Genomic DNA, 72,089 nt, shown 5'->3' on the forward strand with positions numbered 1-72,089 from the left:
GCCGGATGTGCGTCACTTTCAATTTGACCCCACCGACATCGCACCTGCGATGTCGTAGTGTGCAAAGCCCGCCTAAGGCACGGACTCACGGAATTTTAATATTATGGCTATCAGGTGCATATACATTTATGACACATAATGCCATAAAGCAGCATAGTTATAACATTAGAAAAAATGTTGTTTCCGTTATCGTGAACAAATAGATAACACGTTTTTACCTGTCTATAAAACTCAGTGTGTGAAGCCCCGCAGGTGTTGTGTCGGTGTCGGTGCGTTACCTTCAGGGACTCCACGTTGCTGGATCTCCGTCACTGGTAGGAAATCTTCTGTTTTGATCGTGACGCCACTCTCAGTATTGCGGTCAGTGGGGACCGCCACTGCAGGTTAGGGGACGCCTGGGGCTGATGGTGGGTGCAGTCGGATGTAGTAGCCTCCTGAGAGTGAGGCAAGCCCCAGGGCCCAGTGTAGGTTTGTAGTACCACAAGTCGCAGAATGACCACACAGGCAGAACTGTCTTTCAAGGGCTTTACTCACATTTGATGGCAGAGTGAGTAGCCCGGGCGTAGCTGAGATGAACCAGGTGGGAACCAGGTATCCTTCAGGCTGACTTTATGAGGGTGACTACTGACTCGCCTTCCTTAGCCCTTGGTGGTTTGGGGTGACCCCGACTTTTAGTCCCTATGGGGGTCACCCAGGGAAGATGCTGCAGCCTCTCTCTCCCCTTCGTTCGCCGTATGCTTGTTCCCCGGACCAGGCCACTCCAGCTGCTTGCCTCCTGTGACCTATGGGCCCTCACTGCGGTTACGTGGCTGCGGCTTTTGTGGTGTTGTGGTGTGGGCTTTGAGAGCCCCACACCGGCAGGTTTAGCAGAAGAAAGCTGGATCTATCTTCGCTTCGGGATCTGCCGCCCGGTTGGGCCTGGTGCTCTCTAGCAGTCTCCTTACTTCCCACTCCGTTGCACTCCCTAGCTGAAGCTGGCTTTCAGGTAGCACTCCTAGTTGACCGTTCTCTCCCGTCTGTAGCCACTGCGCGGACGCTGTCAGATTGCACAGCTCCAGGGATCTGCTCCTCACTTGAGCTCCCTGGACTCTACACTGAACTGGCTCACTGCTCCTCCTCTCCTGTTCTTGCCTACGCCACCTAGCAACCAGACTCTCCACCACACCCCTTGAGAGGAGATGGAGGCTCTACCCCCTCCACTATTCCAGTGAAGGTGAAGGCTTGCCCCCTCCTGGGATCCCCAGGGGTCCTCTCATGGGTACATGTGTGAGACCTGATCACTATGCGCCTGTGTTCCACACCCCGGTCAGCCTTCTGGATTACCTGTGTTGTACTGTCCCCAGCATGGGTGCAGTACTCAGTGGTGCCTGACCAGGTCAGGGGCGCCACATTCCCCCTTAGTTATCACCAGCACGTCCTCGGGCTGCAAGACAACATTTTAAAATGCATAAAACATTAAAACATGTAAAACATTTTTAAAACCACCAGGTATCAGACATCACCACCCTCCACCCACAAGTCCGTTAACCCACCCAAAACCCTCTCAGGAGGCAGGTCACCGGTCCTGTTGGTAACCAGGTCTGGGCCATCCACTTCCCCAGACCTTTCCTCCAATCTTCCTCTCCCGTTGGCCGCGACTTCAGCCACTTCTGGCAGGATGTAGAGGCGGCTTTCATGGGCTGGTGGTTTCAGGGTATACCTGGCCTGGTGGATCCGCGCCGTCAGCCTCTTCTGGCAGGATTCAGAGGCGGCCTCCACAGTTGGTGCTGACCAGGTACCCTCTTTGTGGTGGTGAGCCAAGGCCCCATAAACAGGCGTGCTCTCTGGTCGCAGGTGAGCCAAGGCCCTATATACGGACGGGCCCCTCCTGGTTGCAGACGAGCCAAGCCCCTAAACAGGCTGGCCCTGGTGGTGGTGCCACTGGTGTAACTATTTACACTGCGAGAGTTTGTGGCTATAGCAAGTTCATAGCCTTAAAGTTTATTTCTCACAATAGTTTTTGTGGGCACATGCTTAAACAATAACGTTGCAAACTTTTCAACTTGTCAAACTGGTCAAAACAGTAACTTCTCTTCTTACTTTACTCCTCGGTACCAGGGCTTTGGCCTATTGGGCTACGGCACCTGCTGTTTTCTTGCTCCTTGTCATCCTCTGAGGTAGTTTCATCTGTAGGCTCTTTGTCTTTTCTTTCTTGATCTTCATCTGTTTCCTTTTCTGCATCTGTTTCTGTATCTCTGTCTTTTCTTTCCTCCTTGGGACATGGTGCTACGTCTAAGGCATAGTAGCCCCTTTCTCCTTGATGCAAGGTGAACTGTACTACGTCTCCAATTTTCAAATTTCTGCCTGAATGTCCTCTGGGCAGGTGGGCTTGAACATCTCTCCGATTCACAAATATGCCCTCTTTTATTCCTCTTACTACAATAAAGCCGTATCCGCTTTTCAAATTGAAGTCCTCTACTACTCCTCTGTAAAGGGGTCCTCTGACCTGGACTCTAGACCTTCTCAGTAATCTTTTCTCCTGCAGGTCTCTGGCTGTGACCTCTCTCTGCTCTGGAGACTGTGGTGTTGGGGGATACTTTGCTCTGCTGCGCCGTGTCTTGCGGGCTGGGTTCATGCCTGCGGGCTCCCAGGTGAGGTCTTTGGGCTGATCTTCGTCTGCAGACGGTGTCAAATCCTCTTCATCCCAGCGGGAATAGGGCAACATCTCCGGTTCTGAGTATAGATCCACTGCTGGTGGCTCCGGAGTCAGCTCCTCAGCTTCCTGGCCTCCTCTCCCCCTTAGTTCTTCTTGGCACTCCTTTGGTGGCAGTGCTGGGGATGGGCTTTCTTCAGCTGGTCTGGGCGGTGGACTCTCTGGCGCGGCTGCAGGGGTTGCCTGAATCCTCTTGGGGGTGTGCGGAGGGAGCATGTACCGGTCCACCAACCATTGTGGAAACTTGGCCTCCATGTCAGCCTTCAGCCGCCAGTATTCGGGGTCCTCCCCCAGCGTGGGCTTTCCAGCAGGGACCTCTTTGGACTGGGGAGCGGTGTCTGCTCTGGCCTTGCAGGCCGGGGTAAATGATGAGGTAATCTCTTCTTGGCGGGCCGCGCCTGGCATGGCGGCGGCCTGGTCTTGGCGGGCCGCGCCCGGCATGGCGGCGGCCTGGTCTTGGCGGGCCGCGCCTGGCATGGCGGCGGCCTGGTCTTGGCGGGCCGCGCCCGGCATGGCGGCGGCCTGGTCTTGGCGGGCCGCGCCTGGCATGGCGGCGGCCTGGTCTTGGCGGGCCGCGCCCGGCATGGCGGCGGCCTGGTCTTGGCGGGCCGCGCCTGGCATGGCGGCGGCCTGGATCAGTGTCGCTGTTGCAGGGGGCTCTGTGCAGGCTGGGCTGGACGTCGCTGCAGCGATCGGAGCTTGGCGGGCCGCACCCGGCGGGGCTGCGGCCTGGTTCAGCATCTCACTTGCGGCGCGGACGAGCGTCGCTGCTGCGGTGGGGTCTTGGCGGACTGGGCTCAGCAGGGTGGCAGCCTGGGTCAGTGTCACACCTGCGGCACGGATCAGTATCGCAGTGGTAGTCGGACCTTTGCGGGCCAGGCGGGGCATGGCTGCGGCGGCCTGGATTTGGCGGGCCGCATCTAGCGTGGCTGCGGCCTGGTTCGGTGGCGCCGCGCCGGGCGCCTCTTCCGGGACCGCGGGCGTGGCAGCAGGGGTCGGGGCACTTGTGCTGGCCGGGGCGTCACTCGACTCACCCATCTGTGGCAGCATCGGGGTCTGCGTCGTCGCCGCTCGGTCTGACATGCGTCGCGCGGCTCCCTCCTCGTAGGTCCGCACCGCCGCAGCCATCTCCAGGAGCTCCGTGCGTTCTTCCCTAAGCTGTCGCACAATCCCGGCCTCCAGCCGGTCGCAGAAGATGGCAAGCTCCCGGCACCACCAGGCAGCAGAGCCTGGTTCTGGGTATCCGCGTCTGGACTCCATTTTCTCTAACAAGCTGCTGGCTTCTCTTCTGCTCCGCCGTCTCTGGACGCTTCCGCTTTCTTCATCAGCGAGGTCAGGACTCTGCAGAGGATCTCTGGGTAGCCACACCTCTTCGTGGGCGGTAACTTCTTCCAGCGCGGGCTGCTGTTGTTTTTTAGCGCGCTCTTCATGGTGGCAATATGGCGGCGCTTCCAATTTTTCAAGTGGACCGCCCAGGCACATGGTCACCTGTCTGAACAGGTCTAGTCCTTATCCTGTTCGTGACGCCAGATGTGAAGCCCCGCAGGTGTTGTGTCGGTGTCGGTGCGTTACCTTCAGGGACTCCACGTTGCTGGATCTCCGTCACTGGTAGGAAATCTTCTGTTTTGATCGTGACGCCACTCTCAGTATTGCGGTCAGTGGGGACCGCCACTGCAGGTTAGGGGACGCCTGGGGCTGATGGTGGGTGCAGTCGGATGTAGTAGCCTCCTGAGAGTGAGGCAAGCCCCAGGGCCCAGTGTAGGTTTGTAGTACCACAAGTCGCAGAATGACCACACAGGCAGAACTGTCTTTCAAGGGCTTTACTCACATTTGATGGCAGAGTGAGTAGCCCGGGCGTAGCTGAGATGAACCAGGTGGGAACCAGGTATCCTTCAGGCTGACTTTATGAGGGTGACTACTGACTCGCCTTCCTTAGCCCTTGGTGGTTTGGGGTGACCCCGACTTTTAGTCCCTATGGGGGTCACCCAGGGAAGATGCTGCAGCCTCTCTCTCCCCTTCGTTCGCCGTATGCTTGTTCCCCGGACCAGGCCACTCCAGCTGCTTGCCTCCTGTGACCTATGGGCCCTCACTGCGGTTACGTGGCTGCGGCTTTTGTGGTGTTGTGGTGTGGGCTTTGAGAGCCCCACACCGGCAGGTTTAGCAGAAGAAAGCTGGATCTATCTTCGCTTCGGGATCTGCCGCCCGGTTGGGCCTGGTGCTCTCTAGCAGTCTCCTTACTTCCCACTCCGTTGCACTCCCTAGCTGAAGCTGGCTTTCAGGTAGCACTCCTAGTTGACCGTTCTCCCCCGTCTGTAGCCACTGCGCGGACGCTGTCAGATTGCACAGCTCCAGGGATCTGCTCCTCACTTGAGCTCCCTGGACTCTACACTGAACTGGCTCACTGCTCCTCCTCTCCTGTTCTTGCCTACGCCACCTAGCAACCAGACTCTCCACCACACCCCTTGAGAGGAGATGGAGGCTCTACCCCCTCCACTATTCCAGTGAAGGTGAAGGCTTGCCCCCTCCTGGGATCCCCAGGGGTCCTCTCATGGGTACATGTGTGAGACCTGATCACTATGCGCCTGTGTTCCACACCCCGGTCAGCCTTCTGGATTACCTGTGTTGTACTGTCCCCAGCATGGGTGCAGTACTCAGTGGTGCCTGACCAGGTCAGGGGCGCCACATTTGCACTCAGCGTTTCGTCACGTATGGGCTGACTTTGTAATCGGGACATTCCTCACTTGCTTCCTCTATCAGAGGACGGTTAATAATAAATCTTCTAAACAATGCACGAAGGCTGCAAATGCAATAAGTCTGGACACACCTGAACCTGGTGAAAGTGTCAGCTGTTGGAGCTATGAGCTGGTGCAGACAAGTGACACAGCACAAGGCTTATACAGCCAGTCATTATCAGGATGCAGTAGACAGTGACTGGCAATGACGTACAAGCGAAAGGAAATTCTCATGAGCAATATCCTTTTCGTGCATTTATATGGTAGAAGTTGTGTACACTGACTTACCATTCTAGTTATTGCATGCCTTGTTATTGTAATCTTTTTTAATCACAGAATACCATGTCTGTGAGAATCAATTGGGGGGGGAATGCACCCCATTACATGTATATGGATACAGAGACTCTTCTATAAAGGATGCTGTGGTGCTATGCTCTTAAGGGTGCTTTACACGCTGCGACATCGTTAGCGATAGCTAGCGATGTCGTGCGTGATAGCACTCGCCCAGTCGCTGTTTCGTCATGGGGGTGATCGCTGCCGTAGAGAACAATATCGCTATGGCAGCGTCACACGCACATACCTGTTCAGCAACATCGCTGGAGACACCGAACAATCTCTCATTTAAGGGGGCGGTTCGTTCGGCGTCACTAAGCAGCCGCCCAATAGCAGAGGAGCCGCGTGCCGCCCACCTTCTTCCTTCCTCATTGCCGGTGGACGCAGGTAAGGAGATGTTCGTCATTCCTGCAGTGTCACACATAGCAATGTGTGATGCCACAGGAACGACGAACAACCAGCGGCATGCACCACCAACGATACTATGAAAAGGAGTGACGTGTCAACGATCAACGATTTTTGACGTTTTTCCGATCGTTGATCGTCGATCCTTTTTGGCACACACAACGATATCGCTAACGGCGCCAGATGTGCTTCACGAACACCGTGACCCCGACAATATATCGTTAGCAATATCGTTGTGTGAAAAGTACCCTTTAGAGTGTGGTTACAATGGCCATGGTGGGGGGCATTTCCTCCACCATTTTTGGGAATGTAGAAGACTGTTCAAGAACAGCTTTATTCGGTAATAGTGATGGGCAAACCCAGACTGTAAAAGTCCAGACACTCGCGGATTCAAATGTACCTGAGTGCCGGACCCAGAATTCTCAGGGCATTCTGGTATTGATCCATATCCGGCACTAGGGTAATACAAAAAAATAAAGGAAAAATAAACAAAATCATAATAAATCAAGCGGGTTGTACTTACTGAGTCCCCGGCGCCGCTGTACCTGATTCCGCAATTGCTTATTCACTTTCAGGGCCACTCATTACCTTCATTGTATATGCACTGATTTCCCCGCTCATCGGCCTCTGTGATTGGTTGCAGTCAGACGTGCCCCTACGCTGAGTGACAGTGTGTCTGACACTTCCAATCACAGACCCTGTCTGCGTGTCACTATTGTCCAGTAAAAATAAACTGTTGTAGGATTCTCCTGAAGTGATGGGCCAGGGGCGCCTCTGGCGGTGTAGTCGTGACCTCAGTGAATTCAAAGCACACCCCTGGCTCTATCACTCCTTCAATGTTGGGGACTGACTTGGTAGGACAATGTGTGTCAGTATCTTCGTCAAAAGGTGCACAAACAGTCCTCAGGCAGAAGTTGATGCCAATAAAAGATAACATTTATTTTGCACAGATACAATCCGGACAGCACGGCAATTCCTGTGGAGCTGGGGACAACCTGCCCAAACGCGCCCTCTAGTGGGGATATGCCCTGGGTACTCCGCTTCTCCGGGCTCCCACTCCTAGGTCAAGCACACACCGGACCCACACCAGCGGAATTAGACCTTGAGGTTGCGCACTCCTCCGTTACTCCGGCGTCCCCTGATGTTCCGCTCATACACACTGCCACCGATGGTCACACACTGCTGTCCCGGATCCGACTCCTTCCACACACACACAGCCCTTCCCTAGACATCCAGCCGACTCCTCCTTCCCCGGTGGCAACAGCCGTCCCACCCGGCCACTAGGGGGCGCCCTAACACAACATACAATAATAAAAATCAACATTTTTAATAATTACAATGCCGGGTAAACTATGCTGGTACTGGTAGGGGGTAGGCCCACCCACTACATGCCTCCCCTCTTAAAATCCGAGCCTCCCGGCAAGGCTCTGTTTAAAACATTAACTGTAAAAACATAAACATCATGGCGATAAACTCCAGTCCAGTCCATCACCTGCGGCCCGTCCACAAAAGAGACGCCAGTCCAGGGCGCGACAGCGCAGCAGCGCTCCCGGTCTCGTAGAAGGCGCCCGGAGGTTCAACAGCGCTCCCGGTCTTAGATGGCGCCCAGAGGCTCAGCAGCGCTCCCGGTCTTAGATGGCGCCCGGAGGCTCAGCAGCGCTCCCGGTCTTAGATGGCGCCCGGAGGCGCAACAGCGCTCCCGGTCTCTTGGTGATGCGCAGACGGCAAATAAAACTTTTTTAACTCTTTGGAACTTCAACTTCTGCCGGTCCAGGAACAACACCGGTCTTTAAGCAGGAACTCAGCAGAGGTCTATTCTGGAGGCCAGGACCGCTTCCACTCCTCCGCTTGTGCCTGTATGTAGGCTCCCAGAGATTGCCCCGGCTGGCGGCGTATCCTCCGGAAGGACACGGGGGCAAAGGGTGGCTCCGCTGACGCAGCCGCTTCAGCTTCTGGCGGGGGTGATGGCGTCGCTACCCGGGGTGGTGGTGGCGCGGGTTGCGGTACGTCCAGGACAATGACCGGCTTGTTGGTTACGCTCTGGTGCACCGCTACCACCGGGGGAACCTTCTCCGGGTCAGCGGTCGGGCCAGATGATGCTTCCGGGGCAGCGGACAAGGTGCTCCGGGAATGAGAGGGCGCGGGCGGGACCGGTCTTGAATGGCTCCGGCGCCGCTCCTGCTGCTCCTCCCACTCCAGCTCCTGCTGCCACTGGGCCGCTTCCCGGGCGGTCGGCATCCGGGAGACGCCAACGGCAAACAGGCCGCGACTTCCTGCGTCCGGCAAGAATTGGACTTTCTCGCCCGGCCAAAGCGTATGGAGTCGCTTGGGCAGCCCCTCCACATCCAGATGGACTCTATTATAGAAGTAGTCATCTCCGGTCTCTACTTCTCGGATGAACCCGTATCCCTCCTGCTGGTTAAACTTCACCACCACTCCGGTGGTGAACTGCAGGGCCAGCTCCTCGCCGCCGGGACCGGACAACATTTCCCGGACGACGGTTTCAGCCATCAGGCGTTCTCTGACAGGGTCGGGTACCGGGGATGGAGCTCTGGGGTGCTGCACAGGGGAAGGGACGATGACCGGATCCCACACAAAGCCCAGGTGATCTTCCTCCGGCCGCTCAGCTAGCTCCTCGGCCGGCACTCCATATGAGGCAGTTGGTGTGGCAGCGAGGGCGCTCGGCTGTGTGGTCTCCCAAGGGGGACGCGTGGCATACGTTGCCCGGACCTCTGTGATCGTGCCTCCGGTCTTTGCATCCCACGTGGTCTTCCATGACACCTTTTCGGGCCGCGTGGAACCTCCCGGTCCAATCGGCAGGTCCACAAGGGAGGCTTCACTTGCCGCCGCAAACTTAGGCCGCCCTCGGCCTAGACTGACCAGGGCCATGGTAGTAGCAAGCTCTTCCGGTTGTCCCGACATCTCCATATCTGTCTCTGTTGGCTGTAAGACCAATGGCGACGGTGTCAAAGTTGAGACTGAGGGAAGAGGAGGCGGGCCTTCGTTTCCCGCTCTTAAACAGAATCCTCCCCCAGCCTCATGCATCCTCTTGACTCCTCCGCGGCGGTACTTCTTTTTCTTCCGGACACCGCCCACTTCGTATCTTTTCTTCCATGCCCTGGAACTGGCGCCTCCCCTCTTTGGGCGGAGTACTCTGTACCTCTTCCTCGGTACCGGCCAGCCCCAGGCTCTTCTTTCGGCGCCAACTTTTCGCGCCTTTTCTTCCACTTCACAGATAACGGCCCTCTTGCCGCCATCTTGTACCCGGTCCAACGCTACGGGCACTGTGTTCTCTTCCCACCAGGGGACTGGAAATCTTCCCTCGTAGTCGGGATCCTGTGCCCCAGGCACGACCTGATCTCCAGCTTCTTGGGTCCTTGGCAGGGGACTCGAATCCTGCCAACTACGCCACATGAAGTGATGGGCCAGGGGCGCCTCTGGCGGTGTAGTCGTGACCTCAGTGAATTCAAAGCACACCCCTGGCTCTATCACTCCTTCAATGTTGGGGACTGACTTGGTGGGACAATGTGTGTCAGTATCTTCGTCAAAAGGTGCACAAACAGTCCTCAGGCAGAAGTTGATGCCAATAAAAGATAACATTTATTTTGCACAGATACAATCCGGACAGCACGGCAATTCCTGTGGAGCTGGGGACAACCTGCCCAAACGCGCCCTCTAGTGGGGATATGCCCTGGGTACTCCGCTTCTCCGGGCTCCCACTCCTAGGTCAAGCACACACCGGACCCACACCAGCGGAATTAGACCTTGAGGTTGCGTACTCCTCCGTTACTCCGGCGTCCCCTGATGTTCCGCTCATACACACTGCCACCGATGGTCACACACTGCTGTCCCGGATCCGACTCCTTCCACACACACACAGCCCTTCCCTAGGCATCCAGCCGACTCCTCCTTCCCCGGTGGCAACAGCCGTCCCACCCGGCCACTAGGGGGCGCCCTAACACAACATACAATAATAAAAATCAACATTTTTAATAATTACAATGTCGGGTAAACTATGCTGGTACTGGTAGGGGGTAGGCCCACCCACTACACTCCCATATTATGATACCCAGCCATGATAAAGCATACAGCTACAGGCTGCAGCCCCCAGCTGTGTGCTTATTTTAGCTATGTATCAAAATAAAAGCATGCGACTTTTTAAAAATTATTTAAATAAATAATTAGAAAAAAAACTGTGTGTAGCCCCCCCCCCAATTTTGATACCCAGCCATGATAAAACTCGATAGCTGAGGTTAGGAATTCTCAGGCTGGGGAGACCCATGGTTATGGGCCCCCCCAGCCTAAAAATAGCAGCCTGCAGCTGCTCAAGATTGCCGCATCCATTAGATGCGACAATCCCAGCACTTTACCCGACTCTTCCCGATTGCCCTGGTGTGGTGGCAATCAGGGTAATAAGGGGTTAATCGCAGCTTGCAGCTGCTACTAAGCCCTAGATTAGTAATGAGAGGCATGTATGAAAACCCCCATTACTAATCTGTAAGTGAAAATAAATAAACACAAACAACAAAAAAAATCCTTTATTTGAAAAAAAAAAAAAAAAGACAAAGCACCCTCTTTCACCACTTTATTAAGACCCAAAACACCCATGCAGGTCTGAAGTAATCCACACGAGGTTCCACAATGATTAGAACTTTACTACATTACTGTAGGCACAGCGCGCGTCATGGTACATGCCCACCTGCTTTGGACTTCAGGCAGAGACTGAGCAGAGATCAACAGGGATGTCACTCAAGTAAGTTGTGGTCACAGCTGGAGGTTCCCACAGTCCTCCACTTGTGACCACAGGTAACCTGACTTCAGGGTACTTTATTAAACTTAATCTAGAAAAAGTATACCGCCATCCTTTTACTCAATGATGTAACTTTAAGGAGCTCTGCCTTTTTTTCATTTTTTTTTATTAATAAATTATGGAATGCCGAAATAGATTGCCATATATTTTTGGACTCGTCTCCTGACTGATAAGTTTCACAAATGAGAGTCCTTTGCTGTTTTGTTAGCTGTTTATGGACCATGGCTTTTGTTGTAAAATGCAGCTAAAAAAATGTCAGGTAAATCCTTTCAGAACAGCTACATTTTGGGGTAATTAGAATCTCTATAAATGATGGCAGCTGTGTTCTGACTACAAAGTAACATGATTGTACATGTGATTGGCTTAACACAACCACATCCACAATAATAAGAGGGTGTTCAAACTTATGCAATCAGAGTATTTTATTTTTGTTATTTTTATTCTTCCCTCAAAATGATTTCAGATTATGTCTTAATGGATTTGTACAGATTACTGGTAACATGGTGGAAAAAGTTCTCAGATGATTCTTATTGGTATGATTTTTTTTACATGGCAAAAAAATAATGTATTTTTACAGGGAATTGTAAACTTTTTATATCTGCATTGTACATGCAGGATTTTATTGAGTAACTGTATTATCCCCAAAAAAGTTTTGCCTTTGGAGGAGAATATCCCAAAACATACGAAGTCTAACAGTCTTTTCTGCAATGAATGAGGAATAAATATGGAACCCTTGTTCAACTAATGTATTCAGGAGGAAGGTCTAAGCTGTTCAAAGACAAGCCCCAGGGTCTCAGGCTACTAAACCTTTCTGCACCATTAGACTACACTCTCACAGAGACATTCACACACAGAATTTGGCACATATTCCATGCTAAAATGAAAGGTGCCAGGTGAAAGTTGTTCACATTCTACTTCCTAGTTTAATAAATTGGAAATACATATTGCTGTTCATATGTTTCAATATGGGACATCTCATTTATTTAGGTAGTTTAACACTAGAAGTCCCAGAAATTTCAAGCTCCACTCTGAAGTCCCGAAAGAGGGTCAAATGACCCTTAGGGGTACTTTGCACGTTGCGACATCGCAGGTGCGATGTCGGTGGGGTCATGTCGAAAGTGATGCACTTCCATGCGTCGCTCCCGACATCGTAGTGTGTAAATCCTAGATGATACGATTAACGAGCGCAAAAGCGCCGTAATCGTATCATCGGTGCAGGGTCGGGGAAAACCATAATTAAGCTGCAGCGACGGTACAATGTTGTTCCTCGCTCCTGCAGCACACATCGCTGTGTGTGAAGCCGCAGGAGCGAGGAACATCACCTTACCTGCCTCCAACAGCTCACGCCGACTATGCGGAAGGAAGGAGGTGGGCGGGATGTTTACGTCCTGCTCAGCTCCACCCCTCCGCTTCTATTGGTCGCCTGCCATGTGACGTCGCTGTGACGCCGCACGACCCGCCTCTTAATAAGGAGGCGGATCGCCGGCCAGAGCGACGTCGCAGGGGAGGTGAGTGCGTGTGAAGCTGCCGTAGCAATAATATTCGCTACGGCAGCTTTCACTAGATATCACACCTGCGACGGGGGCGGGGACTATCGCTGCAGCGTCGGTAACATATTGTTACCGAAGTCGCAGCGTGCAAAGTACCCCTTAGTCCAAACTGAATAGAACTAACTAGAAACTAAATGGCTAAACTCAATGGAAAACAACAACCTCCTGTGGTGCGACAGTAATGGCCTTAATTACGGAACAAAAGACGGTGATTATAGAATATTAGCTAAAATCCTTCAGGTCATTCGACCTGTCTCTGGGTTCCAAAGGTAGAAATGTTAAATGACCCCTCTCTGCGACTTCTAGTGTTAAGCCCAGAAACTGGGTAAAGAAGAAATAAATGGCTTAGTCCTACAGTATATCACAAAAGTGAGTACACCCCTCACATTTTTGTAAACATTTGATAACTTTTCAGGGGACAACAATGAAGATATGACACTTTGATACAATGTAAAGTAGTCAGTGTACAGCTTGTGTAACAATGTAAATTTGGTGCCCTCTAAATAACTCATCACACAGCCATTAACGTCGAAACTGCTGTCAACAAAAGTGAGTACACCCCTATGTGAAAATGGCCACATTGTGCTCAAAATACCAATATTTTGTGTGGCCACCATTATTTTCAAGCACTGCCTTATTTTTCTTGGGCATAGAACTCAATAGAGCTTCACAAGAGCCACTGAAATCCTTTTCCACTCCATGTCAGCATTATGGAGCTGGTTGATGTTAGAAACCTTGCACTCCTCCACCTTCCATTTGAGGATGCCGCACAGATGCTTAATACTTTACCCTCAGTTTCTTTAGCAAGGCAACGGTCATATTTAGTTTTTTTTGGTTATTATATTGTTGGAATACTGCCCTGCGACCCAGTTTCTGAAGGGAGGGGATCAGGCTCTGCTTCAGTATGTCACAGTACATCTTAAGGGAAAGCTATTCCCCTTGCGGAGAATGACACATCAATCCAGCATGCCAGTGGTGAGGAGATTTTAAGCCATAATGCTCCTTTGGGAAATATGCAAATTGTCTCTTCAGGGAGGAAGGAGGCGAACTCTAGTGCCACCTATTGGAGGTAGCAATCCATAAATTCAAAAGTGACCCTTTAACAAGCCTTGTCATATGACTTAGGATTTATGCCAGATCAGAACCTCAGTTTGCAGACACGGTGTGTCGGGATGGTTGTCCCTTGTCAGTGCAAAGTATGAGATCTCATGTGGCTGTATGAGAGGCTAAGATGGGGTCTAAGGGGAAGGTAATCTTGCAGAGACTGATAACCAATCCAGCATGTAAGGAGACTTTAGGCCGCGATACTCCTCAGGGAAATATGTAAATTGTCTCTTCAGTGAGGAAGTAAATGAACTCTAGTACTACCTATTGGAAGTAGCAATCCTAAAAGTCCTAAAATCCTAAAAGCATTGGATGAAAAAGGGAGAAGCTTTGATGCCTAGTAATACCATCCCAACATGGAGTGGTAGCATAATGTTGTGGGGTTGTTTTGCTGCAGGAGGAACTGGTGCACTTCAAGAAAGAAGATTATGTGGCAATACTGAAGCAACACCACAAGACATCAGCCAGGAACTTAAAGCTTGGGCGGAAATTGGTCTTCCAAACGGACAATGACCCGAAGCTACTGCCAAACTGCTTACAAAGTGTCTTAAGGATAACAAAGTCAATGTTTTGGACTGGCCATCACAATACCCTGATCTCAATCCTATTGAAAATTTATGGGCAAAACTGAAAAGGCCGGTGCGAGCAAGGCGACCTACAAACATGGCTCAGTTACACCAGTTCTGTCAGGAGTAATGGGCCCAAATTCTTACCAACTATTGTGAGAAGTTTGTGGAAGGAGATCCAAAACGTTTGCCCCAAGTCAAACAGATTAAGGCAAATGGTACCAAATACTAATGAAAAGTATGTAAACTTTTGACTTTGCAGAAAGTAATAAAAATGCCTAAAAACATTCTCTCTCTTTCGTTATTCTGGCATCTGAAAATATAAATAATTTTGGTTCCTAATTGACCTAAAATGAAAAAGGCTTATTCTGATTCAATGTCAGTGAGAAAAACCTGCATATACAGTATGTCTTTTTAGAGCGTGGAGGGAAGCTTCTGGTTTCTACTGTATAATGTAGATGGGTCATCAATATGATGTGACCAGACAGCGCCTTAAACTTTTAGGTTTTGAAACATAAAGGGTATTTACTGATAGAGATAAAGGATAAGCAAATAATTCAATGTTAAATGTTTTCATGGCGTCTGTTCTTGTCTAAATATTAGTGAAGTCAGATTTCGCCTACACAAGTCCTCATTTGCACTGAAGGACATTTTATATATTCATCTCCCCATTGCAGACTATGTATAGTTGAAATTTTTAAAATCCCCAAGATTTTAATTCTAAAGGCCCCCATACACAAAACTAATGTTGGCAGAACTCACCAATACTAGTGACAGTCTAATGTGAATGAAGGGCTTTGCACTGGTGGACACAGACAGAAAAGGGCCTCTATGCAAGAGCAATATGTGGGCCATCTTCAGCCCAAGAGCTTGTCACGCAGTGACTACCCGGGGTTCTGTCAGGAATAAGGGAACCTCCAGTGAGCATCGCAACACACAGGGTACATCAAGAATACAATACAACAGTGGGCCCTGGCGTTAGGGAGAGGGGATCGGGGTCTCCCTAGGTTGTTCCCTTCATTTTCTAATGTCACTATACAGGCTCTTTCACCCCATCACCGACATGCCTAGGTCCTCGCCCTGAACTCACCCTGACTTGTGAAAAGGCGGCTCACAGATGATATCAGGGGAGGGAAGGATCATCACTCTGGAACTCCAATGGCTGTTTCCAGGGGAGTAACTAGAGTTTGATGGGCCCCGGTGCAAAGTTCAGATCTGGGCCCTTCCTCCACATACACCGACACTTGGGGTACAGGATAATGACACTGACACTCGGGGTACAGGATAATGATGCTGACACTTGGCTCTTACCCACAGCACCCAGGTTTCCCATGATCTGAAATCCCTCTATCAGCACCCAGCTTTCCTATGTTCTGATATCCATCTTGTCCTCGGCACACTGCTTCCCCATGCTCTGCTATACATCTTTCCCTCAGCATCCAGCTTTCCCATATCAGAGCATGGGAAAGCTGGGTGCTGAGAAATGATGTATAGCAGAGCATGGGAAAGCTTGGTGCTGAGAGAAGATGTATAGCAGAGCATGGGAAAGCTGGGTGCTGAGAGATGTACAGCAGAGCATGGGAAAGCTGGGTGCTGAGGGAAAGAGCCTTTTTCCCTCAGCACAAAACGTTCCCATCCCCTGCTTGTATCTTTGTCCCCCCTTGTATATAGATCTCCAAATACAATAATGGCCCCTACATAGCCTTCCAAATAGTATAAAGGGTCCCACATAACCCTTCATATATTAGAATACACTTCCATAGTCCTCCATGTATTATAATGCACCCCCATAATCCTCCATGTATAAAGTAGCCCTCCAATTATTATAATGAATTTCTCATAGTTCTCCATATATTATAATTCACCCCATAGTTCTCCATATATTATACTGCACCACATAGTCCCCAATGTTTTATAATGCACCCCCATAGTCCATGTATAAGGTAGCCTCCATATATAATAATGCAGCCAGCCTCTCCAGGCCTCCATGTATAATAATGCAGCCAGCCTCTCCAGGCCTCCATGTATAACAATGCACCCAGCCTCCTCAGGCCTCCATGTATAATGTAGCAGCCAGCTTCTCCAGGCCTCCATGTATAACAATGCACCCAGCCTCCTCAGGCCTCCATGTATAATATAGCAACCAGCCTCTCCAGGCCTCCATGTATAACAATGCACCCAGCCTCCTCAGGCCTCCATGTATAATGCAGTATCTCCAGGCATCCATGTATAATGCAGTATCTCCAGGCCTCCATGTATAATACAGCCTCTCCAGGCCTCCATGTATAATAATGCAGCCTCCCCAGACCTCCATGTATAAAGCAACCTCCTCAGACCTCCATGTATAAAGCAGCCTCTCCAGGCCTCTATATATAATGCAGTCTCCTCAGACCTCCATGTATAAAGCAGCCTCTTCAGGTTTCCATGTATAATAATGCAGCTTCCCCAGAACTGCCTTCCCAAGCCTCTGGCCACCGTTTACTCACTAATTTGTATTAAAAAAAACAAACAAAAAAAACAACAAGTCTTCACCTTCTCTCTTCCTTCCACCGCTGCTGTCCTCACCGCTCTCCTCGATCCCCAGCCGCTGCTCTGTCCTCACCACTTTCCTCTTCCACCGCTGCTCGTCCTCCCCGCTGCTTGTTCTCCCGGTGCTGCGGTGCGGTCGGCGTCCTCCTGTCCTGCACTCTGTGAACTCAGCACAGCAGTCGCGCGGGAGTGACGTCACCACACAGGGGGAGAATGGTGATGCATAGCGCGGCACCGGGCACGCTATGCTTCATCATTACTGTGCGCGGTGACGGGGGAGACGGCGCAGCCGCTGACACCAGGCAGGGGGCCCCGATGCCGCAGCTGACACCAGGCTTGGGGGCCCGGTGTTGGCGGCGGCAGCGGGTCAAATAGCGGCCGTGTGGTCTGCGGCAGATCAGCGCAGCTCCTCTTACACTGACAGGAGCTGACTGCTGATCAGCCTGGCGGCCGCCGGGCCCCTAACCTCCCGGGCCCGGTCGCGATCGCGACCGCTGCGACCGCGGTAGTTACGCCACTGGCTGTTTCTTTTCTACTCCCTGCAGTTAAGCTGTAGCCAGAAGAGCCTGTCAGTAGCACTCCGGTACAGAACACGGGAGCTCTTTGCTGAGTGAACCATTCCTGTCTAAGGCCCCCTTCACACGTCCGTGAAAAACACGCACGTGTGTTATGTTCTGTTTTTCGGGTCTGTGTTCCGTTTTTATGTCCGTTTTTATGGTACGTGTGGCATCCGTGTGAATGGCGTATGCTACCCGTGTGTGCATGTGGAATGTCCGTGTGTGCGTGAGATACGTAAGTGACATGTCCGTGTGTTGCCCGTGTGGAATGTCCGTGTGTGATGCACAATGACGTTGCTACATGCCCGCTGACAGCAGACAGCGACGTGCGATAAGAATGAACTCGGGTGAACTGTACCCGACTTCATTGTCATCCCGTGGCTCTGTCTGGTTGTCGCGTCCTGATTAGCGGTCACCTGTGAAGGACTCACCGGTGACCGCTAATCCCCAGAGTGACTGAAGTGAGCAGCGCAATTAGCGCTGCTGTCACTCAGGTTACCCGCGGCTAGCTGGATCCTCCACCCGAGACCGCAACTCACCTGGGACTTCATCGCTGTCACTCGGGCGACTTGCTGCCACTGTAGGAGGATCCAGCGGTGGCCACGAGTAACCTGAGTAACATCATCGCTGATCACGTGGCTCACCTCAGTTGCTGCGTGGAGCTGACAGGAGCGGCGGTGTTCTACTGCAGCTCCTGTCACCTTCATGTAGCAGAGCTGAGAGCGTCGTGGGACCTCCGTGGATTACGCCGGAGCTGGAGGGGTTTTCGGGGCTTAATAAAGTGGTGAGCGAGGGTGGGTTTTTTTGTGTATTATTTTAAATAAAGGATTTTTCGTTGTGTGTGCTTATTTTCTTTAACTTACAGGTTAATCATGGAAGGTATCTCGGGGAGACTCCTGTCATGATTAATCTTGGACTTAGTGGCAGCTATGGGCTGCAATTAACTCCTTATCACCCCGATTGCCAACGCACCAGGGCAAATCGGGATGAGCCGGGTACAGTGCTCGATATAAACACGCCCACTGGCGGCTGTCATTGGTTGCAGTGAGACAGCTGTCACTCAGCGTGGGGGCGTGTCTCACTGCAACCACTCAGCATAGGGGCATGTCTCACTGCAACCAATCATAGGCGCCGGTGGGCGGGGAAAGCAGGGAATACGAGATTGATTAATGAGCGGCCGGCTTTTTCAAAATAGTAAAAGCCGCCGGAGTTTTTATAACAGCTGAGCAGCGCCGCGCCGGAGATCGGGGATCGGTGAGTATGAGAGAGGGGGGGAAATGACCTATGGACTGGAGAGGGACAGACAAGACAGAGAGACCGACACAGAAATAAAGAAAATGACCGACATTACATGAAAATAGCACAACACGTACACGGAGCATACGGAGTTTTTTTAACAGATGAGCAGCGCCACGGCAGTGATCGGGGAACAGTGAGTATGAGAGAGGGGGGGAGACTGACCGACAGATTGAGAGAGGGACAGACAAGACAAAGAGACCGACCGACAGACAGAGAGACCGACCGACGGACTGAGGGAGATTCACTGACATACACAGAAAAAAAAAGAATGACCGACATCGCTTCAAAAAAGCACACAACGTACACGGACCATACGGAGATGCATCCGTGTCACGTACGTGTGCTCACGGCCCCCTAGACTTTCATTGGGTGCATGTGTGCGTGTTCCGTGCAGAAAACGGACATGCATCCGTGCAATACGGATACACATACGTATCACGCACACGGACATACGGACCTAATGGGAAAACGCACGTGTAACTCCAAACATTGAATAACATTGGAGTACGTGTGTCCGTGTCTCCGGTACATACGGAAACGGACCAAACACGCACGTGTTTCACGGACGTGTGAAGGGGGCCTAAGGGTGTTGATATTTATCAAAATTATGGGACCAATTCATTAAGACTGATGTTTTATAAGATGCATCTAATTCATTAGAGATGATCTATTTTGGTTGCGTTGCCCCATTTTCCTTTTTGTAAAAACTTTTGGTAAAACCTAAAGCCAGTGTTGTACTGGCACTATCAGGCAGATTATCTACATACCATTAGTGGTAAGCTCAGATGTTTAAACTTTCAAATCCAAGAAAGTGAAGTTTAAAAGTTCGTCAGCTTGTTGAGTGACAGTTGCACTGCAGCAGATAATAGCAGGGTGGGTTATGCACATGGATTCTTGCCCCCTGCCTGTTGTTCCCCCCTCTCTCTCTGGCTCTATGCTAATTTTTCTATTCAGTAAGATGGCGTTGGAGTTGGCGCCTGTGCATAGCGCTTATCTCCGGCGCCATCTTTCTGAAGCTCGTGTTACCCCCTGTTACCAGGTGTCCGGTGGTAGAACGGTGTCCTGGTGTGGCACGGTGTCTGGGGGCGGCATGATGTCCTATTCTGCAGTTAATCGCTAAGATCAGCTGATCTCCACTCCTGTTCTGACCGCACGCGCTCCCACGGTCACAAAGAGAGCTGAAGAAGCGAGGGCGCATGCGCCGCCCTCTCAGCCACAAGAATATAATAACGGGGTAACATGGGCTTCAGAAAGATGGCGCCGGAGATAAGCGTTATGTGCAGACGCCAACGCTGACACCATCTTACTGAATAGAAAAATTAGCATAGAGCCAGAGAGAGAGGGAGGAACAGGCAGGGGGGTGGGAATCCATGTACATAACCCACCCTGCAATTATCTGCTGCGGTGAAACTGTCACTCAAAAAGCTGACGAATTTTTAAACTTCACTTTCTTGGATTTGAAAGCCTAAACATGTGAGCTGACCACTAATGGTATGTAGAGAATCTGCCTGATAGCGCCAGTACAGCACTGGCTTTAGGTTATACTACCTGTAGTACCTGGGCATTGCCCGGGATAGTAACTGTCTCTGTCTGTCTCTCTCCCAGTCTCTGTCTGTCTGTCTCTCTCCCAGGCTCTGTCTGTCTGTCTCTGTCTGTCTCTCTCCCAGTCTCTGACTGTCTCTCTGTCTGTGTCTCTCTGTCTGTCTTTGTCTGTCTCTCTGTCTGTGTCTGTCTCTGTATGTCTCTGTCTGTCTCTCTCCCAGTCTCTGTCTGTCTCTCTCTGTCTGTGTCTCTCTGTCTGTCTTTGTCTGTCTCTCTCTGTCTGTGTCTGTCTCTGTCTGTCTCTCTCCCAGTCTATATCTGTCTCTCTGTCTGTGTCTGTCTGTCTCTCTCCCAGTGTCTGTCTATATCTCTCGCAGTGTCTGTCTCTGTGTGTCTCTGTCGGTATGTAGAGAATCTGCCTGATAGCGCCAGTACAGCACTGGCTTTAGGTTATACTACCTGTAGTACCTGGGCATTGCCCGGGATAGTAACTGTCTCTGTCTGTCTCTCTCCCAGTCTCTGTCTGTCTGTCTCTCTCCCAGGCTCTGTCTGTCTGTCTCTGTCTCTCTCCCAGTCTCTGACTGTCTCTCTGTCTGTGTCTCTCTGTCTGTCTTTGTCTGTCTCTCTGTCTGTGTCTGTCTCTGTATGTCTCTGTCTGTCTCTCTCCCAGTCTCTGTCTGTCTCTCTCTGTCTGTGTCTCTCTGTCTGTCTTTGTCTGTCTCTCTCTGTCTTTGTCTGTCTCTGTCTGTATCTGTCTGTCTTCCTACCAGTCTATATCTGTCTCTCTGTCTGTGTCTGTCTGTCTCTCTCCCAGTGTCTGTCTATATCTCTCGCAGTGTCTGTCTCTGTGTGTCTCTGTCTGTCTGTCTCTATCCATGTCTGTCTGTCTGTATTTATTTCTCTGTCTGTCTCTCTGTCTGTCTCTTTGTCTGTGTCTTTCTCTAGCTCTGTGTCTGTCTGTCTCTCTATGTCTGTCTTTCCCTCTCTCTATGTCTGTCTCTCTCTCTCTGTGTCTGTCTGTCTCTTTCCCTGTCTGTCTCTTTCCCCGTCTGTCTCTTTCCAGGTCTGTCTCTTTCCCTGTCTGTCTCTGTATGTCTTTCTCTATCTCTGCCTGTCTGTCTCTGCCTGTCTCTCTCTGTCTCTTTCCCTGTCTGTTTCTTTCCCTGTCTGACTCTTTCCCTGTCTGTCTGCCTTTTTCTCCTGTCTGTCTCTGTCTGTTTGTCTCTGTCTATTTCCCTGTCTGCCTCTGTCTCTTTTTCTGTCTGTATCTGTCTGTTTGTCTCTTTCCCTGTCTGCCTCTACCTGTCTGTCTGTCTCTTTCCGCCATGTGTCTTTCTGTCTGGATTTTTTTTCCTATTTCTCTCTGTTTGTCTCTGTCTCTTTCCCTGTCTGTCTGTGCCTGTCTGTCTGTGCCTGTCTGTCTGTCTCTCAGTATGTAATAACAAATAAATGGTCTGCACTCAGGCTGAGTTGAGGATGGTACAAGTGAAAATGGGGTAATACCCGAAAGTCATGTATGAATAAATTCACTGCACTCGTTATTGAACGTGAAATAATTTTTAATGAAACGTGGAAAAGAAAAAATATCCAACGACGTTTCGACCCACCGGGTCTTTATCAAGTCGCTGTCTGATAGGTGACTGTATAAGGTGAGGAATATAGTGCACTGAAGCACTAAGACAATTGAAAAAGGTGCCTTAGAGATAAGATGTGCAAGTGCAGCCGCACCGTTGCTGGAGAATTCTAGTGTAGTGTGATAAAGACCCGGTGGGTCGAAACGTCGTTGGATATTTTTTCTTTTCCACGTTTCATTAAAAATTATTTCACGTTCAATAACGAGTGCAGTGAATTTATTCATACATGTCTCTCAGTATGTGTCTGTCTGTGTCCATCTCCCCACTGACATCATATTACCTCACACAGAAGATTCTTATACTATGAATGTCCTTTGTTCCTATAGCAATCAATCATAGCTCCTATTAATAGCCTGTAGCTCCCAGCTCCATTCAGTTTAATGGAGGCAGGATTTTTGGAGACTAACTGCAAAGCACGGGGTTAAATTTTCCTGTCAAAACATAGTCTACGACATTTCCTGAGTCACATGGGGTGTCTGTGCAAAATTTTGTGATTGTAAATGCGACACTGCAGATTCGTTTAGCGGACACACACACACACACACACACACATACATACACACATACACACACACATACACTCAGCTTTATATATTAGATATGAAAATCCTGATGATTGGCTCCCCTTAAGTTCGCAATAACAAAACAGCAAAATATAGGATAGGGCAGGAATGAATTTACCCTAGGGGTCATGTTCACGCTAACCCCCTTTTTTTCGTCCATCAAAGTTATTGTAATGACATATTGTTGGAATTAAATTACTAAGCACTTTTGCCAATAATTCCTTTATTTCACATTTATTAAAGAGGACCTGTTGTAAGGTATTTGTCCTATTTTATTTTTATTAGGGGGGCATGGTTTACAGGGTAATTATGCAGGGCATACTAAGGACACCCCCCCAAAGAACCCTGGACCATGCCCACTTATAAAGACATGAATATAGTATAAAAAAAGTCCCATATCATATAAAACAAACAACTACATAGTCAGGTAAAATAAGAGATAAAATCACAGCAATAACTTGGGGGCTTTTGACCTGGTGACAGGTCAATCAAGTAAATCAGGAAACTGATGAAACACAACAATGAATGTCATCAGTCACATCCCATAGGTTTCAAAATAAATCAAATTGGCCAAAAATGAACAATACACAATTGTTCCACAATGACAAGTGATTCATCTCTGCATCAGTATGTAATCACTTATTACAATTTCATTAAAAACAAAATTACAAACAAGAACACAATAAACAGAATATAAAATATATTGTATTACATTGTAAACGTATGTATGTTGTGGCATTTTCAACACCCAAACTGGAAATTAATTACATTAAAATTTAAATAAGTCTAATATATAAAGCTGAATGTGTGTATGTGTGTATGTATGTATGTATGTATGTCCGGGATTGGCATCTGCACCGTCGCAGCTACAGCCACAAAATTTTACACACTCACACGTCTGGACCCCGAGAGCGTCATAGGCTATGTTATGAGGCGAAATTTTAACCCCGCACGTTCCAATTTACCAATCAATTTTGACCCTATCTACATAATAGGGAAAAAGTGACACGAAAAGTGTATCCTCACCGTTGCACTTACAATCACGAAATTTTGCACAGACACCTCATGTGACCCAGGGAACGTCATAGACTATGTTTTGACAGGAAAATTTAACCCCGCGCTTTACAGTTACTCCCCAAAAAACATGACTCCATTAAAGTAAATGGAGCCTGGAACTACAGGTTATTAGTAGGAGCTGTGAGTGGTTGCTATAGGAACAAAAGACATTCATAGTATAAGGAGCTTATATGTGAGGTAATAAGATGTTGGTGGGGAGACGGATAGAAAGAGACAGAGAGAGACAGAGACAGAAAGACAGAGAGAGAGACAGACAGAGACAGACAGGGAAAGAGACAAAGAGATAGAGACAGACAGAGACAAACAGTGAAAGAGACAGACAGAGACAGACGGTGAAAAAGACAGACAGAGACAGACAGGGAAAGAGACAGAGACAGACCTGGAAAGAGATAGATGGGGAAAGAGAAAGACAGAGAGAGACAGGCAGAGACAGAGAAAGACATACAGAGACAGACAGGGGAAGAGACAGACCTGGAAAGAGACAGATGGGGAAAGAGACAGACAGACACAGAGATAGAGAGACAGACAGACATAGAGAGAGAGAAAAACAGACATAGAGAGACAGAGACAGGCAGACAGGGAAGGAGGAGACAGCCAGAGAGACAGACAAAGATAGATGGAGAAAGACACAGACCTTGATAGAGACAGACGGGGAAAGAGACAGAGAAATAGAGACAGACAAAGATAGGAAGACAGGGAAAGAGACAGACAAGAAAAGACACAGACAAAGAGACGGGGAGACAGACAGAGAAAGAGACAGACCTGGGAAAGAGACAGACCTGGAAAGAGACAGATGGGGAAAGAAACAGAGAGTTAGAGACAGACAAAGAAAGAGACAGACAGAGACAGGCAGACGGGGAAAGAGACAGATGTGGAAAGAGACAGACGGAGAAAGAGACAGACGGTGAAAGAAACAGATGGGGAAAGAGACAAATGGGGAAAGAGACAGACGGGGACAGAGACAGACGGGGACAGAGACAGACGGAGAAAGAGACAGACGGGGAAAGAGGGAGACGGGGAAAGAGGCAAACGAGGAAAGAGTCAGACCTGGAAAAAGACAGACCTGGAAAGAGACAGACCTGGAAAGAGACAGACGGGGAAAGAGACAGAAAGAGACAGATGGGGAAAGAGACAGACGGGGAAAGAGACAGATCTGGAAAGAGACGGAGCACATTACTTGTCCAATTTAGTTAAATCTGTGTGAAATATCTGTGGTGTTAAAATATATGTTGTGAAATGCTTCTATTAGCTTAGCTTTTGCCTTTTAATAATTACATTTCTATCTATTTGTTTTGTGGTTTTGTGTGCAGAATAAATTTTTGTTAATACATTCTATTTTGTTAACAGCAGTTATTAACCCGGGCGAAGCCGGTTAGCACAGCTAGTATTAAATAAATAATATATATTGGAATAGTTTACCATAGCTTTCCAGATTTTTTCTTCTGAGAAATTAAAGACGTTTCAATTTTTCTCAAGTAAAGATTTTAATAAATCAGCTCCAAATTATCTAACAAGTTAAGCACATGAGCAAATAATGTTGTAGCCATATTTTAATTCCAAGAATGGTTTTGCACGCCATCCTAGGAGATCAGGAAAGACTTTACTAGGATGAGATCCAATCCCATCTATGGTACACATGTGCAAATCTATAATACAACATAGTTGTACAAAGTGTCATGGACGCACATCCAAAAATCATAAATTGATCTAATGCCGCTAGGCAAAAATTTAAACACCTGAACATGTGATTCTTGGTTTAATATTCTGATCAGACTGTATGAAGCCCACTGCCACGTCATGGTGAATCTCTGAGAGGGTCCCTAACTCTGACGCCTTAAAGGTGCAGCCAACCACCGTCATGGCGACAATACACCAGCAGGACAGGTGACCAGGTGTCTCACAGCGCCCATGCTGCAAGGCTGAGTTCCCAAGATTCCAGGCCCCACCACCCCACAGACACAAAATCACAGCAACAATGGCTGCTACACAGCACAAACACCCTGTAAAAGGAGCTGAATAACTCACCTTCCACCAACTCCCAGTATGTGAACTGAGAGCACCATTAGAGCGTCAGATTTAAGGATCCACGCCAAGGTTTGCCTTGATGTGGCAGTGGGCTTCATAAACATTCAGAATGTTACACCAAGAACCTCATGTTCAAGTGTATAAATTTTGCTTAGAGGCATCGGATCAACATTTTTGGAGGTGTGGTCCATGTCTTTTTCTACAACTATGTTGCAAAGCTGTAATACAGCCACGTGGCGGAGCCATTAAAGGCTTTGTCCCATATAAGGCATTTATTCTGGGAACCGCATCTATATCGAGTATAGGGCCCTGTGAAGTGCCAGTGTGAGTAGAGAGGCGGCCAAGCATGCGCAGCTCTCTTTATTTGTGTGGGAGTTACAAAAATTGGGGAGCATAACATCAAAGTAAATATGGACCCCAGCAGCTATGAGACATTTGTAACATAGTAAATACGTATTCAATTAGAGCTGGCTGTGAGTCAGTGTCAGGGAGTACGGTTACAGTCGCCACTCACTATGCACAGAGTAGTAGCTGTAGCCGTGGTGGTGCCGCCTCCATGACTGAAAGCCTGAGACTGCCAGGAGGAATAAAGATAATTTCCTCCCAGCAGCTTCAGAATGATATTACCCTGCATATTAACACCATATCTGCAGATTAATAGCATTTTTTCACATGACGTGTTCCATTTAAGGGGCATATTTCTCACCTATATCATGAGAGTAACAGAAGGGTTTATTTAAGGGAAGACTAAACAAGGAAAGTGCAAAAATAAAAGTTAAAACATACCTCCACATATTAATTTAAAGCTTACAAATTATTTTCAATGTTTTCTTCTATATGTGATATTCTCCTCAACGTGCTGTAAAGTAGATTGGTAGGAATCCTCATCCTAAAGGGTGCTTTACATGCTGCGACATCGCTACCAATATATCGTCGGGCTCACGTCGTTAGTGCCGCACATCCGGCGCCAGTAGCGACATCGCAGCGTGTGACACCAAGGAGCGACGATCAACGATCGCAAAATCGTTCAAAAGCAGTGATCGTTGACACGTCGCTCATTTCCATAATATCGCTGCTGCCACAGGTACGATGTTGTTCGTCATTCCTGCGGCATCACACATTGCTATGTGTGACACCGCAGGAACGACAAACATCTCCTTACCTGAGTCTACCGGCAATGCGGAAGGAAGAAGGTGGGCGGCATGTTACGTCCCGCTCATTTCCGCCCCTCCGCTTCTATTGGCCGGCCGCTTAGTGATGCTGCAGTGACGTCGCTATGACACCGAACGGACCCCCCCCTTGAGGGAGGGATTTTTCGGCGGTCACAGCGATAATGTTCGCTACGGCAGCGAGCAACAAATGTCGCACGAACGACAGGGGTGGGTGCTATCGCGCTCGACATGGCTAGCTATCGCTAGCGATTTCGCAGCGTGTAAAGCACCCTTTAGACCCTCATTAATTGCTTCAAAGACTGTACAGAAAAATGCAGCTCAGCAGGTAGACATACTAAATATCATACTACATGAAGGCATGAAAAGAGTGATGTATGAATCCATAGTTTCTTTAACTGCTTCCGGATTGCCCATAATACTTATATCATTATGGTACGTATAATGTCATATGAGCGCCGGGTACTGGAAAGGAGCGGGAACTTCTGGGTCCTTGCAGATGGCCCTAACCCTGTCAAGAAAAAAAAGGTGTCTTATGTATAAAAATACGGTACTTCCTATCGAAAGGGGAACATAATTTAAAATGGATTTTGGTTGTACTTTGTAGTTCTAACAAAAATATGGAAAACAGACATATACCGTATTTCTTTTTTTTCTTTACATTTCCCCCTTTTAGAAGGGCAGTGAGCCCCATAGGGGTGAATGGACCCCATGACGATCGGGAGGGTGCAAGGTTAGGAAAGGGTTAATAGGTTTGCATGGGATGGGGGATGTGTGGGAGTACAGGATTGGTAGTAGGGAGCTGTAAGGGGATTGGGGGGGAGCAAGGAAGGGGTGGGGTGTTGGGAGAGGTATAAGAGAGGGGGGTGTGCTGTTTACCTCCCCTTTCGTCGATTGATCTTTGTGTCCCAGGACGTAGTGCTGCTGCTGCTTCCTGCCATGGCTGCCCTTGCTGAACTCCTGGAGATGGTGCGGGGGGCATCCGAGGTCATGGGAGTGGATGCCCTGAGGCAGCAGCTGGCAGCGGTCTGTGGGGCTGGAGCGGCGCCGCCTGCTGTTCCAGCGCCCGGGCCGTGGCTACGTGCTCGGCGGGCGCGACCGCCGGAGCGCTACTCCCCCAGCTGGAGGGGGAGAATCAGATCAAGGAGCCCCTGCGGGGACCCTCCGGAGCAGCGGCGGAGCCCTCCAACTAACCTAGGGGAGCAGCCGGCCACCGGGAGGAATCCGCGACGGAGATCCCGTGGGTCGGGGGTGGGCGGAGCCTCTGCGAGGCCCACTTCCGGTCCGCGGCCTGCGCAGCACCAGACCGGAGCATGGATGACGGCAGCCCCCAGTGATGTGCCGGCTGGGGGTGGCGCTCGGCGTGCCGGATTGCCGGAGGAGACTCCCTGCAGGCCGCAGGGGAGAGCAACAGGACGGGGGACGGGAGCGGATGTGAGCGGCGAGGTCAGGAGATCGGAGGAGGGGTACGGTGGCCCGCAGGCACAGAGGAGATCGGTAGTCACGGTCCCCCCCGGCGAGGAGCGTGCTGGGGGTGGGTCCCGGCGAGGAGCAAGCTTGGCACGGCCTTCCGGCAGTCGGCAGGGAGGGAGCCCACTGAGGACGACAGGAGAAGGGGCGGCGCAGCAGGATATCACGATTACAGCGGGAAGAGACGGCGGCAGGGCGCCACGGCGGGAGAAAAGGAAGAGGTCAAGCGGGAGTCGCCCGGACGAGCGGGGTGCGGTGACCGTGGGGGTCGACGGCCGCCAGGTGCGGGCTGTCCCCTCGCTGGTTCCCCCTGAGGATTTCGGCAGCGCATCAGACTCCAGCGAGGAAGAAGGAGCAGCGGCAGGTCGGACGGAGCGGCAGCTGGAAGATCGTGGCACGGCTGTTCCGGCGTCGGCTCAACGGCAGCCTGGTGAGCAGACAACAGAAATGTTACATGCTGTGGGTAGCGCGGGCGAGGGCGGGGGTTCCGTCGCGGGACGCGTTGTGCTGGGGGCGAGTGCGGTCGGGCAGTCTGGTTTACCGGGTCCAGAGTTTTGGGGGCAGCTTTTGGGGGTGTTGCAGGGGTTGTCTGCGGAACGGGGTAGTCGGACTGGGCCTGGGGCTCCGGTGGGGGCGTGGGTGGGCCCCACGGAGGTGGTGCGGACAGAAGCGCCGGTGCGCGATGTTGCTGCGGGGGACACGACCTCGGCGGCAGGTACGGGACAGGAGGCTGGTGGGGCGGCTTCCGTGGGTGCGAGTAAGGAGGCGGAAAAGGAAAAAGAAAAGGAGGATGAGGTAGTGCGTTTGGATGATAGGGCACGGAGTGAAATTTATGTGTGCTTTGAAGGGCAGTTAGGGGTTCATTTGAAAAAGGAGGTGAGGGAAAAGATTTGGAAGGGGGAGTATGTGGAAATTTTTTCCCTGCTTCCCTTGGAAAAGTTTAATTTGGATAAGGTGAAACCTAGTGATACAAAAAAGGAGAAGGAGGATGAGGAAAAACGGCGGTATAGGTTGATCCCGAGGACGTTTACCAATTGGTTGCAGGCCTTTGCTATCTTAGCCAGTGTGATCGGGGAAAAGGAGCCGGAGCATTGTTCCGCCCTATTTGGATATATGGACGCGATAGGGGAAGCGTATAGAGTATACGGCGGTTTGGGGTGGTTGAGATATGATGAGCAGTTCCGGCAGCGGAAGGCTCTGCGGCCGGGAGTCCAGTGGGGCCACAAGGATATTTCTTTGTGGATGCGGTTAATGACGGCGCCGGCTCAGCCCTTTCGAGGGGGTGCCGGGAGCCCGGGTGCGAGTGGCGGGTCCTCGGCTGGACAGAAAAAGGGAGCTTGTTGGCAGTATAACGAGGGACAGTGTAAGTTCGGGGCCTCTTGTCGGTTCAGACACGAGTGTTCCGGATGTGGAGGGTCCCACCCTCTGGCCAGGTGCTTCAAGAAAGGCAAAGGAAAGGCGGGGGAGGGGTCTGGAAAAAGGGAGGACGCCAGTGAGGGTAGAGGCGATGCTTCCCTATTTAAGTAGATACCCGGATGTGCGGGCGGCGGAGTTGTTGGAACGTGGTTTTACAGAGGGCTTTCGGATTCCGTTTGAATCTGAGGCGCCGGTGTTTCGCCCGGGAAACTTGCGGTCCGCAAAAGAACATCCGGCGGTGGTGAAGGAAAAGCTGCAGAAGGAGGTGGAGTTGGGGAGGATGGCGGGCCCATTCCAGGACCCGCCATTCTCTAATTTACGGATTTCCCCCCTTGGGGTGGTACCTAAGAAGGAGCCGAACAAATTTCGGCTCATTCATCATTTATCTTATCCGGCGGGATTGTCGGTGAATGATGGGATATCACCGGAATTGTCGGCGGTATATTATGTATCGTTCGATAGGGCCTTGGAGCTGGTAAGGGTAGCGGGGCGGGGGGCCCTGATGGCAAAGGCGGATGTGGAAGCAGCTTTTCGTTTACTCCCGGTGCATCCAGAGAGCTTTCATCTCTTAGGGTGTATGTGGGATGGTGAATACTATGTGGATCGTTGCCTGCCGATGGGCTGTTCCATTTCGTGTGCTTATTTTGAGGCATTCAGTACGTTTGTGGAATGGGTAGTCAAGGAGGTGGCAGGAGTCCATTCGGTGATTCACTATTTGGATGACTTCTTTTGCGTGGGTCCGGCGGGCTCTTCGGTTTGCTCCTTGTTGTTGTTTACGTTAGAGCGGATCGCGCGGAGCCTGGGTATTCCGTTGGCAAAAGACAAAACAGAAGGGCCGGTGACGGTATTATGTTTCTTAGGTATCGAAATTGATACACTGGCAATGGAATGCCGGTTGCCGGAGGGAAAGCTGTTGGATTTGAAGGCGTCGGTGCGGTTTTTGTCTCAGGCCAAGAAGGTGCGGTTGCGCGAGTTGCAGTCAGTGCTCGGAAAATTGAATTTCGCTTGTCGCATTATGCCGATGGGGCGGATATTTAATAGGAGACTGGCGAGCGCAACCGCAGGGGTAAAAGCTCCAAATCACTTTGTCAGAGTGACAAAAATGATGAAAGGGGATTTGTTGGTGTGGGAGGAGTTCTTGGACCGGTACAACGGTCGGACCCTTTGGATGAGCGAGGCGGTGTCCAATAGCCAGCTGGAATTGTACACGGATGCGGCTGGGGCGACAGGTTTTGGAGCAATTTTTCAAACGCGCTGGTGCGTGGGAAAGTGGCCGCGGCGGTGGGTGGAAGCAGGTTTGGTGAGAAATTTGGCGCTGTTGGAATTGTTTCCCATTATTGTGGCGGTGGAGTTGTGGGGCCCTGTTTTTGCTGGAAGAAGGGTTTGCATGCATTGTGACAACATGGCGGTGGTGCATTCCATCAACGCACTGTCGGCAAAATCCCCGCCGGTTGTGGGGTATTTAAGGCATCTAGTGTTGCGTTGTTTGGAGTTAAACATTTGCGTGGTGGCTCGGCATGTGCCTGGGATTCGCAACGAGGTGGCTGATGCGCTATCACGGTTTCAGTTTTGCAGGTTCAGGAAGCTGGTGCCGGAATCGGACGCGGAGGGGGAACCTTGCCCGAACTGGCTGTGGGACCTGGCATCGGTGTAGCTTTTGAGGGAATTCGGAGATCGGTGTCTGAGGCTACTTGGTGCCGATATCAGGCGGTGTGGCAGGAATGGGCAAAGTTGGAAAGTAGGGAGTTCATGGAGTCGGGTTACCAGGGTCGAGTGTTGGGGGTACTGATGTTAATAAGTGGGGATTTTTCGGAAGGCAGGTCTGTTTCGGTGATTGGTTGCAAGTTGGCGGCGTTGGCCTTTTTGTTCCAGATGCAAGGGGTTCGGGACGCGACTAAGGATTTTCTGGTGCGACAGGCGATGAAGGGTTTTCGAAAAGGGGCTCAGTCGCGTGACTGTAGGCGGCCGGTGTCATTGCCATTGTTGGTGCGTTTGGTGGGGTGTTTAGGGGAGTTGTGTTCGTCTCCTTATGAGCGGGTGTTGTTCTCGGTAGCTTTTGTACTGGCGTTTTTTGGGGCCTTTCGTATTGGCGAATTGGTCAGCCCGACTAAGCAAGCGATGGGTGGTTTGCTGTTGGGTGATGTGATGCTGGGGGAGGATAGAGTGGAATGTCGGCTTCGTTTTTCTAAGACGGATCAGAGGGGCCGGGGGCGCTTAGTAGTGTTGTACGCTTTACCGGGGCACCAGTTGTGCCCAGTGTTACATGTGTCAGAGTTTTTAAAGGTGCGCGGCGGTTACCCTGGTGTTTTTCTTAGACATACGGACGGATTGGCTTTGTCGCGGTATCAATTCAATGCGGTGCTGAAGATGGCTCTAGCAAGGGTGGGGGAGGAGCCACGTGAGTACGGGTCTCACTCCTTCCGGATTGGGGCGGCAACGGAGGCCGCCAGGTGGGGCTTGAGTGAGGATTGTATCCGGCGGATTGGGAGGTGGGAGTCTTCCAGGTTCCGTTTGTACATTAGGCCTCACTTGGTCAGGTGATGGTCAGGGGTGGGGGATTCAAGGTTGGTGTTAGATGCCGGTTTGTGGGCAATTTCTTGTGCTGTTGCTGTTTTTATTCGTGGTCTTTGTATTTTATAGGTCCATGCCTTGTGTGGATCCTCGGGCACTCCTATGTGTATTGGGGAGCGTTGCGGGCGGATGTGCGGCGTGACGGTCGGCAGCTCGGAGTGTCGGTGTCGGAAGCTCGAGTAAAGTGGCTCGGAATTCGGGGCATGACCTGGGGTAGGGTGCGCCCTGAGGTGGCTTATTATAGCCGTATGGATCGTGTCCCTGATGTGTTAATTTTGCATGTGGGAGGGAACGATTTGGGAGTAAGGTCGGCGAGGGAATTGAAAAGGGATATAAAGCTGGACCTGTTACATTTGTGGAGGGCGTTCCCGGGCATAGTTATCGTTTGGTCGGACATTATAGCTCGGACGCAGTGGCGTTTTGGGAGGTCGGTGGACCGTATTAATAGGGCTCGGAGCAAGCTGAACCGGGCTATTGGCAGGTTTGTGGCGAGAAATGGTGGGTTGGTGGTGCGGCATAGAGAATTGGAGGAGTCCACGGAGCAGTATCTAAGGAGAGATGGGGTTCACCTGACTGATGTGGGTCTGGATTTATGGATGTTGGGTTTGAGGGATGGCCTAGAGCAAGCACTGGGGGTGTGGGGGGCCCGGGCCAAGTAAGGGTGTCACTTGGCCGGCCTGTGGCGGGGTGATAGGTCCGTCTGAGAGGTTGGGAGTACCGACAGTCGGCTTGTTGGTACGAAGTCGCTCAAGGGGAGTGGCTTCGGAGTGGATGGGAACTTGTGGGCGGAGGTCCCGCAGGTTCTGGGTAGGGGTAATTAACGATGGAACGTTGTTACCCCTCACCTCGGGCCGGGTGGTCACGGCCGAGGTGGTCCTCTGGGCCGGTTTGGAGGTTACGGCCGGGGGGTTAGGAATGATGGTTTGCCTCTCGGACGGATCTATCGGTGTTTCTGGTTATACGGGTATATATGTATAAGGTTAAGTTTAACAATTGAGTGGCATGTTGGGCCACAAGTTTGGTATACATATATACGGTAAAATAAAACTGTGGCCATTCCTGCAATAAAGTCGTGGTTCTCGTCTTCATTTAGGTAGATATGGTACGGGGGGTGTGTTTTACAGGATAACCTGCTTATCCCTTATAGATGCGTCAAGAAGGGCAGTGAGCCCCATAGGGGTGAATGGACCCCATGACGATCGGGAGGGTGCAAGGTTAGGAAAGGGTTAATAGGTTTGCATGGGATGGGGGATGTGTGGGAGTACAGGATTGGTAGTAGGGAGCTGTAAGGGGATTGGGGGGGAGCAAGGAAGGGGTGGGGTGTTGGGAGAGGTATAAGAGAGGGGGGTGTGCTGTTTACCTCCCCTTTCGTCGATTGATCTTTGTGTCCCACCCGCCCGCCCTGATAAATAATTATATGTATATGTTCAAAAAAAAAAAAAAAAAAAAATAAAAAGGTGAAAAGGTGATGGTTTTTCAAAAAAAAAAAAAAAATAAAAAAAAAAAAGAGGAATAAAGGAGAATATAAGGTTGAGTTGCTAATTTATTGTTGTCACAGCGGGGTGATAGGTCCGTCTGAGAGGTTGGGAGTACCGACAGTCGGCTTGTTGGTACGAAGTCGCTCAAGGGGAGTGGCTTCGGAGTGGATGGGAACTTGTGGGCGGAGGTCCCGCAGGTTCTGGGTAGGGGTAATTAACGATGGAACGTTGTTACCCCTCACCTCGGGCCGGGTGGTCACGGCCGAGGTGGTCCTCTGGGCCGGTTTGGAGGTTACGGCCGGGGGGTTAGGAATGATGGTTTGCCTCTCGGACGGATCTATCGGTGTTTCTGGTTATACGGGTATATATGTATAAGGTTAAGTTTAACAATTGAGTGGCATGTTGGGCCACAAGTTTGGTATACATATATACGGTAAAATAAAACTGTGGCCATTCCTGCAATAAAGTCGTGGTTCTCGTCTTCATTTAGGTAGATATGGTACGGGGGGTGTGTTTTACAGGATAACCTGCTTATCCCTTATAGATGCGTCAAGCAAAAAAGGACATAAAAGTTAGGGCTCCACGCATCACAGAAGAAGAGGTATAAATTACTTGACTATATGAACGAGAAAACATTTTGCAGTTCTTACAGGGAACCTGTCACCAGATTTGGTGACTATAAGCTGCGGCCACCATCAAAACAGCAACTATTACTACAAGACAAAAAAAGGGAAAGTGACAAGAAAAAAATGCGAATGACAAACTGGGGCCAAAGAGTACGTCTGTGGTTTTTGTTTCATCAGATCTCAGTGATGTAATAAATGACTCCTTTTTGGTTCTTTCTTTTCTAGTGTAAAAAAATATGCCTTTAGAAGAATTTTTACAAGAGTTCATGACCTTAGATTTATTACTGAAAAGAAGAAGCATCATTTCTGACCTATACTATCACACAAGATCCTGCTTGCACGTATCACACATAGCCAGCAACATAGAAGCTCAGGTCAATTAGCACAAGGTCGGGAGTGTAACAAAAAACCATCAGACCCTAAGGCCATGCGCACACATTGAGTATTTGGGGATTTTTTTACTTCAGTATTTGTAAGTCAAAACCAGGAGTGGGTATAAAATGTAGAAGTGGTGCCCGTATTTCTATTTTACTTTTCCTCTGTTCCACTCCTGGTTTTGTCTTACAAATACTGAGGTAAAAAAACTCACCAAATATTTAACATCTGCATGTGGCCTAAAGCAAAAAATTGAAATACAGCCATACTCCACCACCACCACATTATTGAGCAATAAATATGTTCAGTATATGAAAACCTCGTGATTATCTTTATTAGATTACGTTTGCCACGTCTCTTTTTCATTGTTTCATAGTGATTTGAATTAAGTATTCAATTCTTTTTGGAACAAAAACTCTCCAAATCCTCCACAAATACTCAAACCTTGGTTCTGGTGATGTATTACTGTACTGATGGTGGATCTGGGGATGCATTCATGTAAGTACCCTTTTACATTTTTTTACACCCTTGTGGTTGTTCAGTATGACTATGTGGTCCTTGGACCAAAAAATGTTGAGCACTCCTGGTCTATCCCGCATCAACCACTACTGGTCTAGCGTTTGACCATGCTGCTGCTTGTAACGCTCATGACGGATTCCACGCACTCTGTTGTACCCCTCCCCCAGCAAGGATGTCAATTCCCTCACCTGTCCAGGCATCCTGCAGCAGTGGTACCGTCTTCGTCCCATGCTGCAGCCTCTGGAAGCATCAGTACTCCTGACAGGCTCCAGGCCTCTGCCGGTAGCACATGCCCGCGGCCACATCTCTTTTCTTAAGGGACTAGCATCCTCCTAACCTGGCTGCAGGTATCTAAGGCAACTCTGCCCTTTGAGAAGTTGCCTGGGCAATGAGTTTTGTTTGACTCATTGCTGGCTGTAGTCAGGTTTAATAGCACTGTGCTGCTGCCGCTGTCTCTTTGTGCTAGTTCTGTCACTCACAACTGTTTGTTTCACAGAGTGCTGCTGCCGTCACCTAAAATTGCTGCTAGTGCAAGGTGCCCCACTGGCCGCCATTACGTATCCTGCCGTTGCTGCCGCAAGCTGCCATGCTAACCACGTGCCCTGCTGCCACAAGCATCTCCACAAGCTGCTGCGGCATTCATCTATCTGTCCATCCATCCACCCCGTATGAATTCTCTACACCTGCTGCTATTGCAACCTAATACCAGAGACTGTTACTCCTGTACACCTGGGGACAGTCTTCCCGAGTGTTACCCGGACCAATACCTGCAGCGTAAAACCTCCACCATCAGGGGCTCTGGAGAAGACTAGGCTCAGGTCCGTAGCCAAGCCCCTCTGGGTTTTCTGTCTGTTGCAGGCCAAGTGGGTTCACTAACATTTCTGCTCGCCCGGCGAGCATAACACTGCTTAATATAAATGGGAATTGCCTGAGGGAATTTTTTCGGGGACCCCAATCTGACCTTGAGCTGCAGTTGATCCTGTGAATGAAAGGGTAAAAAAATCATGAAATCATAAGCAGTATGTGAATGTACCGCCCCGGGGCTCGGCCGGCTGCCGAGCCACTCGGATCCGGGCTTTTCGGTGGGTGGCTCGAGCTTCTCCCGGACCCGGGGGTCACGTCGCTCTGAAGGGATGCTGGCGCTACGTGAGGGGTCGTGTTCAGTGGGGATGTTCACGGCCGGGGCCACGGTTGTTTGGGGGTTAAGTTCGTGACGCCACCCACGGGTTGTGGTGAATATGGACACCACAGCTGCCGTTAACTATGCTCCCAGGGACGGTGTTGTGCAGCCTGGTGTTGACCCCTCCATGGGCAGGGGGTGATGGTCCCGGAGCCCGGTGGCGGTGAGGTGCGGGCGGGATGGTGCGGTGAGATGCGCTGCCTGAGGGCACTGTTGTACTCACTATTATAAATACACCGGAGTCTCTGGTAAACCAAAAGGATGGTGGTCGGTGCCCACAGCCGGCTGCGCTTTGCCCCTTACTCAGGTTGGTGGTTGCCGCCTTTCTCCTTCACCTCTGTAGTAGAATGCTGACTTCCTTCGCTTCAGCGACGGGAGTCTGCTCCCCGGCTAGTGGATGTCAGGGAGCCCGTTTGCCCGCAGACGCTGGCCCGTGGGATCTCTATGCCTGGGCGATGGCTTTGTATCCCCCTTGTTGGGCTGTTGCCTTCAGTCGGGACTTGGGTGGGAAAGAACCTAAGGTCCAGTGAATTTGACTTGGTCCAGTGGCTTCTGGGCCTCTTACTGGGTCTGAGTACCCCTCTTGGTGCTCCGGTTTCCGTTTAATTCTCCGGTTCGGTACCGGTGGGCCACTACCCTGTCCTGGTCCCTGACGGTTCCACCGGCTGTCTTCCCGGCTCCAGCAGGCGGCCACCACCGTCTGCCTCCTGGCCACAGGGTATCCGGGCTCCTACCCAGATCCCTGACAGACGTTTACCACTCTCCAACTACTCCACTCTCCTCTCCTAACTGAGCTGTTGTGATTTTCCCGCCTCAGGCTATCCGAACTCCTCGGTGGGCATGGCCAACCACCTGGCTCCGCCCTCGAGTGTGAACTTCAAGACCTGAGAGGGGTGACTTAGGGTTTTTAGGTTGGCTGATGATACCTTTTTTAAGGGAAGGGTGTTTGTGCAATGGCCTACCTGTGACTATCTGGCTAGTCCAGGGCGTCACATTCCCCCTTGGTTTAATGCAGACCGTCCGCGGGTGCCCGACCACCACCGGTTTATTTTTGTTTCTGCAAAAAATAAAATGGGGAAAACACAAGTACAAGTATACTAAACTTTTTACAATTCAAGCATGTTTTTGGAGAATCATCCCTTACGGGAGGCACATTCTTAAACGTTACATGTAAAACCGTTTTATTAGCGGGAACGGGACCAGGTCCTTGCAGTTGCCCACCCAAACAAACCTAAACCTTGATGCTGCCTCTAAAACTAGGTCAGCACCCCTTTTCCCCAGTCCAGGAACGGGTCAAGGTCTGGGTATTGCCCATACGGGCCGGGTAAAAAGTTCCTTACCCGGCAGTCTCTCAGAGGCCCCACGTCCAGGGAATCCCTGGACCCGGAAGGTTGTCACCGGTTGCATTGGTGACGGGACCCCGGCCTCCTCTGCCGCAAGGCCTTCCTCCAACCAGCCTCTCCGGAGACTATAGGACGGGATAGGGCGGTCCGGGAATTATTTACAAACCCAAAAGTTATTGGGTGGCCTGCAAGTTCTCGGCCATGTTCATTTTAAACGGGACATCAACGGGGTTCAAAAGGGTCCCAACGGGGACAACAACAACTGACGGGATAGCCGGAAACCACTACCCTTTACTCAACAGTCCATTCTCCACTGTGGGTCTCCAGTACCACCTTCACATGGTACACTGCTCTGGACCCTGATGGTAGTTCGCTGCAGGTGATCTTTCTCCATATAAATGCGGGCATGCACATCCGCTTTACACCTTTTTCGGGCTGCGATCTCCCTGCGCAGCTGCTGTTGCTGCCGCTCCCAATACAGAATGCCGGCTGCCTGCTACGGGTCAGCCTGCGTGGGGAACGGGCCCAGGTACTTTCTGGATGCGGGTGCGACGTGGGGCCGGTATGGGTGTCGGAGCGGTGACGGGCTGACTGCTGGCGTCTTCCGCAGGTGGATCTTTGCAGGCTGGTAGAACGGACTCCACTGCCGGTGTTGGTGGCAGCGGACCGAGCGGGGGAGCAGCGGCTACCGGTACGGGCGGCGAGGCAGGCAATATAGAGGGCAGGGGCAGACCGGGTCCCTCAGCCGCATCGTCCGGTCCCTCGGGGACATAGGGGCGTGGGTCGCTTAACCGCTCCTCCAAGGTTGCCTCCACTTCTCGTGCTCGCACGGCCGCAGCCGGCTCCTGCACCTCGGCCATCAACCGCTCGATCAGCGAATCAGCCTGGGCCTGGATCCTCCGACACATCCTTACGCGTTGGTGTCCAGGAACGGGTTCCGGCAGAGTCCTGGTGTCCCTGCACTTCACGGCGTCAGTTACATGCCGCAGATCTTCACCCGCTCCCCTTGGTCTTTTCGGGGCACTCCGCTTTCTTTCTGCTCAGTTTCACTTTTTTCAGCCGCTTGCTTTCCTGCACCGCCCTGTTCCCAGGGGACAGGGCTTCACTCTCCCGCTCTTTTCCCGGGGAAGACGGCTGTGGCGGGAAACTTCGCGTCCAAAGATGGCGGATTCTGCAATTTTTCAGCGGGCCGCCGCTGATGTCGGACTCAAGGTGCACTTCCACCGGTAAGTGGATGGGTTCAATCCTGTTTGTGATGCCAGAAGAGTCAATGTGTACCGCCCCGGGACTCAGCCGGTTTCCGAGCAGCTCGGATCCGGGCTCATCGGTGGGTGGCTCAAGCTCCTACCGGACCCGGGGGTCACGTCGCTCTGAAGGGATGCTGGCGCTACGTGAGGGGTGGTGTTCGGTGGGGAGGTTCACGGCCGGGGCCGCGGATGTTTGGGGGTTAAGTTCGTGACGCCACCCACGGGTTGTGGTGAATATGGACACCACCGCTGCCGTTAACTATGCTCCCAGGGACGGTGTTGTGCAGCCTGGTGTTGACCCCTCCGTGGGCAGGGGGTGATAGTCCCGGGGCCTGGTGGCGGTGAGGTGCGGGCGGGATGGTGCGGTGCGATGCGCTGCCTGAGGGCACTGTTGTACTCACTATTATAAATACACCGGAGTCTCTGGTAAACCAAAAGGATGGTGGTCGGTGCCCACAGTCAGCTGCGCTTTACCCCTTACTCAGGTTGGTGGTTGCCGCCTTTCTCCTGCACCTCTGTAGTAGAATGCTGACTTCCTTCGCTTCAGCGACGGGAGTCCGCTCCCCGGCTAGTGGATGTTGGGGAGCCCGTTTGCCTGCAGACGCTGGCCCGTGGGATCTCTATGCCTGGGCGGTGGCTTTCTATCCCCCTCGTTGGGCTGTTGCCTTCAGTCGGGACTTAGGTGGGAAAGAACCCAAGGTCCAGACCCCAATCAGTGAATTCGACTCAGTCCAGTGGCTTCTGGGCCTCGTACTAGGTCTGAGTACCCCTACTGGTGCTCCGGTTTCCGTTCGGTTCCCCGGTTCGGTACCGGCGGGCCACTACCCTGTCCCACTCTCTGACGGTTCCACCGGCTGTCTTCCCGGCTCCTCCAGGTGGCCACCATCGTCTGCCTCCTGGCCACAGGGTATCCGGGCTCCTACCCAGATCCCTGACAGACGTTTACCACTCTCCAACTACTCCACTCTCCTCTCCTAACTGATCTGTTGTGATTTTCCGATTTTCCCGCCTCAGGCTATCCGAACTCCTTGGTGAGCGTGGCCAACCACCTGGCTCCGCACCCGGTTGTGAACGTCAAGACCTGAGGGGTGACTCAGGATTTTTAGGTTGGCTGATGATACCTCTTTTAGGGGAAGGGTGTTTGTGCAAGAGCCTACCTGTGACTACCTGGCTAGTCCAGGGTGTCACATGAACACAGTTTAAATTAAAAATCAGTAATAGATGTTACATGATCAAAAATGAAGTACTTCTTCACAAGTTCCACTTCTGCTCCAGCTTCTGAGAAGTTCAAAATTATTTTTTTCTTCTTATAGTACCAATTCTAGGAAGCCCTAGTGTGTATACTGTGTAGCAACATGTGTAGTCTACCCACCAATTACTTTTACAACATAGTCTGAAATTGAATGACCTCGTAGTCGCAGAGGACGAGGAACTGACACCACCAATTCATAAATCTTGTACACTGAAGTGCAAAAAGTGATGACAGCGGGTGAGACACGAGGTGTAAAAAAAAAAATCAGAATTCTCTAAATAGCCATACCATCCTCTGCCTCAGTCATGCTTACATGGCCTGACAGCTAAGGCTACATTCCCACCATCAGTGTTTGTTGAGTTTTTGACGCTGTAGAATTTCTGCACCAATTCCGCACCTTAGTTTACTTGCATTTGTTCCCTGCTTTTTTGTGTGTATTTTTTGTTACATGTGTTCTTTATACGATTTTGATGCATGCTTTTTTTCTCTCAATAAAGTTGGTTGAAACACAGGCAAAGAGCAAACAGAAAGTAGCCCAAACCAAAGAAACAAGTTTATTATTATGGATTATAGTGGTATAAAATCATGGATAATTATAACCTTAACCATCTCATAAGAAACACTATAACCACTCAAGAGACCCAATACACAAACACATATACAGACACAAAAAACTAATAAAAATATAGCTATGTAAGGGTGAAGATCTACGGTCATGTGCCTCCTTGAAGATACCAATGATATTACCAGAAGAGTGTAATGTGGTATAGTGTGTTACAATGAATTATTATTGTAGAGTATAATATGTTAGAGGGTCAAAATGATGTGAGTCACACTGTAGAAACCAGCCACACGAGGTCACTGGTTACCCCTGGATAGGATTAGATTCTCCTTAGTAGTGAGGGGTTACGCGTAGCCAGACAGGAATGTTAGTGGCAACAAAAGCGAATACTGGAGTAAGTGGCGCAACCTGTTGGCAAGTAGTCCTTGACAAGATGTTAGGCCAGTCTAGCTAGAAAAGTGACAGGGGACCCAAGAAGAGAGAAGGGATCTGCCTAGCTGGAAATATGGGAAGAAGATATTAGCTCAGCTCAAGGAACATGAACGGCCTTTGTATGGAATCACTGTCTATGGTAGTGGGCAGGGAAACCAGTAAAACAAATTGACTTGTCAGGCCCAGTTGCGTAGTGAGAGGACTAACCTTAAGTGCCTGTGTGCGGTGGCCGTAGCGTAACACAGTGACCCATGTGGCCATGTACGAAGTGAGGAAGGAGGTGCCCCTCATTTGTACCGTCCGTGTACTGTTCACAATTAGAATGATATTGCCAGAAACTGTTAAGAGTGTGCCTCTGTGCTGTCCAAAAGTTAAGACAGTGTGCTACTTGCTGCCCTATGTACCAAAGTTGTCTGCTCAATAAGGTGTGCCTTGGTTTTAACATCTCACCTGGTGTCCTTTTCCTGAAGAATGAGGGGCTTAAGGAGTATCTAAACCATTGTGGTCTGAAGAAGTAGGTGTCCAGACTAATGGTATCACCCCATACACACACAGCAACCCCTCATTCTGTATTGTGCTGAACCAAGGAACCCGAGTCCCTTGCCCATGAAGATATATTAAATAGAATAAAGAGATATATATCCTGCAACTGTATAATGTCACAGCCCCCCTACATCTACACTGTGTGCAGAATTATTAGGCAAATGAGTATTTTGATCACATGAAAATTTTTATACATGTTGTCCTACTCCAAGCTGTATCGGCTTGAGAGCCAACTACCAATTAAGTAAATCAGGTGATGTGCATCTCTGTAATGAGGAGGGGTGTGGTGTAATGACATCAACACTCTATATAAGGTGAGCTTAATTATTAGGCAACTTCCTTTCCTTTGGCAAAATGGGTCAGAAGAGAGATTTGACGGGCTCTGAAAAGTCCAAAATTGTGAGATGTCTTGCAGAGGGATGCAGCAGTCTTGAAATTGCCAAATTTTTGAAGCGAGATCACCGAACAATCAAGCGTTTCATGGCAAATAGCCAACAGGGTCGCAAGAAGCGTTTTGGGCAAAAAAGGCGCAAAATAACTGCCCATGAATTGAGGAAAATCAAGCGTGAAGCTGCCATTTGCCACCAGTGTGGCCATATTTCAGAGCTGCAACGTTACTGGAGTATCAAAAAGCACAAGATGAGCCATACTCAGGGATATGGCCAAGGTAAGGAAGGCTGAAAAACTACCACCTTTGAACAAGAAACATAAGATAAAATGTCAAGACTGGGCCAAGAAAGATCTTAAGACTTATTTTTCAAAGGTTTTATGGGCTGATGAAATGAGAGTGACTTTTGATAGGCCAGTTGGATGGGCCAGATGCTGGATCAGTAAATGGCAGAGAGCTCTACTCCGACTCAGACGCCAGCAAGGTGGAGGTGGGGTACTGGTATGGGCTGGTATTATCCAAGATGAATTTGTGGGACCTTTTCGGGTTGAGGATGGAGTGAAGCTCAACTCCCAGACCTACTGCCAGTTTCTAGAAGACAAGTTCTTCAAGCAGTGGTACAGGAAGAAGTCGGTATCGTTCAAGAAAAACATGATTTTCATGAATGACAATGCTCCATCACATGCATCCAACTACTCCACAGCGTGGCTGGCCAGTAAAGGTCTAAAAGATGAAAAAACAATGACATGGCCCCCTTGTTCACCTGATCTGAACCCCATAGAGAACCTGTGGTCGCTCATAAAATGTAAGATCTACAGAGAGGGAAAACAGTACACCTCTCGGAACAGTGTCTGGGAGGCTGTGGTGGCTGCTGCACGCAATGTTGGTCGTAAACAGAGCAACTGACAAGATCTATGGATGGTAGGCTGTTGAGTGTCATCATAAAGAAAGGTGGCTATAATGGTCACCAATTATTTTGGGTTTTGATTTTGCATGTCAGAAATGTTTATTTCTAAATTGTATGTAGTTATATTGGTTTACCTGGGGAAAATAAACAAATGAGATGGGAATATATTTGTTTTTTATTAAGTTGCCTAGTAATTCTACACAGTAATAGTTACCTGCACAAATAGATATCCTACTAAGATAGCCAAATCTAAAGAAAACCCACTCCAACTTCCAAAAATATTAAGCTTTGATATTTATATTGATATTTATGAGTCTTTTCAGTTGATTGAGAACATAGTTGTTGATCAATAATAAAAAAATCCCCTAAAATACAACCTGCCTAATAATTCTGCATACAATTTATATACTTAGACCCTTTAGTGTGTTTCATGTGCAAATAAAGGGTGTTAAACCTGGTTTAACCTAATAAATAAATATATTATTTAAAAAAACGACATAGGGTTCCCCCTATTTTTGAAACAAGCACAGGTAAAGCTGCCATTTGCAGGTTGATATTATTGGGCTGGGAAGGTCCATGGTTTTTGGACCCTTTCCAACCTGAAAATACTAGCCATCAACTGCACCAGAAGTAGTGCATCACATTAGATGCGCCAATTCTGGTGCATCTCCTTGGCTCGTCCCAATTTCCTGGCGCAGTGGTGATCAGGGTAATGAACGGAAGAAAAAGAATCCAGCTACAGTAGAACAATTGGATTCAAATGTAAGGCTTTATTGCAACACTTACTAGGCTAAAATCCAAATAACAGAGAGAGATAGCGGAGATGGGTTTTTAAAAACCGCGCCAGAGATCCCAGATGTAAGCTTGATCAATGTACACTTTATTTCGGCATAGGTCTACGCGTTTCAGGGGTCTCAGCCCCCTTCCTCAGGACCAGCAAGCACAAGATACATCAAATCTGCAGAGTCACATGCATACAGACAGTATATACCCAGTGGAACATCAAAGAACCGCCCTCAAAAAGAAAAAAATCGGCGGGAAAAAACTTCAATCCCTGCAAGGAGTGACGTGGTCCAGTGAAAAAACAAAAACAAAAGACAATGAATTGTATCAACAGCAACAGTCTTTTTGTTAATAAAATGACCAATGTAAATCAAAAAATAAAAACAATTAACATAAAACATAAATGCGTCATCGATGAATAAAAAATGTATAACCATACATATATATGTGTTTAATTGTGTCCCAGACCATATTAGAATTCACACCGCAGTGAGAGGGTATAGAACCCACACCCAATCATGCCATCAATCTTCATGAGGACCAAGGAATGTGAAGCAGTTAGACCACACAGCCAGAACGACGTGCGGTAAAAGTTCATGATCTAAAGAAAGTGAAGAAACCGTAGAAAAAGGAAACTACTTAAAAAATGTAAAAAGTGAGAAGATCTATCCCAATATTAATTACATACGGAATAGATGATGGTGTCATGGAAAAACAACATATATATCCCATGGAATGATTTAATAGTGAGCGCAAAATGAGTGCAATACATAAAACAAAAAGCATATATGCATATATGTACCCTACAAATTATCTATAAAAACACCTATAAGTGTAGTAAACCCATATATAAAGGGGTTAAAATGAAACAACAGGTTGCAACGGCCAAATGTATTGAGCCGAAGAAAAGTGTTTATATCAAGTGAAAAAATATGGTGTTACTATTAGAAATGTGTAGTGAATATAATACATCCGTAAAAGGAATCGGGTGCAAGGAAAAGGTCGGGGTGATAGGAGTTCAGGAGCGTGGGAAAAAAACCAGGTGCGCATGCGTCTAATCACAGGCAAGATAGGGGTGACGAGAGTTCAGAAGCGTGGGAAAAACCAAGGTGCGCATGCGTTCGATCAAAGGCAAGGAGCCGGTGCAATGAATGAACCTATAAACTAGAGCTAGGGTGAGCAGAGTTCAAAGCGTAAAGAGAAAATGAGAAGAGAAGGAATTGGAACGAAAAGGAATATTAATAAAGAAAAAGAATTAAGATTTAAGATACAGTGCAGAACTACACATATATATCTATATATGACGGACCTGAAAACAGATCCCGTCAAAATGAATTTGCTAGATAATCGGCAAGGAGTCTATCAAAGGAATCACTATCCATCTGGATAAAAATACTAGACTCTGACCAAGATAAAAAAACAATTTGGATATATAGATAAAACAATTATAAAAACATAAGGAAAAAATCTACCACAATATACCGTATTTTTCGGACCATAAGACGCACTTTTTTTCCCCCAAATGTTGGGGGAAAGTTGGGGGTGCGTCTTATGGTCTGACTATAGGGCTGCGGCTGGGAATGAGGGTGCTGCAGGTCATCGGGGGCACGAGCAGCCAGCAGCAGCGCCTGCCGTGACCACGTGGGCCCGCTCATTACATATGCACGCCCATCCTCCGCCCATCTCTCAGCGCTGAAGCCGGCGCTGACAGGTGGGCGGAAGGATGAGCGGGAACGCGCGCATAGTAAAGAGCCGGCCGCATGATCACCTCTGGCAATTACAGCCTGGAGTGATCATGTGCGGCTGTATTCACTGCCCCCCGCGCGTCATTACCAGCGCGGGGTGCAGTGAATCAGTGCACTCACCCGTCCCCGTGTGTGGAGCCGCCCCCCTGCTGCACGCGATGACTTCCTGTCTGTGCCGGTCAGCTGATCTGTGCTGAGCTGGTCAGCTGATCGGCACAGACAGGAAGACATCGCGTATTGCAGGGGAACGGCTCCACACACACAGATCAGCGTGCCAGAGAGGAAGATGATCGGTGCTGCAGGGAGTGAGGAAAAGGTGAGTATAAACGTTTATTTTTTTCTCTGTGCTATAGGATACAGGCCATATACCAGGATGGTATATGAGCACGATGGGAGTATATGAACAGGCTGGATGGGGGGGCATGTGAACAGGCTGGATGGGGGGGGCATGTGAACAGGCTGGATGGGGGGGGCATGTGAACAGGCTGGATGGGGGGGGCATGTGAACAGGCTGGATGGGGGGGGCATGTGAACAGGCTGGATGGGGGGGGCATGTGAACAGGCTGGATGGGGGGGGCATGTGAACAGGCTGGATGGGGGGGGCATGTGAACAGGCTGGATGGGGGGGGCATGTGAACAGGCTGGATGGGGGGGGCATGTGAACAGGCTGGATGGGGGGGGCATGTGAACAGGCTGGATGGGGGGGGCATGTGAACAGGCTGGATGGGGGGGGCATGTGAACAGGCTGGATGGGGGGGGCATGTGAACAGGCTGGATGGGGGGGGCATGTGAACAGGCTGGATGGGGGGGGCATGTGAACAGGCTGGATGGGGGGGGCATGTGAACAGGCTGGATGGGGGGGGCATGTGAACAGGCTGGATGGGGGGGGCATGTGAACAGGCTGGATGGGGGGGGCATGTGAACAGGCTGGATGGGGGGGGCATGTGAACAGGCTGGATGGGGGGGGCATGTGAACAGGCTGGATGGGGGGGGCATGTGAACAGGCTGGATGGGGGGGGCATGTGAACAGGCTGGATGGGGGGGGCATGTGAACAGGCTGGATGGGGGGGGCATGTGAACAGGCTGGATGGGGGGGGCATGTGAACAGGCTGGATGGGGGGGGCATGTGAACAGGCTGGATGGGGGGGGCATGTGAACAGGCTGGATGGGGGGGGCATGTGAACAGGCTGGATGGGGGGGGCATGTGAACAGGCTGGATGGGGGGGGCATGTGAACAGGCTGGATGGGGGGGGCATGTGAACAGGCTGGATGGGGGGGCATGTGAACAGGCTGGATGGGGGGGCATGTGAACAGGCTGGATGGGGGGGCATGTGAACAGGCTGGATGGGGGGGGCATGTGAACAGGCTGGATGGGGGGGGCATGTGAACAGGCTGGATGGGGGGGGCATGTGAACAGGCTGGATGGGGGGGGCATGTGAACAGGCTGGATGGGGGGGGCATGTGAACAGGCTGGATGGGGGGGGCATGTGAACAGGCTGGATGGGGGGGGCATGTGAACAGGCTGGATGGGGGGGGCATGTGAACAGGCTGGATGGGGGGGGCATGTGAACAGGCTGGATGGGGGGGGCATGTGAACAGGCTGGATGGGGGGGGCATGTGAACAGGCTGGATGGGGGGGGCATGTGAACAGGCTGGATGGGGGGGGCATGTGAACAGGCTGGATGGGGGGGGCATGTGAACAGGCTGGATGGGGGGGGCATGTGAACAGGCTGGATGGGGGGGGCATGTGAACAGGCTGGATGGGGGGGGCATGTGAACAGGCTGGATGGGGGGGGCATGTGAACAGGCTGGATGGGGGGGGCATGTGAACAGGCTGGATGGGGGGGGCATGTGAACAGGCTGGATGGGGGGGGCATGTGAACAGGCTGGATGGGGGGGGCATGTGAACAGGCTGGATGGGGGGGGCATGTGAACAGGCTGGATGGGGGGGGCATGTGAACAGGCTGGATGGGGGGGGCATGTGAACAGGCTGGATGGGGGGGGCATGTGAACAGGCTGGATGGGGGGGGCATGTGAACAGGCTGGATGGGGGGGGCATGTGAACAGGCTGGATGGGGGGGGCATGTGAACAGGCTGGATGGGGGGGGCATGTGAACAGGCTGGATGGGGGGGGCATGTGAACAGGCTGGATGGGGGGGGCATGTGAACAGGCTGGATGGGGGGGGCATGTGAACAGGCTGGATGGGGGGGGCATGTGAACAGGCTGGATGGGGGGGGCATGTGAACAGGCTGGATGGGGGGGGCATGTGAACAGGCTGGATGGGGGGGGCATGTGAACAGGCTGGATGGGGGGGGCATGTGAACAGGCTGGATGGGGGGGGCATGTGAACAGGCTGGATGGGGGGGGCATGTGAACAGGCTGGATGGGGGGGGCATGTGAACAGGCTGGATGGGGGGGGCATGTGAACAGGCTGGATGGGGGGGGCATGTGAACAGGCTGGATGGGGGGGGCATGTGAACAGGCTGGATGGGGGGGGCATGTGAACAGGCTGGATGGGGGGGGCATGTGAACAGGCTGGATGGGGGGGGCATGTGAACAGGCTGGATGGGGGGGGCATGTGAACAGGCTGGATGGGGGGGGCATGTGAACAGGCTGGATGGGGGGGGCATGTGAACAGGCTGGATGGGGGGGGCATGTGAACAGGCTGGATGGGGGGGGCATGTGAACAGGCTGGATGGGGGGGGCATGTGAACAGGCTGGATGGGGGGGGCATGTGAACAGGCTGGATGGGGGGGGCATGTGAACAGGCTGGATGGGGGGGGCATGTGAACAGGCTGGATGGGGGGGCATGTGAACAGGCTGGATGGGGGGGCATGTGAACAGGCTGGATGGGGGGGCATGTGAACAGGCTGGATGGGGGGGCATGTGAACAGGCTGGATGGGGGGGCATGTGAACAGGCTGGATGGGGGGGGCATGTGAACAGGCTGGATGGGGGTTTATAGCAGGATCATATACAAGGCAGGAGGATCATTACCAGGATGGGGTACCTTAGTAGAAAATTTGGGGACATTACCCCCATAACAGTGTCAGCAGCATATCCTCGCCCCATAACAGTGTGTCATGACCACATTTTTTGCTTAAAGTTTTATTTTCCCATTTTCCTCCTCTAAAACCAGGGTGCGTCTTATAGTCCGGTGCGTCTTATAGTCCGAAAAATACGGTAATCAATTAGGGCAACAAACTGCCTCTGATCCTCCATGACATTAATAAAAATAATGAATAATAAATAATAAATAACAATAATTTAGATATATGGATAAAATATGTGTACATATCCCCTAAGTAATGAAAAATACAATAAGGGTATGTGCGCACGTTGCTTTTTACCTGCTTTTTACCTGCTTTTTTGCTGCTTTTTCTTCTGCGCTGTTTAATGCCAAAATGGATGTGTTCTTCTATTCAAGCAAAGTCTATGGGAATTTGGGTTTCTTGTTCACACTATGTTGTTCAAAATGCTGCCTTTTTGTGGCAGAACTTTGGTCAAAAACTCAGCTTTGCAGTGCAAAACCCGAATGGCAAAAACAATTGACATGTTGCTTCTTTGAAAAGCTGAGTTTTTGACCAAAGTTCTGCCACAAAAAGGCAGCATTTTGAACAACATAGTGTGAACAAGAAACCCACATTCCCATAGACTTTGCTTGAATAGAACACATCCATTTTGGCATTAAACAGCGCAGAAGAAAAAGCAGCAAAAAAGCAGGTAAAAAGCAGGTAAAAAGCAACGTGCGCACATACCCTTACATAGCATGGACGGTGATCAAGCAAATATAGATAAAAGGTACAACAACAGTAAAAACTCAATAAGAACAGTCAAAACAATAAGACCAATAATAAAATATTAAAATTTTCAGTAATATAATTTAGAATAAAAAAATCTAGATTACTCATGAAATATATCCGTGATTTCGTTGAGACCCCTTGGTTTGAGAGTATCAAGCTTATATATCCAAAAAGTTTCTTTTCTGTTTAGAACCTCCATTCGGTTATTCATTGCACCGGCTCCTTGCCTTTGATCGAACGCATGCGCACCTTGGTTTTTCCCACGCTTCTGAACTCTCGTCACCCCTATCTTGCCTGTGATTAGACGCATGCGCACCTGGTTTTTTTCCCACGCTCCTGAACTCCTATCACCCCGACCTTTTCCTTGCACCCGATTCCTTTTACGGATGTATTATATTCACTACACATTTCTAATAGTAACACCATATTTTTTCACTTGATATAAACACTTTTCTTCGGCTCAATACATTTGGCCGTTGCAACCTGTTGTTTCATTTTAACCCCTTTATATATGGGTTTACTACACTTATAGGTGTTTTTATAGATAATTTGTAGGGTACATATATGCATATATGCTTTTTGTTTTATGTATTGCACTCATTTTGCGCTCACTATTAAATCATTCCATGGGATATATATGTTGTTTTTCCATGACACCATCATCTATTCCGTATGTAATTAATATTGGGACAGATCTTCTCACTTTTTACATTTTTTAAGTAGTGTACATTGATCAAGCTTACATCTGGGATCTCTGGCGCGGTTTTTAAAAACCCATCTCCGCTATCTCTCTCTGTTATCTGCGGAATCCGTACTGCTACTCTATCAATTATCCAGAATACCCTGTTTACTCAAGAGAAAAACTCTTAATACAGTATAGAAACCTCACTCACCCCCCTTCATAAACAGTCTTCCGATTTAAAATCCAAATAACAAAATTTTTAACGAATGCCAATACTAATTCATGCTACTCATAGTATTACTTTCCCAGGGATCTATACAATTCCTAAAAATTAATTCTTAGCCTATAGTGTTACAATAAATCCTAATTGAATCCATTTTCCTTCTGAAGCTGTTTCTTTTTCTTCAGTTCGTTACTGACACCAAACAGGGTGCATTCTGTGCTCCACGGTGGGGAAGCACAGACACAGGTGAGCTGGCTACGTTTTTGTACCGCAATCTAGGTAATGGTTTTTGGAGGTGATGTCAGCGGTGTAGTGTCAACTGTCATCAAGCCCTGGTGTTAGTAATGGAGAGACTTCATCACACACCCCCCATTACTAACCCAGTAAGTAAAATATATAAACACACACAAAACATACTTACACAAAACTATTGAAAACTCCCATACTCCCCTGTCACCATTTTATTTAAAAACAAAACAAAAAAAAAGCGCATGCAGGTCCACTGTAGTCCAGGGATTCCAACGTAGTCCAGGGATTGCAACGTAGTCCAGAGAATCCGATGTAGTCCAGGGAATCCGTTGTTGTCCATAAATAAAAACTGAAGACATAAAAGAGCAAATAAAACAGAGACTGTCCCTTGCTCCTTAACAATTTATAGAAAGCAAAGTTCCCAGGTCTGACATAAACCAGCGCTTCCCACAACGTTCCTCGATTAACTAGATCAAAGACTACAAAGCCTCAGAACTTGCATATTATTGTTTCTTTTTTTTTAATAAAATGGTGAACCAGTTAAAGTGTTGGGGGAGTTTTTTTTTTAATAAAGTATTTTGTGTGTGTGTTTATTTTTACTTACCGGGTTTGTAATGAGGGTGTCTGATAGACCCCTCTATATTACTAACACCAGGGTTTGACGCCAGCTGACACTACACAACTGACATCAGCCCCAACTAGCATTACCCCGATTGCTACTGCACGAGTTCAATCGGGAAGAGCCGAAGTGAAGCACCAGAATTGGCACACCTAATGTGATGTACAACTTCTGGAGCGACTGCGGGCTGGTATTTTTAGGTTTTGCTGGTTCTTAAAATAGGGGGACCTCACTTCATTTTTTTAAATTATATGTGTATTTATTAGCTTAAAGGGAACCAATCACCAATATTTTTGTATCTAATCTAAAGTCAATGCTATACTGGCACTATCAGGCTGATTCTCTACATACCTTTAGTAGTCAGCTCGGATATATAGGTTTTGAAATCCAAGAAAGTAAAGTTTATAAAATCAGTGTCGCGGGCGGAGGAGGGGATGCCGCGCTCTCCCACTGCTCGGGTCCGGCTGCCGCGGCTGCTGCGGCCTGCCGCTGCTCGGTGGCTCGAGCGATGGGCCGGATCCCGGGGACTCGAGCGGCGCTCCTCGCCCGTGAGTGAAAGGGGATTGGATTTGGGGATAGTTTATTGTCCGTGACGCCACCCACGGTTGTGGTGATTGAATGTACACCACCGCTGCTCTGGCTGGGGATCCCGGGAGTGATGGTGTGGAGCAGCAGTTGTTATGTTGCCCCTCCGTGGGTAGGGCTTGGTGATCCCGGGGCCCAGTGATGGGGTTGGGATGGTGGACAGGCGGGTATGGGGCCTGTGGAGGTGCAGGGGCAGCGCTGTGCCGCACGGCACGGAGGTACTCACTCAGCCAGTAAACATGACACAGTTCTCGGTAAACAAACGGCTGCTTGGACGGGTCCTTCGGACGGTTACGGTGCTGACTTCCCTGCAGTTGACGGTGACGGTCTTCTTCCCTGCACCTATGTGTTGTTGTTTGGTAGCGATGGTTCCCACCTGTAACCCCGCTCCCTCAGCTTGATATCGAGCTTCGACTCTCCACTCTTGCGCTGGCCTGTGAAACTGTGCCATTGGCGATTCTTGATTCTATCACCACCTTAACTTCACAATCCAACCTGTCAATTAATACAGTCGTCCCCTTCACTGACGGATTTGCAAATTCGGCGACTCCTAGCCTTGCCGGATCCGAAAGGCCCCTGCCCTGGTGCTGACTAATCTTCGTATACCGCTCCGGTACCACCGGGTCACCACCCGTCCACGGTCCTTTCGGCAACCTCCAATCAGTCTCGCCTGTAGACGGTCACCGCCGTCTGCCACCTTGCTGTCTCAGTCGGGGCACACACCCGGACTAACTTCAGGCTTCTTTCTGTCACTTTCTCTGTGCTCTTACTTTAGCTCCTCTACCACTTCCTCTCACTTTAACTCCCACTTCTCACTCTCCACTTCAACTCCTTCCACCTCCTCCTCCAAACTCTATCTCCCTGGTTCTCCCGCCTCAGGGCTGTGAACTCCTCGGTGGGCGGAGCCAACCGCCTGGCCCACCCCCTGGTGTGGACATCAGCCCCTGGAGGAAGGCAACAAAGATTTAGTTTTGACCTTGTGTGTACCTGCAGGGAATGTGGGGTGCGTGTGGTGTTGTGACCTGTGACCCCTGGCTTGCCCATGGCGTCACATCAGCAGCTTGAGTGACAGCAGCGGAGGATCAGATAATATCTGGGGGAATTCATAGTTATCCCCTCCATCTGTTAGATTTAGCATAAGTATTATACAATCGACCTAGCAGGACCTGTGGTGAGGTCATACCCATGTGACCAGAAGGGAGGGGGCCGTAGCCAACACAGCTGATATCAGGAAGCAACATTTTTCTGTTGCCTGAGGCCCTTTTGATCACATAGGTATGACCTCACCACAAGTCCTGCTAGGTTGATTGTATAATACTTTTGCTAATTCTAAGAAGAGGAGGGAATAACTATGCATACCCCCAGATATTATCTGATCCTCAGCTGCTGTCACTCAAGAAGCTGATGATGTTATAAACTTTACTTTCTTGAATTCAAAAATCTAAACATCCGAGCTCACCACTACAGGTATATATATAGAATCAGCCTGATAGTGCCAGTATAGCACTGGCTTTAGCTTATATACGAAAATCCTTGTGATTGGTTCCCTTAAACAATGCTAAACAGCTTTGCCACATGAAGGCACTAAAGGGTACAAGTATATAATAATTAGGGGGATTGTGACAATACATAGCTGCTGGATATCTATCTATCTATCCATCTATCTATCTATCCATCTATTCTATCTAATATATCATCATCTATCTAGCTATATCCTTAGTTTTTTTTGTGTGTGTCTGTATATGTGTTTGTGTGTATTGGAACATGAGTAACACTCATCATCGGCATGTATCCTAATAGTACATGGGTTTTCTTCTTGCCTATTTATTTTTTTACTATTTGCAATATATTTATTTTGGGGATTTTATTTTTTCTTTTGAAAATCAAAACACAAGTCTATTGCCAAGTATTGGATGGAATTGTATAAATTACGCTATCACGGGAGTCAGAATGAGTTTAACCCCCTTCCCGCTGTGGTCAATTTCCATTTTTCATTTTTTCCTCCCCATCTTCCAAGAGCGATAACTTTTTTTATCTTTCTGCCTACATATGTATGAGGGCTTGTTGTACTAAGGATGAGGTGTAATTTTAAGCAACACCATTCATTTTACCACAAGTGTCCTTGAAAACGTGAAAAAAATCCAAGTTCAGTAAAATTGCGAAAAAAGAAAAACATTTTTTGGGGAATTGTTTTTACGTCATACATTGTGTAGTAAAAATGACCTGGCAAGATGATTCTCCCATACCAGATTTGTTCAGTTTTTTTTAATTATTTTAATAGTGCATAAAAATTGGTTATTTAAAAAATATATATATTTTTTAAAATATATATTTTTTTGATTGTGTCGCCATTTTTGGAGACCTTTCCCGTTTTCATTTTTCAGTCAATGAAGCTGTGAGAGGGTTTGCTTTTTTGTGGGGCAATACAACACTTTTATTGTTACCATTTTGGCATATGACATTTTGATCACTTCTTACAGCATATTTTTGTAGTATTGTGGAGACCAAAACTTTTAAAACTTTTTTTATACAATTTTTAGGCGGGCTTTGCACACTACGACATCACAGGTGCGATGTCGGTGGGGTCAAATCAAAAGTGACGCACTTCCTGTGTCGCAGTCGACATCGTAGTGTGTAAATCCTTGATGATACGATTAACGAGCGCAAAAGCGTCGTTATCGTATCATCGGTGTAGGGGCCGACATTTCCATTATGCCGGTGCAGCGACGGTACGATCTTGTTCTGTGGCGCCCTGGACAAGCCAGGTCGTCACAGGTACTGCAACAACACACCCCACACCCCGAGATAGGCACATCAGTCACACACAAATCCTTGTTGCCTCCCTCCAGGGCTGATGTCCACACCAGGTGAGGTGGAGCCAGGCAGTTGGCCCCACCCACTGAGGAGTTCACAGTCCTGGAGGCGGGAAAGGAAGTCAGTGTAGTTAGGGAGAGTGAAGGAGAAGGAGTGAAGTAGTAGTTGAGGAGAGAAAACTGACTGTGTCCAGGTACGTGGTACGGGCACCGAGAGCAAGGTTGGCAGACGGTGGTGGCCGTCTGCAGGAGAGGCCGATTGACGCGGAACCGTAGGACCGGGGATGGGCGGTGGCCCGCCGGTACCAAACTTGGGAGCGAAGAGAAGCCAGCACAAACCGGCAGGGCCTACGGACCCCGACCAGGCTTGGAGTCGCCGTTAAACCGGTCAAATCCGTTAGTGACCGGAACCTCCGGGGATTCCTAGCAGCAAAGACCCGACTGAAGGCAACCGTCCAAACCGAGAAAGGGAAATACAGCTACCGCCAAGGCTAGAATTCCCAGGGCCAGAGCCTGCGGGCAAAAGGGGCTCCTCCGGCACATATCCAAGCTGGGGAGCGGGTTACCGGTGGGAAGCCATCGGGACCGAAGATACACAACAGGTGCAGGGAAAGGCAGCCACCACCAACCTTCCAGGGCAACCACAGCAGCCGGCTGCAGGACCCGTCCACCCAGCCGTTTGTTTTACCGGAGACTCTGTATCCATCATTGGCTGAGTGACTACCACCGTGCCGTCCGGCACCGCGCTGCCCCCGCGACCCTGCACCTCACCAGCCCTGCCTCCCCCGTCACCTCACCGGGCCCCGGGACCACCAAATCCCCCTACCCACGGAGGGGAAAGAAACATCTCGGCTGCTCCCTGTCATCGCTCCGGGGATCCCCGTCCAGAGCAGCGGTGGTGTCCCAACCTCACCACAAATCGTGGGTGGCGTTACGGACCAACTCCCCAAACCCAAACTACCCCCTTTCACTCACGGGCGAGGAGCGCCGCTCGAGTCCCGGATCCGACCCACCGCTCGAGCCACCGAGCAGCAGCCGCAGCAGCGCCGGACCCGAGCGTGGTGATTGCAGCGCCCTCCCCGCCCACGACAACTTGGCATCATGAACAGGATCTTACCGTTCTGCCGGCTGGCAGAAGTGCGCCTTGTGTCCCGCCGGTGGTGTCCGGATGAAAAATTTCAGAAGCCGCCATCTTGGGCTCGAAGATCTTCCCGCTCGAGCGGTGGAGGCGCGAAAGCCGAAGCTCCTCCCCTGAAGAGGAGGTGCTGAGAAAAGACCAAGGGGGCGGATGGCATCCGGCCGCATGTAAACTGCGGCTATAAAAGCAGGGACGCCAGGACTCTGCGGCCATATTTTGGTTCCTGGAAGACACCGCTGCCAGTATGCACCGTCAGTCCGGTAAAACCGCAGTCCCCGCACCCGCGCCTGGTACCGCGTGGGTGGAAGCCCGGACCGTCCAGCTGAGCAGCTTCCTACATGTCCGAATGCAACTCCTTCCTGGAGGAGTGGGAGGCCGACATGGCGGACGTGGTGGCGGCTGTACGGAGACGCGAGGAGGAGGAAGATTTGGAGGAGCGGGTAAGCGACCCACGCCCCTGTATTCCTAAGGGATCGGCCGCTGCGGCTGAGGGGCCTGGCCTGCGCTCGCTCACCCTGCTGCCTCCCCCACTACCCGTGTTAGTCGCTACCCGCCCCGCCACTAGGCCCGCTACCCGCACAACCGGTAGCGGCACCCTGCCCGTCCGCCCAAGCGGACCGACCTGCAGCCGAAGCCCATAGCCGCTCTGAACGCTTCCTTGGAAGTTGCCGAAGCCGTGGCCCGCTGATGAAGATGTACCGGTGGCACTTGCAGTGACCGTACCTAGTTCTGTTCCGGCACTGGCGGTCTGTTCCGTGCAGGAGGAGGAGGTCAAGCGGGAGAAGACCCCTGTACCCATCCCCCACGCCTCGGCTGAGGCTGCGCCGGGTCGTTGCTGTGAGGCAGCACCCCAGGCCATGACACTGCGGGATCTTCCACAGAGGGCGCCAGTAGTGGGCAGTGGTGGTGGAAATCCCGCGGGGGCCCGACCCGCGCGGCAGGGGCAAGCAGTAGCCCCTTACTGGGACAGGGAACCGACCCCGCTGGGCTGAGAAATTGCGGAGAGGGGAAAAGCGGAGGGCTGAGCTGATAGCCCACACTATCCAAGAAAAGGAGAGCCTCCGCAGAGCCACCTTCCGGGTTTGGGGCCTGATACACGAGGGGCAAGTGAGAAAGTTTGATGTCCGGCGGGGGCTACGGGTTTATCTTCGAGCCGGGCCTGGAGGCCGAAGTCTTTGTGGCCCGTCTGGACGTTAATGCCCACCTGCCAGAGGACCATCCGGGCCGTAACCTGCTCCCAGGAGATCTGGTACAATACACGCGGCATTGTGGAGAGAGGGGCTGGTTTGCCCTGGACGCCAAACTGAGAGGAGGCCAGGATGCCCAAGCACCAGCCCAGCCCCCTCCTCCGGCCTGCATTGTGGATTTGAAGTGAGCCAGCGGTCCCTCCGTTGCACAGTTGTCCCCGTTGGGACCACCAGTACCGTTGTCAAGAGAATGAAAGTAATCAACTGAGATGTTACCTGATTGTCAACAGTGATTGCAACCGGCTGTTGCCGGCAAGTTGTCCCCGTAGGGAAAGGAAGTCAGTGTAGTTAGGGAGAGTGAAGGAGAAGGAGTGAAGTAGTAGTTGAGGAGAGAAAACTGACTGTGTCCGGGTACGTGGCCCAGGCACCGAGAGCAAGGTTGGCAGACGGTGGTGGCCGTCTGCAGGAGAGGCCGATTGACGTGGAACCGTAGGACTGGGGCGGACGGACGGTGGCCCGCCGGGTACCGAACCGGGGAACGAAGAGAAGCCAGCACAAACCGGCAGGGCCTACGGACCCCGACCAGGCTTGGAGTCGCCATTAAAACCGGGTCAAATCCGTTAGCGACCGGACTGAAGGCAACCGTCCAAACCGAGAAAGGGAAATACAGCTACCGCCAAGGCTAGAATTCCCAGGGCCAGAGCCTGCGGGCAAAAGGGGCTCCTCCGGCACATATCCAAGCTGGGGAGCGGATTACCGGTGGGAAGCCATCGGGACCGAAGATACACAACAGGTGCAGGGAAAGGCAGCCACCACCAACCTTCCGGGGGCAACGACAGCAGCCAGCTGCGGGACCCGTCCACCCAGCCGTTTGTTTTACTGGAGACTCTGTATCCATCATTGGCTGAGTGAGTACCACCAGTGCCGTCCGGCACCGCGCTGCCCCCGCGACCCTGCACCTCACCAGCCCTGCCTCCCCCGTCACCTCACCGGGTCCTCGGACCACCAAATCCCCCTACCCACGGAGGGGAAAGAAACATCTCGGCTGCTCCCTGTCATCGCTCCGGGGATCCCCGTTCCAGAGCAGCGGGTGGTGTCCCAACCTCACCACAAACCGTGGGTGGCGTCACGGACCAACTCCTCAAACTACCCCTTTTCACTCACGGGCGAGGAGTGCCGCTCGAGTCCCCGGATTCCGGCCCACCGCTCGAGCCACCGAGTAGCAGCCACAGCAGCGCCGGACCCGTGCGTAGTGAGCGCAGCGCCCTCCCCGCCCGCGACAGTTCCTCGTTCCAGCAGGCAGCACACATCGCTGTGTGTGAAGCCGCTGGAGCGAGGAACATCTCCTACCTGTGTCCCGGCTGCAATGCGGAAGGAAGGAGGTGGGCGGGAGTGTTAACGATCCGCTCATCTCCGCCCCTCCGCTTCTATTGGCCACCTGCCTGTGACGTCGCTGTGACGCCGCACGACCCACCCCCTTAGGAAGGAGGAGGGTCGCCGGCCAGAGCGTCGCAGGGCAGGTGAGTGCATGTGAAGCTGGCGTAGCGATAATGTTCGCTACGCCAGCAATCACAAGATATCGCTGCTGCGACGGGGGGCGGATACTATCGCGCTCGGCATCGCAAGCATCGGCTTGCGATGTCGCAGCGTGCAAAGTACCCCTAAGTGTTGTTTTTAGTTCCCCCAGGGGACTTGAACGTGCGATCATACGACCAATTGTACTATATACAACAATACCTCAGTACTGCTGTGTATAGTGAAAATCACGGTCTCTTTTGAAGACCAGCTACAGGTTGATTTCCATAATGACAGGCATGGAGGTCAGTAACAGATCCCTGGAGGTCATAGCAACTCATCAGCGTCCTGTGATCGTATCATGGGAAGTGCCGATGGACAAAGAATGACGCAACTAATGCCGTCACGCTGTTGGTGCAATTGTCAGAGTTTGACAGTGGCATTTAATAGATTACATGTATGGTGGATGTCGGTAAGTGGTTAATGTGGAACTGAATCACACTTCACACACATCTTGTAGGAAGACATGTCTGAGAGTTTTGCTGATGCTATAATGCAATTAGCTTCTTCCAAAATGAAAGAAAACAATCCCACTAGTGCCGTCTATTGGAGAAGCTGCCATGTAAGTCAACATCTAACATTTTAAAAGGAACCTGTCACGTTGTACACGCAGTCAATCTGTGGACAGCACGGTACAGAGAATGAGAATCTGAGCAGAATGGTGTATGGTATAATAATGTTTATAATTAAAAGATTAATTATAACACACATTTTATTAATTCATAGCCCTGTTTTTTTATATATGAGTCCAGTTGACAGTACTACTAGTGACAGATGGCTATCTCTGCATGCTCAGTCATACAGGGAACACTGTCAATCACTGACAGTGTAGCGTGGAGAAGGACAGTAGTCGTGGGCAAGGTGTAGTTATCTTACACCCCGGCAATCTACATGAAAGATGGGGTCCGGGCTGGGTGTGTGGACTTGTGTCGTGAGGGCCGTACGCCCTTGCAGGCCACATTATGCCGATGGATTCAGCTGGTCAGAACGAGATGTCGACTCATTCAGGAAAGGAACCAATGGAACTATAGTATGTATATGAGATAACGGGTACACAATTTCTTGTGCATTTCCGTAGTGCACAGCACCATTAGACACACCTTTTCCACTTTCATAAGGGTTGTTCCTTTTCTCACAGGTCTTGCTCGGTTCAGCATAGCCCAACCTAGCATCACAGTATACTTCATAGAAGCCATTATGTCCTCTCAAGGTTCTGCATCCAATTCTCCTCGTAGAAGAGTGGGTTTTCCGATATAGCTGGACTCAAGCTTCAAGCTATCTGACGCTTAGGTAACTCCCGCCCAGGACACTCGATTCGGCTCGCGTTCTATATCATCTTGGCCCATTACCTTCAACTGTTGTAAACTACCTTGAACCTTAGTGCTAGGCATTCTTTCTCCAGACACTCCTTATTGGGTCACTCCATTGTTTGGTCAGTTCTTAGATCTGAAGCTGTCACTCACTGTGTTTTCAGTACAGTCCTTAAGACAGCACTATCTCTGTTTCAGTCTCTTCTCTTTCACTTGAAGCAGGTCACCCACAGCATGCAGCTTAGACAACTAATCAATCCATTGGTCTATCTTCGTCATGCGCTGGGTCTTAACTCCCCTTGTAACAGGAAACAGTCCCCTTTCCTGCATGCCAACCCCTCCTACTACTGGGCAGTCCCAACTGTTAACTAGATCTTGCCCTAGTATCTGGCAAATCACATAAAACAGTGCGACACATTATACATTAAATCACAATTCACATGACATATTTCTTCTACAATGATGCAAGACTTTTACATTATAGCAATACAATTGGTGCCATCAGGCAGAAACACAGCAAAAAATTCATCTCCTTATAACAGGACCACCCATTGGACTCACAAGCATACAAAAATAGGGATTACAATGGATAAAATGCAAGTTTTACTCAAACCTTTCTTATAAAAATGATCAATTCCTCCAACTCTATAACATCCTGTCTGCAGTTCAGATACAAAATAACAGGTTCCCGTTAAAAACGTATTCTCAAGTTTTCTCTTAAGCATCTCACAACTTTGTAGTTTCATTACATCTTGGTTTTTGGCATAGTGGGCTTTCTTCCTTGAGTAACAGTTCTGGCGAGTAGCAGAGCTGTGTTTTTAGTAGAACTATAAAGTGTAGCACAAACATTCTGCTGTAACTCATTAAGCTATCAAGTGGTTTGTGCTGGAGTGTAGACTGTTATCACAACATAGAGATAACAGGGCATTTGAACAAGCATACTGCTCAGGAAAGTGAGAGCCATGATTAGGAGAACCACTCTAGAAACTGCAATACTGGGGGCCAGAGATTATGATTACAGGACTGATAAAAGCCTGGTCAGGAGCTCAGAGTGTGAGGGAAGGATGTGAGCAGCTAATTATCACATAAAAATCAATGGGTTAAAGAGAACTAACTGGTATGCTAGAAGTGAACCACTCTCCTGCAATGTAAGTACTGCACATTCTCTGCTACGCATTATTACCTGTGGGCCATGGAAACCAGCTGTGCACAATGTAAAATAAAAGCACTCCTTGCAGGAGAGTGACAGATGATAAAGAAAGCAAGTTAATTGCAAACTTGCTTATTTTCATGATATCTAACTAAGTAAAGCAATTTTTTAATGTGAGAATACTCTTTTAAGCCCTTAAGGACCAGGCCTAATATACCCTTAAAGAGGTTGTCTGTTTTGTTTGATTTTTTTGCTCAGTGGCACCATTTCTATTAAAGGGAATCTGTTAATAGGCTTTTTCTCACCCATCAGAGAGCAGCATAATATCAATTAGCGGGCTGCTTGTTGAAGTTTTGATTACAAATAGTTTTTTTTGCTGCAGATCTATCTCTGAATGCTGAGCTCTATATAACTGCCCACATCACTACAGATCTATCTCTAAATGCTAAGGTCTGTATAAATCCCGCTTTACACGCTAGAATATATCTTACAATGTGTCGGCAGGGTCACGTCATAAGTGCCGCACATCCGGCATCGTAAGGTACATTGTAGTAGTGTGTGACAGGTACGTGCGATTGAACGTTAAAACGTTCATCACATACACGTCGTTGAATCCTGACGAATTGCACTTCGGGTTGTTCAATGTTCCCGAGGCAGCACACATCGCAGTGTGTGACACCCCGGGAACATTGAACAGATCTTACCTGCCTCCCGCGGCTCCAGCCGGCAATGGGGAAGGAAGGAGGTGGGCGGGATGTTTGCTTCCCGCTCATCTCCGCCCCTCCGCTTCAATTGGCCGGCTGCCACGTGACATCGATGTGTGGCGCCCTGGACAAGCCAGGGGCCAAAGAGCACAACACCCACACACCCCACACTCCCAGCAGGCACACCAAAGCCAGAACACAAAACCCTTGTTGCCTTCCTCCAGGGGCTGATGATCACACCAGGGGGTGGGCCAGGCGGTTGGTCCCGCCCACCGAGGAGTTCACAGTCCTGGAGGCGGGAAAACCAGGCAGATGAGTTTGAGAGGTGAAAGTGAGCAGAAGGAAGTAGTAGTTGAGCAGCCTGAAGTTGGTCCGGGTGTGTGGCCCGGACAGATCAGCAAGGTTGGCAGACGGTGGTGACCATCTGCAGGAGTGGCCGATTGGAGTCTACCGTAAGGACCGTGGACGGGCGGTGGCCCGGCGGTACAGGACCGGTACACAAAGAGAAGCCAGCACCAACTGGCAGGGGCTTTTCGGACCCCGGCAAGGCTAGGAGTCGCCGTGAATTTGCCAAATCCGTTAGTGAAGGGGACCGCCTGGGTTTCCAAACAGTCAAGTCCCGACAGAAGGCAACCGTCCAACTGAGTGAGAGAGACACCGCCACCGCCAAGGCAACCGTTTCTCAGGGCCAGCGCCTGCGGGCAAAAGGGGCTCCTCCGGCCCATATCCAAGCCGGGGAGCGGGTTACCGGTGGGAACCCATTGGAACCGTACTGACATCTTAGGTGCAGGGAAAGGCAGTTGCCACCAACCCGCTGGGAGCAACAACACCGCAGCCGTCTGTGGGACCCGTCCATCCAGCCGTGTGTTTTACCGAGAACTGTGTCTTCATCATTGGGCTGAGTGAGTACCACAGTGCCGTGCGGCACAGCGCTGCCCCCGCGACCCTGCACCTTCCCAGGCCCCGTAACCTGCCTGCCATCCATCCCTACCCCATCACCGGGCCCCGGGACAACCAACCCCCCTACCCACGGAGGGAAGAAATAACAACAAAGCTGCTCCCAGTCACCACTCCCGGGATCCCGATCTAGAGCAGCGGTGGTGTCACCAAAATCACCACAACCGTGGGTGGCGTCACGGACAATATCCATAATCAAAACCCCCACAACCAAATATCCCCTTTTCACTCACGGGCGAGGAGCGCCGCTCGAGTCCCCGGGATCCGGCCCACCGCTCGAGCCATCACCGAGCGGCGGTGGCAGCCGCAGCGGCAGCCGGACCCGAGCAGTGGGAGAGCGCAGCGTCCCCTCCTTCGCCCGCGACAGATGTGACGCCGAACGTCCCTCCCACTTCAGGAAGTGGACGTTCGCCGCCCACATCGAGGTCGTATGGACGGGTAAGTACGTGTGACGGGGTTAATCGTTTGTGCGGCACGTTCAACAAATTGAACGTGCCACACATACGATGGGGGCGTTGCAAATCGCATACGATATCGTATGCGAAATTGCAACGTGTAAAGCAGGCTTAACTCTGCCCACATCACTGACAGCTTACTATTTACACTGTTCTTAGGCAGAAACCTCTCAATCAGTGGTTGGGGATTGAGGATATACAGAGCTCGTGTATATGGATGACTACATAGCATCAGGTTTACTACTTCTCTAGTAATAATTTCCTGGTGATAAAATAATGACTATAAAAAATACAGCAGCTTAACAAGTGATACATTGAATCTCTGGCCCTACATTTTGCTCTCACTTTAGGTAAAATGTGGTGACAGAATTCCTTTAATAATATCTAGTACCTAAGTCTTATTGAGTCTTTGTTGAAGAAATAGAAAAAACAACATAGCATAGCCGTATCCCAAGGTACATAAGTTGAACTTTTTTCTGACAATTGGGATACACGATTTCCATCAAGTGAGATACACGATGGCTTATATTTTGTGTGACAAGATATACTGTAATTTTCATCGGTACAAATTTTGGGGTACAAATTAATTTATTTAATTCTTTTTTATTACACTTTTTCTGTGAGGTTAAAAGAACAAAAGAAAAAAAAAACCCAGTAAGGTAAAGTTCCCACTAATAGATTAGGCCCTCTACTTGATGGCTGCTGCCTTTGATGTGCTACATTGGTCTCTTGTTGCAGACAGGATGCCACTGACCTTCCCCTTAGGGCTAACTTGCATGTTTTTCCAATGAAGCATCATAATCATTAGGTCTCCTTACAGGTTTTGTCTGGTTGTAACAAGTTTTCTAAAAGTTATCACCTATCCTATGGATAAATAGTAACTTCTTCCAACCATAAACCTCTCAAAGCTGAGCCAGTAAGGCTACTTTCACACATCCGGTTTGAGCACTGCGGCTCAATCCGGCTGTGAAAACTATGCAACGGATGCGGCGAAAACACCGCATCCGTTGCATAAGTTTTTACATGCGGCCCGTCCGGTTTTTTCCGGTTGCGGCATGCTACTGAGCATGCGCAGTGGAAAAAAACGCATGCGGCGACCGGATGCGTTTTTTTTTCCACATCGCGCCGCATCCGGCCTCCATAGGTATGCATTGAAAAATGCGCCGCAGCGGCCGGATGCGGCGCGATGCGGTGTTTTTTGCCGGAGCAAAAAACGTTGCAGGGAACGTTCGATCCGGCCGCGGCATCGGCTAAATCTGCCGCATGCGGCAAAAACCGGACCGAACGCAATCCCCTGCGGCACAATACGGCACTAATGTAAGTCTATGCAAAAAAACCCGCAACCGGCGTTACAAAAGCCGGTTGCGGTTTTTCTGCAGAACGCCGTATTGTGCCGCAGAGCAAAAAATCCGGATGTGTGAAAGTAGCCTAAGCCCCCTCCTCCCCAGGAAAAGCTGATGCAAGAGTAATGTTTTTCTTCCTATGTAAAATGAAGGATAACCTGGGCTTTTTTATGCCATTTTAATTTGGTATGTTAGAAATTAAGCTGTGTACCTGTCGCGGGCGGGGAGGAGGGTGTCAGCGCTGCGATCACCCCTCTGCTCGGGTCCGGCTGCTGCTGCTCAGTGGTGGCTTGAGCGTTGGGCCGGATCCCGGGGGTTCTCGAGCGGCGCTCCTCGCCCGTGAGTGAAAGGGGATTGGGTGTTGGGATAAAGTCTATTGTCCGTGACGCCACCCACGGTTGTGGTGATTTGTTAGCACCACCGCTGCTCGGTGTGGGGATCCCGGGAGTGATGGTGTGAAGCAGCAAGTTGTTGTGTTGCCCCTCCGTGGGTAGGGGTTGGTGATCCCGGGGCCCAGTGGTGAGGTGGGAGATGCAGGGCTTGGTGGGCGCAGGGACGCGGGGGCAGCGCTGTGCCTTGCGGCACTGTGGTACTCACTCAGCCTGAGACGTTGACACAGTTCTCGGTAAAACACACGGCTGGAAAGACGGTTCCCACGGACGGCTGCACTTGCTTTCCCCAGTAGGTGACGGTGATGTCCCTTTTCCTGCACCTGATGTTGTTTATGGTCTCGATGGGTTCCCACCGGTAACCCGCTCCCCGGCTTCAAGCTGGACCGGAGGAGCTCTACTCTTTGCCCGCAGGCGCTGGCCCTTAGAAACTGGTGCCCTGGTGGTGGCGGTGTCTCTACTGTAATCGTTGGGCTGTTGCCTTCAATCGGGACTTGGTTGTTGGGGGATCTACGTCCCCTTCACTGATGGATTTGGCAAATTATGGCGACTCCTAGCCTTGCCGGGGTCCGAGAGGCCCCTGCCCTGGTGCTGACTGTCCTTTGTACACTACTCCAGACCGCCGGGCCACTACCCGTCCGCGGTCCTTCCAGGAACTTCCAAACGGTCACCCCTCCGGACAATCACCGCCGTTGCTGACCTTGCTGACTCCGTCCTGCACACAGCTGGACCAACTTCAGGCTTTCCACACTCTGTCTTTCCTGTCACCACTCTTACTGTCCTCCTTTACTACTTTACTTCCTTCACTTCCACTTCCTTAACTCAACTTCACTGTTTACTCAAGCTCTCCCTGAGCTAATCTGCCTGGCACTTCCTGCCTCCAGGGCTGTGAACTCCTCGGTGGGCGGAGCCAACCGCCTGGCCCACCCCCTGGTGTGAACATCAGCCTCTGGAGGAAGGCAACAAGGATTTTGGGTTAGCTTTGGTGTTCCTAACTGGGGTGTAGGGTGTGGTGGTGTGATGACCTGTGACCCCTGGCTTGCCCAGGGCGTCACATACCCACAATTAAATTTTATTCAGTTTTTCGTTGCATAAAAAATGCAAAGCCTTAGGCCCTGTGCACACGCTGCGGGTTTTGACAGTTTTATTTTAATCTGCATCAAAATCTGCATGCCTCTCCTAAAGCCAGCAAAGTCTATGGGATTTTAGATTTGCTGTGCACACGGTGCGTTTTTTTTCCTTGCGATTTTGGCGCTTATTTTGATGCAGAAAAAATCTGCAGTATGTCAATTATTGGTCAGGTTTGGCAGCCTTTTTTCACCCATTGACTTTCTTGATAGACCAAAAAACTGCATCAAAACCACGTCAACACCGCATCCGATTTTGACGCTTTTTTTGCCGCAGCGTGCAGATTTGGCGTAGACAATTTCTGCAACATATAAGGGATTCAGGAATCATACACTATAATATTGAAACATTAAATTTTTATTTATATAAGGTGCTCGTGCAAAAAATACATAAAAATTTCATCATACATAGGATAACATTTTTGGAATATAGGGAGGGATGTCAAGCAGCACTTATAAGGAGTGGCACAATACTACAGTAGCTGCATCTGCCCGTATAATAACGGCCAGTATTGATTATAGATGGACATATATATACATCATATATTTACAGGAATATATGATTCCTGATGTATATATATGTCCATCTATAATCAATACTGGCCGTTATTATACGGGCAGATGCAGCTACTGTAGTATTGTGCCACTCCTTATAAGTGCGGCTTGACATCCCTCCCTATATTCCAAAAATGTTATCCTATGTATGATGAAATTTTTATGTATTTTTTGCACGAGCACCTTATATAAATAAAAATTTAATGTTTCAATATTATAGTGTATGATTCCTGAATCCCTTATAGGTTCTTATTTAAAATACTGGAATCCATTTCAGAACTATGAGAGGCCTTATATAGGTAATTTCTGCAACATATCTGCAGCGTGTGCACATAGTCTTAAATGGGCTTTACACGCTACGATATCGTTAATGAATTATCGTCGGGGTGACGGTGTTTGTGACGCACATCCGGCGTCATGACTTAGGAAAGACTGACTGTCGGCCCTATCTTGCCGTACCAACCAACACCATTTAACCACCTTTTACCGCTTCTCAACCCAAAATAAGACACAGACTGCGTGACATTGGATGTAAAAGGCCAGAGCAGCCTCGTTTATTATCACCAAAATAATCAATAACATTTTATTCATAAATATTGTTAGGGCCAGATGGATGGGCAGACCCGGGAGGTGGATCCACTGGGCCGAACTCCCCGATGAGGGAAAGGAGTCCGGTAGCCGGAGCACTTTAGGTAGTAGGACAGTCCGTGCAGTAGAACACAATGGAGAAGTCCCTGGGACCACGGGGTCACTGATGGTGGTCCGGGTGACGGAGCTCAGGTTCGGAAGCCGGGATGATGTCAGGCGGGATCCGGAACCGTTGGAGCGAGATGACGGGTCACCGCAGGGAACAGAGATGGTACGGACTGTCAGGATGGCAGATAGGCAGCGTTCGGGGTTCGAGATACAGCAGGACCGGATGACAATGCAGGATCGGCTCTAGAAGAGACAGAGGTAAGTATCTCACAGAAACACAAGGGGACCTGACTCCTAGCTTGGGAAACACGAAGAACAGGCCCCGCCCCCTTTATACCCTGTACCTTAGTGCATCATTTCCTGTTAGTGGACACTGGCCCTTTAAGAAAGGGTCAGTGACCGCGCGCGCGCCCTAATGCGCATGCGCGCGGCCCGGGTGCCAGAAGCCAGGGCAGGAAGCTGAAAGGAGGAAGCAGCAGAGCCGGGCAGAGGCTGGGAAGCCGACGGGCGCCGGGAGCGGGGACCAGGAGGCCTGGGAAGCGCGGGTAATGGAGGCTGGGGAGCGGGAAGCGTGGCAGGTGAGCCGGGGAGCGGAGCAGAGGACCCGGGGAGCGTTACAAATATAGTAATAACTCCATAAAACATAACCACCAGCAAAGGAGGGGGGGTAAGTGAAGAGTCCCGTTGTACTTGATTGCAACACCAGCTCCACCATGTGCTCTCATCCGCACCACACCGACTCGAGGACACCCAGCCAAGTGTTGCTCCACCATGTGTCCTCAGCCGCACCACACCAACTCGAGGACACCCAGCACATTAACATGCCCTGCTGTGACCCAGCACAGCAGGGTCCCACGTTAACATGTCCCGATGTGACCGAGCACAGCAGGGACCCACCAACCATACCATTGCACCACGAGGGGTAACCCGTTCCTTCGTGCTCTTTGTGGAATCCACCGACTTCAAATACCCCCCTCCTTTCCGCCAACTGCTGCGACAAGGTCAATCCTCTTCGTTTTTTCATGTCGATCTCCAGAAATCCTGAAATAGGGCGGGTGGGCGGGACAATTCCGGACGTCTTCCAGGTAGTGAATGAGCCTCCCACCTCATAATTCGGCCCTATATATACTCCCCTACTACTGACAACCCCCTGACCAATTACATGGCCCCATAGCCCTTATAACTCCACCTCCCACTTTTCCCGCACAAAATGCCCTACACCTTAACCCCTTGCTAACCCTCAGGCCTAGCATCCCTCCTCAGTCATGTTGCCCTCCCTTGAGCCCCTTCAGGGCAGGCGTCCGGGCTTTTCTTTAACGATATCGCAGTGTGTGACACTTATAAGCGACCTTAAACGATCGCAAAAGCGGTCAAAATCGTTTGCCGCGGTGAGGTCGTCCTCAAACAAAAAATCGTTTTCTGCTTATTAGCGATGTTGTTCCTCGTTCCTGCGGCAGCACACATCGCTGTGTGTGACACCGCAGCAATGACGAACATCTCCTTACCTGTCTCCACCGGCAATGCTGAAGGAAGGAGGTGGGTGGCATGTTCCGGCCGCTCATCTCCGCCCCTCCGCTTCTATTGGACAGCTACCGTGTGACGTCGCTTTGACACCGCACGAACCGCCCCCTTAGGAAGGAGGTGGATCGCCGGCCAGAGCGACGTCGCAGGGCAGGTAAGTGCGTGTGACGGGGTTAAGCGAGGTTGTGCGGCACGGGAAGCGATATGCCCGTGTCGCACAACCAACGGGGGCAGGTACGATCGCTTGCAATCTCGCTAGCGAGATCGCAGCCTGTAAAGCGCACTTTACAGTTCCAGGAAAGTGGATGAAATTTATAGAAACCTCCTACCCATTGTATTTTTTACTCAAAGTACATTGATCTGAGTTGTGGGTTTCAAATCCACCTTACAGTTTCTCTTGTGGGTACATTGAGTTTTATGTGCTATTTTTTTCTCATAGACTTGAATTAGAAGTGGAAAATAGGCAGGTAGAAAACCACACATGCATTTATTATGTGTTTCTGCATCAGATATGTATGTAATCCGCGCATAAGTAAATTAGTAGAGTTGTCAAAGCGAGGAAATATCAAAAACAAAGCAGCTTTAAAGTATGATATAAAAAGAGATAAAGAAATGCTGAGTCAAAAAACTCAATAAAAATCTAAGTAACCTAATCACTTACAGTAATAGCCCTCTATACCTGCACTTATACACATACTGACTGGTGACCAGATCATGCAGCAGCATTATTCTAAGGGGTACTTTACATGCTGCGACATCGCTAGCACTTATGTGCGATAATTGGTGATCGCTGCCATAGCGAATATTATCGCTACGGCAGCGTCACACGCACATACCTGGTCAGCGACGTCGCTCTGACCGCTGAACAATCCCTCCTTCAAGGGGGAGGTGCGTTCGGCGTCATAGCGACGTCACTGCGGCGTCACTAAGCGGCCGGCCAATAGAAGCGGAGGGGCGGAGATGAGTGGGACGTAACATCCCGTCCACCTCCTTCCTTCCTCATTGCCGGTGGACGCAGGTAAGGAGATGTCCGTCGCTCCCGCGGTGTCACACATAGCGATGTGTGCTACCGAAGGAACGACGAACAAGATCGTACTGGTGGCAGCAGCGGTATTAAGGAAATGAACGACGTGTCAACTGTAAGAGCCCAGGGACAGAGGACCTCAAATGTTCTATATGTCACAGTTGCTGTTCTGGCACGAGGTTGGAGGTGCCGTGTTCCCTGGGTGGTCTACCAGGCCCTGATGTTCCCTGCTATCCACCCCCACACAGTATCCACAGCTGATGGACAGTCCACAGACATGGTCTTTGGGATAACAGTTGCTTTAATACAGCGGGAACAAAGGAAAACAACACGGAATATACTGTATGTTTCAGTCTTTTGTGGGTAGGCCACAGCAAATACAGCTTGGAGTTGAATGCTGAAGTGCAATTAGGGTTCTGGAGCCTTTAAGAGCACGATTTGTTTCAGATTTAATTCTGGTATGCTTTTAGCAGGTTCAGAGTCTCTTGAGCTTAGAGGGTAGATATGATACAGTAATAAGATTGTACAGACCTGGAGTCCTGGGGTTGATTTCACTGCTAGTTAAGACACGTTACAAACCTCTATTAAATTTTTCTCTTACCATAAGGGTATATATTAGTATAAACACAAAGGCCCCTTATAAAATATATACTTTATTAATATTCTCAGAAATCAGTGCAAGTTAAAAAGCTGTGGGTGCATAGATTATAGTTCAGGAGTGGGTTCCTGGGCTCATTCCCTGGTCTCCCCCTTCCTGACCGTGGGGGTCGGCACCCTAATATAGACGCTATGGTGCCCCCACTCACAACGTGGACTGGCCCTGGATGTCCCTTTGCTGCAAACTTGTTCGTGCTGCTATGCTAGAGTGAGGGGTCTTACACAATATACAAGGTGATACACACTCATGCCTCTCACAATCTTAGTCTGTATGGATCAGGGGTACTGATGACAAACTCCTCCTTTTGTTTCCCATAAACAGACATATGTTTCTCAATGCTGCGACTTGAAATACAGTTCTTTGAGGTGAAGGGAACTAATTAAGGGTACAGTCCATTTACTATGCAGCCTCATATAAATATGTCATCGTGAGTATCTTGGCTCAAGTAGCCTGTCCTTTGCCGTCAACCGCGGCTCTCTGCCCAACGCGTTTCCCCTCCAGGACTTCCAGTAAAACGGAGGTTCCTCAGGGGCTGTCCAAATGGGGTCAAAAACACGATTTGCTGAAACAACAATTTATCTTAGTCAATACGTAGACTGGACTTAATTATACCTAGATTCCAGAATCTCTCCCCAGTGAATCTATACTCACTTTTTGTTCATAATTATAACATCATTAGATAGGATTGACCTTTCAATGAGGTTTTTTTCTTTGATCACTGTGAATACACACATGTAGATATAAACTTCACTATACACCTCTTCCCTTGTAAAAAGAAGTCCCCATGAATACGGTACTTACTAAAGTAAAGCCTATAAGGATGCATAAGCTGGGCGTCTGTCAGTAATACAGGGAATGGTTTTTCTTCCTGTTGTCACAATGCATATGCATAAGCACTAGTAACTTCCCTTGTAAACCATTGACCCTTCAATGGGGTTTTTCTTTGGTCACTGTGAACACACATATATCAACATAAATCTCACAATGAACCTCTTCCTTTATGAAAAGAAGTCCCCATGAATAAAATACTTACTAGCCAATAAAGCTCATAAAGATGCATAAGCTGGGTGTCTATCAGTGATACAGGGGATGATTTTTCTTCCTATTGTCACAATGCATACGCATAAGCACTAGCAACTTTCCTTATAAATCATTGACCCTTCAATGAGATTTTTCTTTGATCACTGTGAACACATATATATAAATATAAATTTCCCAGTAATCCTCTTCCCTTGTGAAAAGCGGTCCCCATGAATAAGGTACTTACTAGCCAATGAAGCCTGTAAGGATGCATAAGCTGGACGTCTGTCAGTGATACAGGGGATGATTTTTTCTTCCTATTATTACAATGCATAAGTGTAAGCACTAGTAGTTTCCCTTATAAACCCAATACAACTGTGCTATCATCATTGTACTTACTGACAGGTCCGATTATGTAGATATGTATGATGGACGTCTGGCGATCAGGTCAAAGGATGGTGGACGCCTGTTCACTATCGCTGGTCAGGGGTTTAAATATCCCTCCATCTATAGATAAAATTGGCTCACTTCCGGTTTCGGTCATTGTGGAAGTCTGATTGACACTCCAACCAGCCAATCAGGTTGCAGGAGGATTTTCCCAGTATTCCTTGCATCTGAGTATTATGATATGTAATTTCCGGTTTCGGACGTCCATGATGCTTTGATTGACACTTCAACCAGCCTATCAGATTGCCTGTGGGCTTTCCCATTATACTTTCTATGTGGAGATTGCGATACATCATTTCCCTGCATACTTCAGTGACTAAGGAGTTAGCGATTCGTCACTTCCTCCCATTACACTCAACATTATGGGCAAAGATATGTTTTTCAGTGTATTTTAACATCCACTATGTAAGCATATCTGCAGCTAGTATGTCTGCT

This window comes from Anomaloglossus baeobatrachus, chromosome 5 (assembly GCF_048569485.1).
Source record: "Anomaloglossus baeobatrachus isolate aAnoBae1 chromosome 5, aAnoBae1.hap1, whole genome shotgun sequence".
Taxonomy (NCBI): Eukaryota; Metazoa; Chordata; class Amphibia; order Anura; family Aromobatidae; genus Anomaloglossus; species Anomaloglossus baeobatrachus.